The sequence below is a fragment of the Lygodium microphyllum genome, unplaced genomic scaffold, assembly GCF_053477565.2.
Source record: "Lygodium microphyllum isolate KBCC unplaced genomic scaffold, Lygodium_microphyllum_v1.1.10 scaffold_80, whole genome shotgun sequence".
NCBI lineage: Eukaryota > Viridiplantae > Streptophyta > Polypodiopsida > Schizaeales > Lygodiaceae > Lygodium > Lygodium microphyllum.
Genome location: NW_028229563.1, coordinates 88,265 through 160,353, shown reverse-complemented (window position 1 = coordinate 160,353; position 72,089 = coordinate 88,265).

The following is a 72,089-nucleotide window of genomic DNA, read 5'->3' as shown; positions in this document are numbered from 1 at the left end:
ATGAAAAGCATTGGAAGACTTAGTGGATGCATCGTTCTACCGATTCATTTCTTCCATGAGTAGAGTGCTCTCTACATCAGCATACAAAAGCGTAGCATTAGAATTTCTCATAGCAATCTTGAAGGTATCCTAGCTCTCTAGCAGAGTGCAAATCAAGAACATAACTTTGAACTCATCATCAATATTGAACTTCAAAGCAGCAAGCTAGCTGAAAATGGAGTTAAACTCACTAAGGTGAGTAGACATTGCAGTATCCTATTTCATACGAAAATCCATGAGTTTCTTTAGCCAGTAGACTTTACTTGTAGCATTATTTTGGGCATACAATTCTTCCAATTTCTTCTAAATGTCATAAGCAGAATCCAACCCTTCAATGTTAAACAGCAAGGCATAAAAAATCAATAGCTCAATGGTCGAGCATGCAAGCTCTTTCATCTCATTCCAATCATCCTGCTCTACATTAGCTGGTTTTGTTCCCTTTACTTTAATTGGCTTTTCTTGTTTCTTCTGCAACAAGATATTATAGCACTGCTTTTACCAAACTGCAAAGTTGTGTGCTCCTTCAAGCTTCTTGATATGCATAAGATGATTGTCACTGCTACTAGCCATGATTCACAGCCAAATAACTGTATGATAGTAAATGATAGCTAATGCAAGCAATGGAAGCTCCAAAATCCACTTAGTAGTATGTGAGGAATATCCTCCAGTATGGAGCAACAAGAACATACATTAGTTCATTGCCCAAAATGCCTCAAAAGCATTAAATGATAGTAAACATACCAATTTCTTAACAAAAACAGAGTGCAGTGCTGAAATTCCTAACGAGATAGGTGGCTCTCCTACAATTCAAGAGTGTAGTCCTAAAATTCCTAACAAGATAGGTGGCTCTCCTACAATTCAAGAGTGCAGTCCTAAAATTCTTGACAATGCAGGTGGCCTCCTGCAATTCAGGAGTGCAGTCCTGACATTCAGGAAAATTCTATCTTGAAAATTCAGAACTGAAATAACCTCTCGGCTGACTGAGATCCAAAGATCATGCAAAACTGCTCAAAACATCACCATAATGTTCTAGCATAGAAACATATCAAATTTTCTGACAGTGAGGTATGATTTTCTCAATATGAAAGAAACTATCCTTGATGTATAGCAATAGACCTACAGGTAAAGTTGTTCCAAAAATGAGCTTTAATCACTTCTCAAATGCATTATTGAACCAAATCCAAGCATGTAACATCAATGATCAGCATGAATACATGGTATAAAATACTCGAGACCAAGTATAGAAGCAAGACATAATGCGTATGCAGTCAAAAATGACATTGAATCCTATTATTCTAGTAGCCAAATCTCTGTCAAAAACATGGACATAACATCCCCAAATGATCTCTAATCATGGACATAACATCTCCAAGCCATGTAGCACCAAATGGGCATAAGATAGTCGCCATATAAGTGAATCATAAGTATTATTCACTCAAGAAATAGTTGGTGCCCTATTTTTAGCCACAAATGTGTCTACAAAATGATCCAAATCCTTGTTGAGATTAGCTCAAAATGGCCATAAGTCCATGCCATATGGTTCCCAAGGCATCCAACATCAAGATACATCCAAAAAGCTATCATATGAGCATCAATCTCAAGAGAGAAAGTGTTGCCCTGTTTATTACAGATCTAAATATTGTGTATTTTAGACCTGAAGCTGAATGTATATCAACCCAAAGTGTAATACTACACTTCAATGCTCAATGCTAAGCATTAGATGCAAAGTATGGAGCACAACCATGATGTCAAATGAAGAGGAGTAGCTGTTGTAGGTTGTGAGCATGCTAAAAACAAAATTTGCATACCCATGTTGATGGTGCCTTTAGCCTTGAAGAGATTGGAATGCTAGTCCAAGTGTTAGAGATGATAGGGAGGGTCCCCAAGTGGAAAATGATGGCTGCCAACAAGCTCAAATGAAGAGGGAAGCTTCAAGCTTCAAGAAGAATCTTCAAACCTTGTTTGGCCTGCCTGTAGACTTTTCATGGTGAACCCTTCTTCAACTTCAAGCTCTTGTACCTGAAGAAATGCCAAGCTCCTGATTGCCTGAACCAAGCTCTCATACTAGTTTGTTGAGTTAGTTACAATGGATATTTTGTCTAGAGATGTAGGTTGAGAGAGAGAAGAGACAGAGACACACAATTTGGTGTACCTCAATAATGTTTTAGATAGGAATATATACTATGTACAGCCTATCCCTTACGGGCGGACAAGGGCACTGCCCTTTATCCCAACATAATCACCATGTTGATTTTGGAGTTTTTGGCATTGTACATCAGCTTGTGATCTTGAGACCACTTCTCCCTACATTTAAAGCATAATCCTTTGGTGTGCATTTCCCTAAGCTTGTCATGAGGAAGTTATTATTAGAAATGTTTTGGGTCAGTTTTGGAGCACTTTCAACCCTTAAAAACTTTTATCTTAGTCTTGGAGCATAATTCCCATGTTGTTTTGAAGCATAAACTATAGAAAAAGTTGATACTTTGCTTGTTTTCTTGCTTGAAATCCTCTCTCGGTTGGCTGAAAGCTTGTCCATATCTTGCAGGATGATTGGAGGAATTATCCCCAAAATTCTTTGTTGAAAATTCCCTACATCTCTTTTGTAATTCTAAGAATATCTTTCAACCAACTGAATTGCTTGATGTAAAGTTTTTGATTGTTGAGCTTCCACCTCCTCTGATGATAAGGTAGGTTAAGGCCAAAGATATACTTGTTCAGGTTTGCAAAATCTAAAATGCCCTCAAATTACATATAGAGATTCAAATAAGTATTTGAATAATCTCTAATGGACATCCCTCTTTAGGCCCATTCATACCATCTTCTTTGAAGTTGTTCCTTTTCCAAAGGGACACAAAAACACCAAGCATGGCTTCTTTGAACTCATTTCATGTTGAAAAATGTTGGTCAACCTTGTGCATATGTCACCACCAAGTGTAAGTGCAACCTTCACGGTAAAGAGCCACAAAATAAATTTTTGCTTTATCACTTCGAGGATAGAGAGTGAAATACGTCTAAAGTTTTTTGATCCACTCCTTCCATTTTGAGGGTGAAGAATTTTCTCCCTTGAAGTTGGTGAGATTGATCTTTTCTTTATACTTCTTCTCATTGTAAGATGGTTGCAAATTGTTATTTGGATGTCCATAAGAGTGTTGTCTCCATGAATCCTTATTTTAATAATGTTGCCTAAGGGAGGCTTTGTCCAAAACCAAGTGACGAGGGTTGATCATTTGAGATATGCTCCTTACTTGAATGATCTTGGACCGATCTTCTTACATCATTCCTCCCATCAACATAAGCTTGGTTATTGATTGCATTCCCCTTAGACACACTAGTGGATTGATGATAGATAAGAGGAGATGAGGATACTAGGGGAGACTCTAGTCACAAATTTCTTATACTCTTACGCATTATCAATTACCCTTCAAACCCAAATAGTATTATGGAAGTCCCAACACTAGTTTAGGGACTAAACTCGGTGGGAATAATACCCTCAGGTTGATATTATATCCAAAAATGATAAGAAACATTATAAAAATATATTTTTCTTAAAGGAACTATTGAGAAATAATTGCTTTACACTATTTTTGTATAGTGAGAAGATTTGTAACGAATCTATATCAGGAGATAATCAAAAAAGCTATTTTTATATATCAAACCTAAAGTGGTAGGTAATAAAAAATACTCTATCAAGGGAAGTGGGTGGATGGGGTCTCGACCTATGGTTGGGTGGTCTTGGTTAATCAAGAGCTTTTCTCAAAAAGAAAAATTTGTTAGTTGAGAGCGGATTTTTGTAATGTGTCCCCCTGTCCACTTGTAAGACACGTCTTAGCAGCCCATCCGAAGGAGAGTCCAGAAAGTGCCGCCCGGCACTCCCAAGGAATGTCACGGGGTTTATGATCTAGGTCTTCCCAAGTCTGCCACGAAGCGGAAGCATTCTAGCAGTTCCCACTTAGGACCGACCTGAATCAAGGTTTCCCCTAATGGTCAAGTTCCTAGAAGGTATCTTGCATCGAGCCCCAGACGAACTACTTTACGCAGAAACATCAGGGTCGAAGTAGATTTATACTGCACATGGTTCAAGGAGAATGGGAATTGAGAGGGATGCGAAGCTCGACCTCTCTGCCCGTAAGGCATAGTCCCATTCCATTCCCCTAAAACAGCACAAATCGGGACTCTAGCTCTCTAGATTCTAGGTCATCCTTACCTTGTTGTCAATTTCTTTGAGAAAAGTTCCCGGCCAACCAAGACCACCCTTTCGTAGGACGGACCCATGGTCGCATCCACCGCACTTTTCTCAGGTTACTTTAGTTATCTAATTACCTACCACATTTAGTTTGACACGCAAAAACAGCTTCCTTAATTAACCAATTAATCACCGGTTCCTTCATGTAACTTAGGCACTGACATAGAAAAACAATGACAAGCAAGTTGCTTTTCAACATTTGATCTTTATTTATCAGTCTTTGGAATACATCGTATAATCCAGCCCGAAGGCTATTCCATAATCAGCCCAAAGTGCTCAAACATAATTTTCAATCAGAAATGTGTTGTGCACAACCAGGCTTTCCAATGCTCATTCACTAACTCGTTGCGGCGATGTAAGAATGGCACCAAGACAACACTCGTGCTACTATCCTCTTAATTAAAATATAGCAAACTCTATGTCATGATATGCATCAGAAATCAGCAACAATCAGCATGCAAATCACACCATTCAAACATCCCATCCCCCTACGTTTAGGTATTGCTTTCATTGCATAGGTGTAGAGCTTCATTTTGTCATGTTTTGATGTATGAAAAGCGATAAATCACAACCTTTGACAAGGAGATAGGGAAAACTAAGGCTAAACCTCATGCTTTGCCACTACCATACATCCACAAACAATCATTATATTTTTCCTTATTTTTATAAAGCGTATTTCTATTTTTTCCCTTATTTTCCCCATTTTCGTAATTTATTTGTCAATAAAATATGCTATTTTCTGATTTTTCTTGTTCCAATCACTTTAGCGTACTAACATTCAATTTATTTTCCATTTTTCCCCCATAGGAACACATTTCACCCACCCGAAACGACAAAACTATCATTTTACTGCTTAAAAACTGCATTTCGGGTTTTACAAGAATTAAATAACGCATTTAAATCATTACAAAATCAAAATTTTCTGATAAACAGCAATTAATCATGATGCAACCAGCACTCAAACAAATTTTCATCAAATAAGAACATCATTACCATCATAAAATACCAAAAACCCTTCATTTTCTTCATAAAAATGGTCATACCGTGTTTTTACGAAACCCGAGACGCATTAAATGACTGGCGGACGGAGCCTCCATTTCTCTCAATTCAATTCTGCACATCAATCTTCAGCATCTCCATCAATCTCCATAGAATGGTTTGTCAAGATTGTGGGAGAGAAGGAAGGAGTCTCACTTGAAGCTTTCTTGCTTGCACAATGGGGGAATACACACAAGGGTGGAGGCTGAAAACAGTTTTCCTCTTCTCAGTTGTGTAAGCCAAAAGAACTCAAATACAAAGAAATAGAAGAACCCTATATATGGGTCTCAAACCAAACTCAACTAACTAAGGTGGCATACTAACTGAGCCACGAACTAGAGTAGATAAGGATAGCTATCATGTAGCTATTATTCATGGGTGGTGTACCAACCGCATCTGCAACTGACAAGTCGGTGACATAAATACACAACGGTCACCCTGGCGTATCACGAGTGGAGCTCGATATCTCAACATGGTTGCCTAGCAGGCTAGCAGAACAGGGTCACTAGAACATCCTTCTAAAACAGGTCTTTCGATGCCTGGCAATGTCTTTACAGGAGGCAACGACTACTCAGCCCTCCCTTAGACAGAGCTAACCTAAACTTGGGACTTCATGCCTTGGACGCCGGTCCCCAACAAGAAAAGAAAATCCCCTACAAGTACACAGTCACATATAGCATAAAAACACAGTACTCGTAAAGGAGAGATATCACCTGGATAGGGCCACGAGAAGTCTCCGCGCGACATAGGCTCCTTCCAAGATCTTCTTTAAATCTCTCTAGCACAGGACTAAAACAAGAAACCCTTAACCGCACCCGTACTAAATAGACGACTGGCCCTCTTAGCCTAATGAAATAAAGCATTTCACTACAAAAACTGATCGGCCCTCTTGGACTAATGAAATAAAACATTTAAAACCTCGCAAAACTGGTCCTCTTGGCCTAACGAGATCAAACAGAATAGCACCTACACATCCCTCCCTGAAATAGTACAGATATACAATAATATGCTCCTTTCCAAGGAGGAAAAATAGGGCTCGCAGCCCTAAGCTAAATGCATGAGATTATGACCCATCCCTCCTACATATATAGCAAGAGGTGTACGCATATCATGTTGTCTAATCAGCCTATGGGTCCAGGATAACAACGGTAGATGGGTCTCGGCTACTCTTTGCATCACCCATATCAACCATCCCCTGCCATATATTGCATGCTCTGATAACATTCCCCACAAGCGACCGAGTCTTGTCTCATTATTGATAGCAATATCCAAACTAAGACCGCAGTTGAAGAAAAGGTCTTCTTCATAAGCAAGGTTTGCCAGTGAATCTGCAAACTGATTCCAGTAAGGTGGAATCACCTGAAGAGACACCCTCTCAAACTCCTCAAGTAGGGTCATGGCAGTTCGATGATACATACAACTGGGAATCCCCTTTTACTAACAACCACCGAATACCACCTTGCTTGGCAATATGCAGTCCCATAATTAAGGCTTTATACTCCGCCATGTTGTTAGTGAATCCTACCCCGAGATAAGCAGCTAACTTCATCGTAACTCTACTCGAGGATCTCGGATTACTACTCCAACACTCCCTTTTTTATTAGGGCCCCTGGATTGTTGAGATGGCAAGCTCAACACATGTGAACATGGATGATGGACCACCTGGTTAGATGGGTCCACACTTCTACACTTAGCACGTCAGTGGTCATTATGACTCTCACATGGCCACTGACTCATTACTTATTATATTCAGGTCGTTACACCTATTTACAGCTGGCATAGTTATAGTGCCAGTCGACTAATGTAGTCGGTTAGTCATTGTTTGACTTAGTAGGCCACTTTCCTTTTATGTTGTATCTTATCTATACTTTGTGTACATTGAAAAGTGTGTGGAAGAAGAAGAAGAAACCAGCAAGATAACGTTTTGGCCTCCATCTCTCTTCTTGTCTCTTGAGTGAGCTTCTCCTTGTGCACTCTGTGTGTGTTCGGCGCAGCATCTTGAGCAACCCCCTCCACCACGCGATTCTTGACATGGTATCAGAGCCGCGCCATTGAGAGAGGCTGATTTCAAAGGTTGAAGCAAAGGAGAAGAAGCAAGGTTCGAGCAAGCAAGCCACGGGTAAGAAGCTCTCCCATCCTTCAACTCTTTCTCTTGGATAGTGCCTATGGAGGCACCGGAAGCAGGGCAGAGCAAAAATCTCAGATTGCAGTGAGATTTGGTGTGCAGGAAGAGCGCTGTGTATTCTGCAGATAAACCCTTTAGGGCTTGCCCGCAGTTATTTTGGGCATTTGAGGCCGTTTCAGGGCCCGTTTTAGAGCCGCAAGGTTGCGGACAACAGTTTCAGGGTACACTGACTTCGACTGTATTGACCGAACGTGGGTGCGCAGGTTACAGATTTCAGATCTGTAAGTTCAAAGGTATTTACCAGTGAGTAAACACAAGGTTTATCTGCAAATTGGTTGCAGATTGCATGTATTGTTGAGCAGACAGTGAAAAAGGCTGTCTGGTGTATTGCTATGCACTACAGGTCTAGTGTTGCAGAAGATTTGCTTGTTGTTGGTATTAATTTTGTGATAATGGCAGAGAACAGTGGAAGCCCCATCATTGAGAAGCTCGACAAGAACAACTACCCTTCATGGAAGTTCCGTGTCACGAACTTCCTTATTGGAAAAGGCCTCTACGAGTTCGTTTCAGGTGAAGAAAAGGAGCCGGAGATGAGTGATCCTCCAACTGCAGAAGAGACAAAGGCACGGAAAGAATGGAATGCAAAGGATAAAAAGGTCATGTATTGGTTGTCTGCAGTAATTGACAATAATATGCTGGGACACATTAGAAATGTAGAGAATTCATATGCAGCTTGGACCATACTTGAAAGTATGTTTTCTGTAAATACAAAGGCACGAAAGATTCAACTCAAGCAAGAGTTGAATACATTAAAGAAAGGGAAGATATCTATCAATGAGTATGCACTGAAGATAAGAAGCATTGCAGATGCATTGGCAGCGATTGATGCAATGCTTGATGATGATGATTTGGTGTCGTCTACCTTGTGTGGACTTAACAATGAAAAGGCTTGGAAGTCTTTTGTAACTTCCGTATATGTCAGAAAGCCATTCCCAGATTTCGATGAGTTGGTCTCTCTAATGATCACTGAAGAAATCAACATGCAGAGTGAGACATCTGAAAGAAGTGGTGAACAGGTCCAGGCTTTCTACTCCAGTTCAGGAAGGGGACGTGGTAGGTTCTCTTCAAGAGGCCGTGGTACAGGACGTGGTAGTGATAACCAACAAAATAGATTGAATCAGCAATTTGGCGATATGCAGGTTTCAGGAGGTCGTGGTAACTTTAGAGGCAGGGGGAGCTTTAGAGGAAGAGGTGGATAGCAGAACACAGGTTCTAACAACTCTGGTATTGTGTGCCACTACTGTGGCAAAACAGGTCATATTGCAGCCCAATGTTATGCTAAGAGAGATGATATCCGCAGTGGTAAGTTGCAGCAAGGAAACTATGCATCGTCTTCACGACAGAATGAAGACAAAAATGAACGTTTGTTCGTTATGCAGCATATGCTGAATGCTGTTACAGGAAAGGGAACACATGAAGATGTTTGGTATGTTGATTGAGGTGCATCCAATCATATGACCAGCCATGCAGAATGGTTTGGAGAGATGCAGGATTTGCAGAATGCAGGTTATGTGCAGACGGGTGATGACTCATGCCACCCAATTTCACACATTGGAAAAGTTCCCTTGTCCTTGCATGATGGTAAGACAAAGAGTCTTTCAGATGTATTACATGTGCCATCTATTACAAAGAACTTGGTGTCAGTCGGTCAAATGGTAGAGCAAGGGCTGCAAGTCAGATTTAATGCAAAGGGCTGCTTTGTAGAAGACTTCAATGACAAGTGCAGGTTGGTAGCAAAGGGAAGTAGAGTTGGACGTATGTTCACTCTAGATGCTGGAATTCCTACTATGAATGCTACTATGTATGCCAAAGGAAAAGGTGTTGTTGCAGACATTGAAATTTGGCACAAACGCATTGGACATGCAAATGTACAAAGGCTGAAATTAATGCAGTCCAAAGGGTTGGTTACAGGTTTGCCTACATTTAAAGTTGCAGAATTTCAGAAGGTATGTGAAGCATGTCAGTTTGGTAAGCAGGCAAGACAACCCTTTTCACATGACAGAGATGTAAGCAGAAATATCCTTGATGTTGTGCATACAGACATTTGGGGGCCTACACAAAATGTATCTCTTGGAGGTAGTTCATACTTCATCACATTCATTGATGATTGTTCTAGAAAGCTGTGGGTATATTTTATGAAGGAAAAGAGTGAAGCGTTTGAGCACTTTAGAACTGTCAAGGCTACAGTTGAAAGAGAAACAGGCTTGAAAGTAAAGTGCCTGAGGTCAAATGGAGGGGGAGAGTACCTCTCAAATGAGTTCAGCGATTTTCTGAGGTCTCATGGGATAAAGAGACAGTTCACATGCAGGTATACCCCACAGCAAAATGGGGTTGCAGAAAGGAAAAATAGGCATATTGCAGAAGTTGCACGCGCCTTGATGGGTGAAAAGAATATGCCTAAGCATTTTTGGTCTGAGGCTGTTCATACTATTGTTTATATTATGAACAGAACTCCCATAGCTGCAGTTCATGGTATGACCCCCGAAGAATGTTTTACAGGTAAGAAGCCTGATGTTTCACACTTGAAAGTGTTTGGCTGCATTGCATATGTTCATGTGCCAGATGAGTTGCGAAAGAAACTGGATCCAAAGGCTGAAAAGTGTGTCTTTATTGGATACTCTTTAGAGCAGAAAGGGTATCGCTGTTACAACCCTGTCACATGTAAGTCCAGAGTGAGCAAGGATGTCATCTTTGATGAAATGAGCAGTTGGTACGCATCTAGTGGTGATGCATTGGATGATGATGATGATCATGACACTCATGTGCAGGCTGAAAAGAAAGAATCACAAACTCTTAGCGGACCAGAGACATCATCTGGTAGTCCTTGGTCTGGGAGACTAAGGAGTACCTCTACATCTTCGGGTGCATCTAGTAGTACTACAGGTAAAGACAAAGGAAAGAATAAAGTGTCAGAAAGCATTGATGCAGTTCTTGATGGAGACTCCAGTGGCTCAGAGAGCTTGGATGATGAGCTTGGCATTCCTTCAGTGAGGACTCCAGGTGTGCAGAGAGCACGCGTTAATGCAAAGACTCCATTGAGTGATCCAGTGGTACGCAGGTCTAGCAGGGTGAGATACCCTGTTAAAATATTTGGTTTTGAAGGTTATGCAGCTCACCATTATGCTTATATGGTGAAACTAGTTGAGGATGTTGAGCTCACATGTTTTGAGGAGGCTATTGGTCATGCTCATTGGGATGCAGCAATGGATGAGGAGATGGCTGCATTAGAGGCCAATAAGTCTTGGGATCTAGTATCATTGCCAAAGGGAAAGAAAGCTATTGGATGTAAGTGGGTTTATAAGATTAAGCACAATGCAGATGGTTCTATTAGCAGGTACAAAGCTAGGCTGGTTGCAAAAGGCTATGCCCAGACATATGGCATAGATTATGATGAAACCTTCAGTCCAGTTGCTAGGATGGCAACTGTCAAATGTGTGATTGCTTTGGCAGCAGCCAAAGGTTGGAGGTTGCAGCAAATGGATGTAAAGAATGCCTTCTTGCACGGTGATTTGCAGGAAGAAGTGTATATGGATCAGCCAGCAGGTTATGAAGATTTAGAGCATCCCACGTATGTGTGCAGGTTGAAGAAGGCACTCTATGGGCTCAAGCAAGCACCTAGAGCATGGTCTGACAAGATTAGAGAGTATCTTGTCAATATTGGCTTTTATGTTTCTGATGCTGATCACTCACTTTATGTGAGAAAGGGAGATGCAGGTTTGGTCATCATAGTCATCTATGTGGATGACTTGATTATTATAGGTGATAGTGATAGTGGGATTGCTGAAGTCAAGGGCTATTTGAAGATGAAGTTTGAGATGAAGGATTTAGGTGAGCTAAGGTACTTCCTTGGCATTGAGGTGATCAGATGTGATGATGGTATATGGCTGTCCCAAAGACAGTATGGCTTGGATATGTTGTCCAAGTATGGTATGACTGCATGCAAACCACTTTCAGTCCCGTTGGAGCAGAATGTAAAGCTGAGTGCTGATGTTGGGGATGAGATAGAAGACCCTACTATGTTCAGGAGGATAGTGGGGAGTTTGATCTACATGACCATTACAAGGCCAGACTTGAGCTACGCTGTTGGTCTTGTGAGTCAGTTTATGCAAGTACCTAGAAAGCCACATTTGGATGCAGTCAGATGCATATTGAGATATGTGAAGTCCACATTACATTATGGACTTTTCTATGAGGCAGGTACAGATGTACAGGCATTTGGATACACAGATGCAGATTGGGCTGGTAGTATGTCTGATAGAAGATCTACTAGTGGATACATGTTCTCTCTTGGTAGTGCAGCAGTTGCATGGAGCAGCAAAAAGCAATCTACAGTTCCTTTGTCGAGTACAGAGGCTGAGTATAGAGGTGCTGCTATTGCAGCATGTGAGGTAGTATGGCTGCAAAAGCTATTGGCTGATTTGGATGTCCAGGTGGAAGGTCCAGTTGTCATTTATTGTGACAACATGAGCAGTATACAGTTGGCTAGGAACCCTGTGTTCCATGCCAGGACAAAACATATTGAGGTACACTACCACTTTGTGAGAGAGAAGGCACTAGCAGGTGAGATTGACTTGGTGTATGTCAGCACACAGGATTAGATAGCTGATATCTTCACAAAGGCATTGGGTACAGAGAAGCTTCAAAAGTTTTGAAGCTTACTTGGAGTTGCAGAGATGCAGTTGAGCTTGAGGGGGATTGTTGAGATGGCAAGCTCAACACATGTGGACATGGATGATGGACCGCCTGGTTAGATGGGTCCACACTTCTACACTTAGCATGTAGGTGGTCATTATGACTCTCACATGGCCACTGACTCATTACTTATTATATTCAGGTCGTTACACCTATTTACAGCTGGCATAGTTATAGTGCCAGCCGACTAGTGTAGTCGGTTAGTCATTGTTTGACTTAGTAGGCCACTTTCCTTTTATGTTGTATCTTATCTATACTTTGTGTACATTGAAAAGTGTGTGGAAGAAGAAGAAGAAACTAGCAAGAAAACGTTTTGGCCTCCATCTCTCTTCTTGTCTCTTGAGTGAGCTTCTCCTTGTGCACTCTGTGTGTGTTCGGCGCAGCATCTTGAGCAACCCCCTCCACCACGCGATTCTTGACATGGATGCTCCATCAAAATATAATGTGTACGTCCACAATGGGTTTACACAACCTGCCATCACGAACTCCTCTATTCGTAATTATGATAGTTAAAATTTAGCATGTTTAGAGGATGAACTGACGGCTCCATCCCACCTTCTTCATTAAACTCAACAGGCATACTTGTCAACCTTCGTAAGTAGTGATGGCAGAAGACTTTGATCTCCCACACAAAGGTTCTATCTTCTTGCTCAATCACTTTGTATCCTTTGCTCCACTAGATAAGTTTTCCCTGATGGTATCTCTGCTCCAGATATGGGTGCTCCAAATAAGGAATTAACCCCCCCATCAACCAGCTTTAAGCTCTTTTGTAGGTCTCAAATCAGCCCCAGCAGGAACCTACAATGCATTTCTCCATGTTAGCATACTTAGAAATAATAAAGTTTAATATTATTAAGATTAATCTTATTTTTAAATTCTACTCCCTGCAGATCAGCTAGTAGAGCCATAGACCTATTTTTTCCTATCCTGACAATCTTGTAGGGGCCATCCCATCTAGGTTCCAACTTCCCTGGAAACAACTCCCTACGCACATCATAGTATAGAACTAATTACCCTTTTTTAAAGGTATACTTCTTTGCTTTAAGGTCGTGCAACTACTTCATCCGATGTCTAGCTACCTCCTGGTGTAATAAGCTTTGCAATTTCAGCTCATCCAGGTGGGCTATGGTCGTGAAACATTCAAAGAGTGCATCCTCGTCTCCCAAAGAGTGGTTAATTGCAAATAGTATGGTTGGCAACTCGATTTCAAGGGGTAAAACACACTCTTCCCTATAAACTAATTTAAATGGAGTATGGCTGGTAGCTCGCTTGAACGTTGTATTGTATGCCCATACTGCCACATACAACTTCCTGTCCGAGTCTCGTTTCTTCTCCGAGACTATTTTAGACAAGATACTCACAAGCTACTTATTAGTACTTTTGACTTGCCTGTTGGCTTGCGGATTATAGGGGGTCGTTTTGTTGTGCTTGATTTGCCAAGCTTCAGTGGCTTTTGATCACTTTATTCAAAAAGTGGGTTCCACGGTTCGACACTAGTTCCTTCGGTGGACTGAAACGGCAGATAATTTGCTCTAAAAGGAAACTTGTAGTCTCTTTTGCATTGTTGTGCCTCATCGCCCACGCTTTTGACCATTTTGTAAAATAATCAGTTGCTACTATAATGTACCTCTTCTGAGTAGTAGAAGACGGGGTGATAAGACCCACAAAGTCAATGCCCCACTTCTCAAATGGAAGGATAGCCATGATAGGCATAAGTGGGCATTTCCTATTCTCTCTACTATCATGTCTTTGACAGGTATCACATCTCTTAACGTACTCAAAGGAATCTTGGAAGATGGATAGCCACCAATACCCAGCTCTTAAAGCTTTCTGTGCTGTCAACCATCTAGCGAAGTGCCCTCCACACGCAGAGTCATGGAATTCTTCCAAGATGAAAGGAACCTCGTCAGGCATCACACATCGGCAATAGATATCATCAACACCCTGCCGATAAAGTGTTCTTGCAATCAAGGAAAACTTCAAAGCATGTTGTCTGATTTTCCTCTTTTTAGATTTTGATAAACTGGCTCCAATCTCTCCCGTTGATAGATAATGCGTGATAGCAGCATACCAAAATGGGATAGAAGCTGTATCAATTTTTAACATTTCTTCAATATCATTTCCTTCAGCCAAAGTCTCTTTCGACTCCCCGAAATCCACAAGGCATTCCACAATCCCCTACAACCTCGGTGGCTTACTCTTAATCTCATAATTGAACTCCTGCAAAGTGATTAACTACTTTGCCAGACGATCAGGCGGTTGCAGCTTGTTCATAAGCAATCTAAGCCCTTCCATCTTCGTATAGAAAACTACCTTCTCATAGAGGATGTAGTGCCTGAATTTTTTAGTCACAAAGACCATCGCAAGGCACAACTTCTCCATGTAGGTGTAGTTAATTTTTGATATGTCCAATTTTCAACGAGCAAAATCTATCGGATGATACCACTTTTCCTCCCAGATTTGGGCTAAACAGCTTAGCTGATACTATGGATGGTTGCTGAAAATATGTAAAATACCTCGCCTCTTTTAGGTGCTTTTAAAACTGGTGCTTTTACTAGCTCCTGTTTCACATCCTTGAAAGCTACCTTACAAGGGTCACTCCATACAAATAGACAGCTAAAGGATAATAAGTTCGTTAATGGCAACGTCCTTTGTGCCAAGGCATTTATAAACCTCCGATAGTACCCTACCGATGACAGAAAGCTATGTACCTCTTTCGGAGTGCATGGTGGACTTATAGCAACTGTAACCTTGATCTTTTCAGGGTCAGTTGTGATCCCTACTGAATTGACCACATGGCCTAGCAGTAGCCCATAAGGCACTCCAAAGACACACTTCCGTGGGTTAAGAGCGATACAAAATCGTCTGTAGTGCTCAAAGCACTTTCTTAAGATAATCAAAATCCTTTCCCTTATAGTGGCTGCCCCCAAGTCATTGATAAATACTTTCAACTCATCTGGGGAGATATCAGCAAAAGTCTTGTCTATTATTTGTTGCCATGATCCAGGTGCATTACACAAACCAAAGGCCATCACATGGTATGCAAAAGTACCAAAGACAGTAATGAGAGTTGTTTTCAACTTGTCCTCTTCTGTAATTGCCATCTGATTGTATCCTGCAAAGCAATCCATAAACGAATATATTTTCCTATCCGCTGATTGATCCAAAATCTGGTCAATAAATGGCAATGGGTAGTAATCCTTAACCGTCTGCTTATTTAGCTCTCTATAATCTACACATAGTCAGATCTGGTTGTTTTTCTTCTTCCTGATGACAACTGGTGAACACCATTCTTTGTGTTGTACAGGAAAGATTAAACCAGCTTTTTGTAACTTCTGTAACTCCTCAAACAACCCGTCCCTCAACTTAAAAGGCATACGCCTTACTTTCTAACACATAGGACGACTGCCTTCTTTTGCAGGAATAGTATGAACAGCCAAGCTGGGAGGAATGCCTCTCAGCTCATCATAACTCCAAGCAAAGATATTGCGGAATTCTTGAATCAAGGACACATAGTCCTCCCTTTCTATTGAACTAAGCATGGAACCTAATTTAATTAGCCGCGAATCATTTGGTGTGCCAAGGTCCAACTCAATCACATCCGCGTCTCTTATCCTATCTTGAGGCTCTATCGGCTCATTTAGAGTTATCTGATAAATATCCTCTATAGTGGACCCCTCTTTAGATTCATTGATGGATGATGTCTCACTAATAGATGGATCATCTGGTGTTTCTAATTCAGTAGAGGATAAAGGATCTCTCACACTCTGAGAAGACCCAGGGTAAGCATTGGCCATTACTCGATTAGCACCTCTACCTAGAACCACTCAACCGGCGGGTATATCGACTTGACAGTATGTTTGTAAGATCCAAGGCCTACCTAGCAAAACTTGATAGCTAGGACGTCTTGAAAATCTTATCACACTAAATTCCAAGAAGCATTCTATACTTGCAACTATAACATGGACTTTAGTAACGCAACCTTCTGGTTGCCTTAGACTATCATTAGCCATTCTAAGAAGGGTGGAGCCATCTTTTTGGATGCCTAGATCCAACCTCTCCATCGACTCTGAACTCATGATATTGAGGGAGAACCCAATGTCTACGATAGCATGCTCCACTAATATTCCATCTACGTATGCTAGAATCCTAGGGCAATTCTTTTCAGCATGATCAGACCAATCTTCCCCTACTCGTACTATGCCCAAAGGTTCTACAATATACCCAATACATAGGATCTTCTTGAATTCCTTGTGTACTCCTGGAGATAATTTAATCAACTGTAAGAGGTTTACATCTCGTTTGACTTCGAAAGGAGAACTTGATAAATCCAAATCATGATAGGTAGCCAACGCTCTCTTTTCTCGCCAAACCATCCTTTCTTTTGGTCTCGGGACCGGCTTTGGTGCTTCTTTTTTAGCTCTTGCCTTCTTTCTTGGCACTTCCTCATCCTTCTTAGGATCGAGTTTTTTGTCAACAGGCCTTAGAGGTCCACCTTCCACGCCAGGATTTATGACTTGCGTCCCCTTATCCCCTTGCTTGGGGTTTCCCTCGAACGGTTTTCCATTATCTTTATCACCCTCTTTAGCCTTTTGGCCTCTTGTCACGGCTCGTAGGTTAGAGGTTTCAGCGCCATTGACGCGTATAGCCTCGATAAGGCTGACTCCATTGCCTTGCGGCAACTCCTCTATAGTGGCCTTTCCCCTTTGCAGTATTTGTCTTGGTCCATCATTTTGCTGGAGGTTATTACCTTGCGCTCTATGATCAACTGGACCTGGCTGTTTATTCCCTTGTTGGAGGGAACTAATCTTACTCCAACAGGTAGCAGCTAAGTGGCCCGACTTCCCACAAATATCACATTTAACACTTGGATAGTTTCTAGAAAAATGTTGTCTGCCACACTACTTATAGCTGAATCTTGAGGGACCACCCTCTTCGGAATGTCGACTCCCTATCAGATTCTGCTGCTTCTTCAGGAAATTGACATCAACAGCTATTTGCCGATATTGTTCAGAAATCATGTCAGTGTAGTGCTTCATCATATCCTTAACTTCGCCAAGGACATTAGAGGCACTCGACTCATTGCCTTGATCGTCTATCCGTCATTTTATTGGCCTAACAATTTGATTGGGCATTGGTTGTTGAATCACAGGGACAACATTAGGGTTCAAAGCTTGGCCTCCAACATTTGGTGGAGCCAACTGACTGGCCATAGGCATAGTCACACTGGGAGAAGCTAGCAGCAAAGGTACATTTTGAACCATGCTTCCTCTCCCGTTAGGGTTATTCATAGGCATCCCTTGACTTCCATTCATCAATGGTAAATTTCCTCTAGGTACTAGACCTGCATTAAGATTTGTTCAAGAGGAGTAGGCCGTTTGCAATCATGACTCTACTCCTTTTCCCGCGTGATGGTGATGTCTATATCAGCCAAATCCACACTGCTCAATTGTACATGAATATTGAAATCCAATCCATTCAAGAAGTATTGCAATTGGGTAGCTGACGGAATGGGAATGTAAGTTTGTAACTTACGAAATACTTCCTTAAGCTTATTGGCATAGGCTTTCTAGGGGTCTTGGCGTGTTACATTCAAAACACGCAACCAATATTGGCCACCTCTTTCAAGGGCATATTCTCCTCGGAAAGCTGCATAAAATTGGTCGATTGTGGTTATGGTTCCAATCTCTATGCTATGATACCATACTGCAACCCTTCCTTTTAATGTCATGTTAAAGAACATCATAAGATGTCCCTCATAAGATCATCTTGGATGCAGTAATTAAAAATTAATCTTTGGAATTCACAAATGTGAAACTCCCTATCTTATTCGGCTAACCCATTAAAAATGGGCAAAGGAACTCCTAAAGCTGGCAGATCCGGCATCCCTGCAGGAATTGCAATGGTTTGTGCCATGACGACAATCGGATTGACAATAGGAGTTTGGACTGATGGGATCACACCCCCACTTGAAGTGGGTTTGACTTGGTGGAAGAGAGAAAGAACTTGGGCTTCCTTCTGCACCTAAAGGACTATGTACAGTAGTTGGGTTACTAAGACCACTGCCTGTTATGCGTATCGAGCTGCTCCTTTGAGGAGAATCGCGTCTTACAATCTCCAACCGCCATCTACCCTCTCAGCACATTCTGCTTTTTGTATTTCGGCTTGACGGTACTTGTTAGAGGACATAAACCAACATTTTTGGTCCCTAAAAACCCTAGATTCAAGAACCACCACTTGTTGATAGCTCTCGGCAAATGCACCATTGAAGGGACCTCAAATGGACCAGCACTGGCTATGGCACTAACCGGACCTCATACTCATAACAGACAAACACACCCACACGGCCTCGCGGGCCTGGAGCGTCTATCTGTTGCTAAAGGACGAACTATCCTAAAGCCTAATCTATGCATTTATAGTTTTGTAGTCCAACATTTCCCTTTTTATAAACTCCATAGAGGGAGACCCCATACACATTGGCAATAAATGCCAGGATAATCACATACATGGGAGGCAACTTCTAGGTGGAATCACCGAGGCCCCACTGCAGCTCTCGTACATTGCAAGGATTGGCCCCTTGATGCGTTGCTCAACATATAGAACAAATGAACAAACTCCACTTTTTCATTTCGAGAGTATTCCAGGAGATACCATGTGTCCTTACCAAATGATCCCCCAAGAAACGAACGTCTATCCTATGGCTTAGGTTGCCTTTCCACACTCAAGTGTGGGTCATCATAATCGAAAACATGTGCTATGCATCCAGTTCTTTGTATTCTGATACCATGGTTGACATGCACCTAAAAAAGTGGATGATCCTAAAGTGCTCAAACATAATTTTCAATCAGAAACGTGTTGTGCACAACTAGGCTTTCCAATGCTCATTCACCAACTCGTTGCGGCGATGTAAAAATGGCTCTGAGACAACACTCGTGCTACTATCCTCTTAATTAAAATACAACAAACTCTATGTCATGATATGCATCAAAAAATCAGGAATAATCAGCACGCAAATCGCACCATTCAAACATCCCACCCCCTACGTTTAGGTATTGCTTTCGTTGCATAGGTGTAGAGGTTCATTTTGTCATGTTTTAATGTATGAAAAGTGATAAATCACAACCTTTGACAAGGAGATAGGGAAAACTGAGGCTAAAACTCATGCTTTGCCACTACCATACATCTACAAACAATCATTACATTTTTCCTTATTTTTGTAAAGCATATTTCTATTTTTTCCCTTACTTTCTCCATTTTCTTGATTTATTTGTTAATAAAATATGTTATTTTCTGATTTTTCTTGTTCCAATAACTTTATCGTACTAACATTCAATTTATTTTTCATTTTTTCCCCATAAGAACACATTTCACCCACCCGAAACGACAAAACTATCATTTAACCGCTTAAAAATCGCATTTCGGGTTTTATGGGAATTAAATAACACATGTAAATAATTGCAAAATCAAAATTTTCTAATAAACAGCAATTAATCATGATGCAACCAGCACTCAAATAAATTTTCATCAAATAAGAACATCATTACCATCATAAAATACCAAAAACCCTTCATTTTCTTCATAAAAATGGTCATGCTGTGTTTTTACGAAACCCGAGACGCATTAAATGACTGCGTGACCAGCAGACGAGCCTCCATTGCTCTCAATTCAATGCTGCACATCAATCTTTAGCATCTCCATTAATCTCCATCACCGTTTTCTTCAATCTCCTTCCCGATTCCTCCTTCAAGATAGTGCGCATGAACAGCGCATAGAGAGGAGAGAGAGGAAGGAGAGAGAAATACTAGATTCTGATCTCTCCATTCAGTCAGCCATATCTTGTGCGAAGGGCGGCGATAGGATCAGGGAAGAAGGAGAATTTTCCGGCCAGATTTGTTAGATAGATTGCTTCGATGCTCCATTTCGATTTTCGGGGGGGGGGGGGGGGGGGGGCGATTTCTGCACTATTCATGGAGATGGCGTGCTGCCGCTTGTGTGAAAAAAATGAGGGAGGGGGGTGCCTCCTCCCAAAGGTCACCCCCTCTTGGCCTTAATTTTTGTCCACCTTTTCATTCTTGGCCAATTTCTAGCAACTTTCGCGTCCGGACTTCGATTTAACCTCTGAAAAATCCTGTGCGTCCATCTCGGGATCCCGACTGACTGGGAGCTCCCAACATCCCACAAAGCAGTCGGAAAAATTATCAAAAATCCACAAGTGTTGCTTGGGCACCTTTTAAAAGCTGTCTTTCACTTGGTGCTTAAAATCTTCCTAGCTGCAGCCGCCGCCTTCGATGTTGAAGTTTTTTCCCTAAATTCTAGATTTTTTGGCAAATTTTAGGCACATTCCGGGCTCAAAACTCTGCTCTCACAATTCAACCCTAACCCTACTAGGCCGATAACGCTTTGGCCCTAGGGTTCCTAATTTCCTTACGGAGATCTAGCATTTGGTCATCCGATCGCTAGGGTGAGAACCCTAGATCATTCTTGCATGGGTGATTAGATAGTCTTAACATTTCGAGAATGTGGGTAAGACCTTTGAGATTGGAAATATTAGATCGGCATCCCAAGTGCGATACTAGGAAGAATTTTAACGTAACTTGACCCGACCTAGCACTTTGAGGTGATCGTCATTTGCAATCTAGTCATACCTTTATGATTTCCATGTAAACTACTCATCTATATGCGGATTACTTAGTTGATCCAATCAACCTGCGAGTAAAGATAATCTTCACTTTAAAGATGCGAATACTTTCTTCTAAATTGGCAAGTATTTTCCCCTAAGAGATGTAAGTAACTGCAAGAGAAGTGGGATGCATCATTCCATACGAGTATGAAAATTGAAGACCATAGACCTTTTTGCAACTAAAGGATCTATAATGTTCTTTTATTTTCCTTGCCTTATGTGACGTTGATTTACATTCATAACTATTCTTATAAACCCTACGTTTAATGCATTGAATTCAAGCTTTAATATGAAGATGCATCCTTTCCTAAATACAAAATTCAATAAAAGAATTCCATGCATGAGCAAATGCCATGAGACCATTATTGATTTAATCCGTTCTTTTTTTCACTTAACCCAACCAAGAATATAACTATCATCGCATGAAAATTGCAAGGTTCATAAATCATTTCCATGCATTGCGACTATTTGGACATCATTCAATGGGCATCTAAGATTATCTCATACACGAGCCACAACTAGGAAATTATTACCTAAGTGCATTATGTGTTATATGTGTTGTTCTTCTCGCAAGGCAACAAGGATGCCTTTAGACAAATCCACCTTTTAACTCATGCAATATGCGTTTAAGAATGCAACTACCCTTAACCATGCAAGTACTCGTTGTGCAACTTAACTTGGTAATTCGATGTGAGTATATGAATTTTCCAATGTGTTCAATCTTTCCTATGAGAATAAAAGACATGCTTAATGCATCCTTTCCATGTGGAAATATTATCAGAACCTGGGCATTAAGAATCAGGGCATTGTCCACTTGCGTATTCAGGGTGGAAGCTCCCACGTGTGCGCCTCGAGACTTTTGCTTAGGAGCCATCGATGGCATAGATCTCGACTTAGCAAACTTTCCTTTCCCTTTATCCAATTTCCAAAACTCCCTTCTGCCTGCGAATTTACTCCTCTTCGCAGGAATCGAGCCTTACAAACTCGGTTTTAGAAACCCGAAAAGTACGGGTGAACTGGGCTTAGGAAAGCTTCAATAGAAGCTTCCAAGGAGAAGCTTCCAAGCTTCTGTCCCACAAGGAATGACGTGGAGAGAGAGTGTGATTGGGGAGATGATGACGATGGAGGTGAAGATGACGACGAGGATGATGATGATGATGATAATAATGATGATGATGATGATGAAGGTGGAGGCGTAGCAGTCTAGCAGCGTGGTGTGGCGGCGTGGCAGCGTGGCAGACGGGTAGCGTGATCCATAAGACGATGACAGTAGCTGCATGATCTCCCTCTCTCCTCCCTCCCCTCTAGCTTGGGGGGGTTCTGATAGGCTTGAAGGGGGGGGGAGGTAGCCACCAAGTGGCATGCTGCATGCCTCCTCCCCATGCCCCTCCTCACTCAACTCGCACATATACTCCCTCTCCCTGCCATGCAATGGCCGAAGGGGAGGGGAGTTTATCCATAAATAGATTTGCCAAAAATTTATCCCTTATCCCTTTTCCCCCTTGAAGGGGTGTTCTTGTGTAGGCGTACGGTGGCTCGCGGTTTTCAAGCCACGGCTTCCTATACGCGATATGGAGCTAGAGTTTGCTATTGTGCAAGGGTGGAGCACTTAACCAAAGTTTTTTCCGTTGTGGGAGATTATTTTGAACCGCTTTTGCGTGAGATTTTGGGTCTTGAATATTTTGTAGCGGAAATATTACATTCTCTCCCCCTTAGAGGAATCGAGCTGTCCTCATCTCGAGAAGAACTAGGGTTATTGTTGGTTGAGAGTACTTTCATCCATCCAAGTGGCATCCTCCTTAGAGGAATCGAGATGTCCTCATCTCAAGAAGAACGAGGGGTATTACATTCTCTCTCCCTTAGAGGAATCGAGATGTCCTCATCTCGAGAAGAACTGGGGGTATTGTTGGTTGAGAGTACTTTCATCCATCCAAGTGGCATCCTCTTCGAGGTGATCTTTCCACAGGATGAGATATTCTCTCAAGGTCATGGATCTCAAATGCCTCTCTCTAACATCTAAGATCCTATCAGGCCGTAGCTCAAGGACTCTTTGGCTAGGCATTACAACTTGTTGATCATCAAGCACGTGACTAGGGTTAGGCACATACTTTTTCAATAGGCTGATATGAAATACATTATGAAATTTTAGGTTTTTGGGGAGTTGAAGTTTGTAAGCATTAGGCCCTAGGCACTTGAGAATCTTGTAGGGTCCACAATACCTTGGACTTAGCTTTTTGCATTCACCCAAAGATAGGAAACTCTGCTTTGGACGTACGCGAATGAAGACCATATCACCTTCAATGAAGGATCTGTCTTGACATTTGAAGTCTGCGTAGGTCTTTTGTCTATCCTGGGCAGCTTGGATGTCTTGTCTTATTGACTTGATTTGGTCATCCATGTCTTCTAGCATCTGCTTTGAAGCTTCAACCCTCAAGGTTGGATCTGAAAAAATTAAGGGACTACAACAATCATGCCTATACAATGCTTGAAAAGGGGTCACCTGAATGCTTTGTTGGTAAGAAGCATTGTAGGAAAAATCAACCAGTGGGGCATAGCCAAGATGTCCTGAGAAAGGGGAGTCATGGGCTTCCCAAAGTATCTTCTGCTCAAGTGATTGGCTTGATGGTATACATAATCTCGTCCTATAGTAGACAAGTCCACTATTGATAGAGAATTCTTGATACTTTGTTTGTAGCTTCGGGTCTTGATCCTTGATGGGGATCTCCCTTAGCAATTTCTGATAGGTTGAGTCATGGCATGCCTCTTCTTTATCTAGCTCAAGAATCGGGTTGTTTGGCATGGATACCTTTGTGGCTAGAGATTTGGCTGTTGATGGGGCTGTTGATGGATCATGCAAAATTAGAGAATTCAGAAATGCCTTGCGACTGAGTGCATCCGCAACTACATTCTCCTTTCCAAGCCGGTATTTGATTTCAAAATCATATTCTTCCAGCACTTCAATCCATCGATGTTGCCTCATACTCATTCTGGGTAAAAATCCATTTAAGACTCTTGTGGTCTATCACTAAGGTAAATTTGTTACCCAGCAAGTAGTGTCTCCAAAGTTTGAGAGCATGGATGACAACCAACAACTCCAGATCGTGAGTAGCATAGTTCCTTTTATGGGTCTTCAGTGTCCTTGAAGAGTATGCTACAGGATGACCTTCTTGCATAAGCACACATCCTAAGGCAATCAGTTAACACTTCAAACCTCTTACTAAGATCAAGAAGTTTCAGTATGGGTGCTGATACCAAGCTTTGCTTTAGTTTGTCAAAGCTAGTTTGTTCAGCAGGTGACCATACAATTGATACTTGCTTCTTTAGTAGATCAGTCAGAGGCATTGCAATCAAACCATAGTTTTTGATAAAGACCTTGTACCATCCTATCAATCCAAGAAAACTAGGTATTTCTTTGTAGTGTTGGCCACTCCAGAATGTCTCTAACCTTGGCCGGATCTACTGGAATTCCTTCTGCTGATACAATGAATCCCAGATATTCAATTTGTGCTTGAAAAATGCACACTTCTTCTTCATGGCATAAAGCTTGTGTGCTCTCATTGTCTCAAGGACGATGCGAAGTTGGGGTTCATGATCTTTTTCCTGCTTGGATTAGACTAGGGTATCGTCAAAGAAGACGAGTACGAAGTTATCAAGATAGGGCCTAAAGATATCCTGCATTAACCTGTTGAAGGTAGCAGGTGCATTTGTCAGCCCAAATGACATGACTAGGAATTCAAAGTGCCCATATCTTGTGGTGAATGTCGTCTTTGGGATATCCTCTTCCTTGATCCTTATCTGATAGTATCCAGACCTGAGATCAATCTTAGAGAAGATCTTTGCACCTTGAAGACGGTCAAGAAGTTCATCTATTCTTGGAATGGGGTATTTGTTTTTAATGGTCGATTGATTCAACCCTCTGTAGTCAATGCATAACTAAAGCGTTCCATCTTTCTTCTTCTGGAAGAGCACTGGAACTCCCCATGGTGAACTGCTAGGATGGATGTAGCCTTGGTCTAACAGTTGCTTGAGTTGCTCCTTCAGCTCAATCGCTTCTGGGATGGACATCCTATATAGTCTCTTTGCGAGTGGTGCAGCTCCTGGTGCTAGCTTGATTTCGTGATCTACTTAAGGAAGTTCTATCAGCTCTTCAGGCAATACATATGCGTACTCCTTTAATTGTGAAGGTTCTTCCCTAGATTCCTGATTCTAATCTAGCTTATTTATCTTAATCAAATAGATAGGTAGCCCCTTCCTAACTCCTTTTATTATCCGCGTTGCTTTGGCCAGTTGAATTTTTGGCTTACTAGCCTCTCCTTGAGTTGTAACTAGTTCCCCTTCATTATTTTGAAAGAAGACTTGGCCCTTTCCATGGTGAATGTGGGCGTCACTGGGTATTAGCCAATCCATTCCGAGCAAACATTCGTGGACACTTAGGTTCATTACCTTGAATCTGACCAAAGTCGACTTTCCTCCCAGTAGGAATTTCACCTTAGCAGTTTACTTGGTACAAGTGACCTCACGACCATTTGCTAATTCCACAAGTAAGGTAGGTGCATCATTTGTGGCTATTCCTAATCTTCTTGCATAGACTGGTGAAATGAAGGAATGAGTACTGCCACAATCAATCAAGGTTTTAAAACTTTTACGTTGATAATCCAATTGTGTTTGAATCATCGAGAATTGGCAATTCGGGCCTTTCTTGTGAGGAGCGGCATGAACCGTTGCCCTCTCAATGTCTGCTTCCATGGATGGGTCTTCTTCATCACACAACTCCTTGTTGGCAACACTGGAGGTTCTCCCTCAAGTCCTTACAGTGGCTCCTTGGCCATGGACGGTTCCTTGGAATGGTCCTTGACGTTGTCCTCCGCTAAGCTTGGGACACTACCTTTAAAGTGACCAGGCTCATTGCAATGGAAGCAACAGAGATTGCGGTCATTACCTTGGATAGGAACGAAATTGTTGACAGTGTTAGCCCTAGCTTTCTTCCTTTGTCTTTGATTTTGGCCGTGTGCTCTCTTAGCTTGAGACCTATACACTCCATTTTTCTAATCCTTGTAAGACCAAGTCTTGTTATTTCTAGGCTGGTCTGCACCTCCTGTATTATGGGTGCAGCTCGAATGAGTGCATCATGTAGATCTGTTGGACGCATTGATTCCAGGCCGATGTTTATGGGTGGGTTTAATCCGGCACAAAAATTTGACACATGTTGTGCCATATCCATTTGTGGCACATACTTCAAAAGAGAGATGAACTTTGAATAATACGCATCTAGGAATAGTCCAAGCTGCTTTAATTCATAGAGTTCATTCATCTTCTGTGTGCGGTAGGCAGGTGGTAGATATCTCCCTCGCACAGCTTTTTTAAGATTCTCCCAAAGTAACTATCCCTTCTGAGATCCCTTGGTCTCTCCACCATTGTTTCCACCAAAGTCTTGCTTCGTTGGTAAGCTTCAGTTTGGCGAGCATAGCTTGATTAGTGGGTGCAGTACCTGCCACTTCAAAATAATTATCCATGGATTCGATCCAGATCTCGGCATCAGTTTGGACGGTCCTTCCCCTACCATCAAATTTAGGTGGCTTGATTTGTTTGAGAAGAAACTTCTTCTCCTGAATTACAACCGTACTTGGTGTAGGGGTCAGACTAGGAATCTGCACTTGAGCTTGTGCCTGGGCAATAAGATTCTTTATGTTAAAAACTTGCTAAGTGTTTCTCACATTACATTAACATGCCCAGTTCAGCTTTTAGCCAAGTGACCTAATCACTTAACTTCTTTACCAACACTTACTACCAAGACAGTCATTGATAAAAAAAAGTCTATTTCATTCATATGGTGGAGCCCCAAGAGGAACACCAAGGAAAAGGGAATTCTCTTGTAAGAAAATCTATCTTGTAACATCAACAAGCTTTTATTTCATTCTTCTGATCATCAAAACAAAGAAAACAACAATTCTTCACGCAGCATCATAGTAGATTTCTCCCACGGATTTGATAGAATCGACCATATTTTTCAACATCTTCACAAAATCCATCAATTGAACAAAGAACACAAAAGAAAAAACCATCTTTGAATGGAAATCAATCACATATTATTCATCTTCAATGTATTCATAGTTCTCTCTCTCTATCTCTCATATACATTTACACTATTCTGATAGAATTGACTATCTCTGGCTCTCTCTCTCTCTCTCCATCAATAATACATCATCTCCTCACTACAATGCTCTCATAATAACCCTCAATAATCCTTTTTAGGTCGTGGATGCACCTCCCAAGAGGTATGTCTGATATGAAGAGTCACCAGAGCCACTACAGTGTCTTATCACAGCTCACTACTGTCACTGTCACTTAGTCTTCTCTTCAGTCTCTTCAGTAGCTACTTCTTCCACTTGTTTTAGCTCTTTTGAACTTAGATTCATTCCTTCCAAAGGTTAGAAAAATTTCCCAAAGTCACTTACAGAAGGTCTATAGAACAGTCACAGTACAGTACCAGAACAGCTACAGTACAGTTACAGTACATAGATAGAGCAGAGATAGAGGCTCTAGAGAAGGTCTACAGAGGGTTACAGAAGGTCATCAAAACCTCATAACTCATACTCAAACCACTCCAAACTCTCAAAAACTATTCAATAGGATTTCAAAAGGTCTCAATCTTTATCAATCATCAATCCATGCTTCATACAGAAGACAATTTGAACAAAACAGAAGCTATACAGAAGGTATGCAGAACCAATCAGATCCTATCAAAACATCACAGAACCTCATATCTCCATTGAAAATCATCATGAACTTCCAAAACATAATCAATATCCCTTACAAATCATACATCACTCTAAATCCATCAAAAATCAATCATTCAGACCTCAAAAACAACAAAAATCAGTTGAAAATTCAGTCTTTTTCCACTCTCAACATATCCCCACACTTAGAAAGGAAGCATCCTCGCGACCCAAGGAAAAGAAGAATATAAGTTCACTAAAGAGCTCAATTTTATCTTCTGTGAGATCTTCAATAATCTTGCTAAAATACGACCCCAACTTATCACCTGTATATCTGATAGAAAAAAACTACTAAAGGAAAACTCCATTATTCATTAACTCATCTGATTAATCTTTTTAAAAAACCATAATAAATTTTTAAAGGATATAAGAGGTTCTTTTCAACTTTCCACCATAGGCTTTTCATCCACACCAACAATCTTTTAAAAAGAGCTCTTGAACAAGTATTCGCAATCAACACGAACTCATCACATACAATTAAGACAACACATACACAAACACGAACACAACCATCTGAATGACACCTCCAAAAAGAGATATATCATTAAAAAGCTTCCAAAATACATTGTAAAGGAATCAATGAAGATGATTCCTTTTAAAGGCTTGGTGGTTCCGGAAGCGATCCATGGAGAAGGATTCATCTACAAATGTCTTTGGAGGATTTTGAAAGAACTGCAAGCAACACATCCTTTCTTGCAAGACAAGGTATCTGATAGGGAGACATAGGGCATGAAAATATAGGACATTCAACTGGTGGGAGTCAAGGTTCACATTGACATTCATACAAAGTTTTGGAATGGCCTTTTGATCATTATGGGAATGCCTATGCATGTATGCTAGATACCAAGCAAAATGAGCTGTCCATCTCACCGAAGGATCCAGAGACTGTGAGTATTGGTGAGCAAAATGAATATAGTTCTAGATGCTTGATTGATCTCCTGGAATAATTGGCCAGTTTATCTGAGGTCCTGTAAGAGAATCATTTGAGCTCCATCCCCTTCTTCTGGGAATCTGATGATCAAACCCATCATATTCACTAACTAACTAAGGGGGTTGAGAGATAGAAGTGGCAGGAGATGGAAGTGGAATAAGTAAAAGAGGCTGAAGAGATGGGTAGGAAAAATCATAAAAGGAGGAATACGTTAAAGAAGGAGTGGCTGAACATTTTAGGGAATCACTTAGGAAGGGCGTTAATTGAAAAATAGGAAAGGTACATGAATGGATGGAGAAGGACATGGTGGAGAAGGGGAAAATACTCTATCTTCGATAAAAGAGCAATACGTAAATATAGGAATTTGAGGAAAAGATTGAGGTTGGAAAAGAAGGGGTAAGATTGCTATGGAATTGGTTTGATAGAGGGAAAGATATGTATCATAATGGTGAGCCATTTGTTGGTAATACAGTAGGCTAGGAACAGAGGGACCTAAGATAGATCTTCTCTGATAGGCATAAAAAAAGGTGGAATCAAATGGATTATTTTTGGAAAGGTGAGCTAAGAGATCCACCCTCAATTGGCTAATACTCTGTACATAGGTAGAAGCTGTGTTCTGTCATTGATCCAGGACCACAAAATCAATCATGGAGTGCTAGGAATTATCAGGGCAAGTAGCCACTTTGGAGGAGTAACTGTGGAACATGTCATCTATTCGCAACTCCAAATAGTTGACATACAAAACAGCTTGTAAAACCACATCTCCCACATACGAGGCCATATCCACTTCATCTGGAATCAATAAGTCTCCCCGTAGATACATGTATGACATCAACATGGTATCGGTCGTGATAGAATATTCAAACACCATGCGGACCACTTCTGTCTAGCAACTCATGAGACCAAGCCCCACTCCAACCATCCTCTGGAAGAGGAAGATCCATCATTGAAAGCTTCATGTAAAAGGCCAACTTCTGTAATTGATAGTGGACAAAGAAAGAATGGTCCGGAGGAACATATTCTTGGAAATGCTCAAATGTAGACCATAGCAGATCCATCCTAGACTGCAATCTTTCCACTTTATCTTGGAATAGAGGACACAAGGTAGCCTGTCTCTAAAGAACTGCCAAGTCCTGTTGTGAGAGAGAAGGCAGCAGTGGAACATTAGGGCTTGGAGGAACAAATCGTGACTATGCAAGTTGGTCTTGCAACTGCTTGATTTTGGAAGCTTGTGATTCCACTGTGTCAGTAGCAGTCTGTAAGGCTGAAAGTTTGACATCTAAGAGAGTTTGAAATGCTTGCGCTTCTTTGGACATCCTCTCCTTCTCCTCAGCGATTCTAGTAACCTCTGATTGGGCCTCTGTTAAAAACTGAATCTTCAAAGAAGATATCTCATCTCTTTGGGTTTCAAAAAGTTGGGTTTGTTGCTCCATCTGTCTAAACAAATCTTCCCTAGTGTATCCTTAGCAGAGGCTAACTCGGATGTTGCCTTATGCAACTGGTCTTTAGACTGCATCAGTTCTTCATAAAAGAAAGCATACAGCTGTTGAACACAGGCTGTCACTGACAGTTCAATGGAACTTTGAATATCTTTACAGAGGAAGGGAATGGCATCTCCCGAGACTAGACTGTTTAGTGAGGGGACTGATATGTCCAACGAACCTTCTCGATGTGCTCTAAACATGTTGTTATATGTGAGATAACCAGGGAGATCACTGCCAGAGGCAGCAAGGATTGGCACAGAAGAAAGAACTGAAGGAGCTTTATCTGCTACCCGCTTCAAGCGTTTGCACTGTATGACCAGGGGAGGAGGAGAATCCAGATCCTCTATATCAATTGTTTCTGACTCATCTGAAGGTGGAGGAGGAGGTACTGGATCAGATGGAGGAGGTGGAGACACACTCTTCTGTAAACCTGACTAGGTCAAGAAGACAGACAAGTAGGATCCATAGGTCACATTGGTAGCATTGCCCCTGGTTACTTTTATGAAATGTTGATCCATCTTAGTGAGTAGGTAAGTTCTCCAATCAATAGCTACTCCTTTTAACACCATCCTTGAAGCTGTAAAGAGCTCTTTTGACAAGTAATGGGATGGCGTTTTTGCAGGCATAAACCTGTCTTGGAGAAACTGATAGACCAACTTCCATACAAGATCAGTGATCATGGAAAAGGAAACTCCTGAAGTATTGATCACCTTCTTGACATCCGGGATTTCCTTAGTCTATTTTTGTAATAGCTTCAAAATCTCATCGTTAGAGAAGAGCTGGCGAGCGGTAACAAAGGGTTCACCTTTGTAGGGAAGAGACAGATCCTTCTCTAACCCTCGAGGTGTCAAAGTCATGGAAGTACCTTGGACCAGTCCCGACTTCTTACTGTAGGAGGCCAGTAACTCATCACACATGGATGGATACTCTGGAAGCAATGGAAAGGAGGCAGCCACGAAAGTCGTGAGTCTCGCCTTTGTGAGAGGCTCAAAAGTGAGTAGGGAAGAGTAATCCCTATTCTACTGACCAGGGGGACATACTGGATAGGGGGAGGAGCGTGAGGCGCCATTCAGATGGTAAACACAAACACCACAATACAGATAGTCACAAAGAATGCCTGCAAAACAACCAAAGGGCTATAAAAAAGGAATCAATTCAAAAAGAAAGACACTCATACAGACATAGACGTAACTAACCCAAGTACGACCCCAAACAATACACAGCCTAGAAAAATTTTGGCATGACCTCTACACATATGCGCTCGAAAGCTTCATGTGATGCAACATTCAAGCATCCAAATCCCCGTATCAGGCAATAAAGAAAAAACTACATACCGTACCCATAATCATAACACATGGACAAATCAGATCACCATAAAAATGTATCTGAAGACTGAACCATAACTTGATCATCAATGTCAACTAATAGACTTTTACGCACCCATCCCACGAAGCAAGTTTATTAAAAAGGGAAAAAAAAGTGCAGTGAGAGGGAATTATTTTAATGAAGGGTTCATTTTAATAAATTATTAACAATGGGTGACATTTTATTAGGTGATAAACCTTAATAAGAAAACGTCAATTCCTTCTTAAAAATTTAATTACAAATTATTAAGTTAAAACGGTGCTTGAACGCAACCGAGACTACGATGCCTAGATTGGGTCTCTAAATGAAAATTTCTTAATTAAAAGTTAAGAGTGATGTGGAGCGCCTTTTTGCCAGCACGTGCTCTTGTGATGGCTGGTTCATTGTTATTACAAATTAAAGTACCTCTTAAGCGCACGTAGCGTATGCAAAGTGAACGGCTGGTTAATTATTATTATTATGAAATTGTGTATTTAGCGCGAATGCCCGTGGAAAATGTGGGTGAATAAATAATTCATTTTAGTAATTAATTTATGATTAAGGAAAAAATGAAAATAAATGAAGCACATAAAATAAATACCTGGAAGGAGTGTGTATGCAATGGCCTGAAGGCGCATGGAAGAGTCCCCCAAAAGTAATCAATCTAGTAAAAGAAAAGTAAAGACCACTGACTGAACAACAAAGACAATACCTTAGTGGATGTGGCGATTTTGATTATTATTATTTTATAATTATGATTTATTAGTATTTTTTAAATTTTATATTGTGTTTGGTTGGTATTTTAGGGAGTACTATGTGTGGTGGTTGGAGTTATTGTTTTGGTTTTTGTGTAATAAATTGTATGTGGTTGTTTATTTGTTTTTTTAAAATTTGTTTTTGTTTTTGTTTTTTTAATATAAATGAATAATAAGAAAATATGGATATGGGATGAAGGAAAAATAAAATGGCAACCAGTTAGGAAATATCCACAATTTATGTTAGGAAAATAAGGTTTGGATTTTTATATTTAATCTGCTATGTTTGTTTTTTTTTGTTTTTTTTTGTTTTTTTTTATTTTTTTTAAAAGATGCATGCCTGGTATGAAAATATTTTAAAGTAAAAAATGAATGAAAAAATGTCAGGGGTGGGTGGAGTTTTCTAGAATTTTTTTTAAAAATTATGTATTTTTTACTAATTTTAAATGAATTTTTTACATTTTAAGGTACTTTTGAATAAATTGGTAAATATTTATTTTTTTGTAATTTGGGGGTGGAAATTGCATAAAACATCAATTTCCTTTGTAAAAATGAGATTACCGTTCTTTGCGAGTTGCGGGTTTTTATTTGCCATATCTCGGGACTAATTTCCAGCCACCATTAATGCTCATGACAGTCCACAATCAGCAATCTTCCTTCCTCTTGCACCACGGAGCAATCCAGTCTTCATTGGACAAGCATCCGTCATCCATTCTTCTTCTTTTTCTTCACCACATGAATCTACCTTTAGGGGAGAGAGAAGGAAGAGAGAGAAGGAAGAGAGAGAAAGATTGAAATTAGAATTCTTCATAGAGACCACCATTGGAGGAGCGAAGCACGGTGATAGAGTCAACATCCAGGGGGGGATTGAAGCCCCATGATCATTGATGTGGGTTATTTCCAGGCAGGGAGAGGCATGATCAACAAGAGGGCGCAAATTTCGGCACCCTCCTGCTCACGCCTTCTCCACGTTTTTTCATCCTTCATTGCATGAAAAATTTCATGCTACATTTAAATTTTGGGCTCCCAAGGGTCACTTGCCCATTTTGGCCAAATTTTGTCCACTCCTTCGCATCTTGACTGGTTTCTTGGCCATTTCCCCGTCCGGACTCCGAATCGAGCTCTGAAAAATCCTAGGCGTCTGGCTCGGCATGCCGCATTGGCCAGTAACTCTTGTCAACCCGCATGACAGTCTGAAAAATTATGAAAAATCAACAAGTGTCACTTAGGCGCCTTTAAAGCACTTTGGCGCTTAAAATCGTCCTAGATTAAGTCGCCGCCTTCGACGTTGAATATTTTTCCCTTGATATTCATAATTTTTAGCTATTTTTAAGCACTTCTCGGCACCAAAATTCCGCTCTCATTGGCGACCACGGGATAGGGCGACTTAGCTCGTCGAAACCCACAATGGATTTGCACATGAACAACCAAAGGAAGCATTAAGCTGATACAAAATAGATACATATTAAACACAGCACAATGCTCACCCTACCCCTTGACAGAACCAAGGCATGACATCCACAAGGAGTAGGCCTAGCATAAGCCGATAGAAGATTTGAAGCTAGTCACTAACCAACTGTTCCAACACGGCCAAACTGAAAAGAACTATCAAAGAGGTTGCCCTAAGTGGTGGTCTAAACTACCTACCTAACTAAGGACAACACAACCAGGAGCTCCTACTAGGTGAGGACTCCTATAGCCTGATCAAGAAGTATTTTCTTTTTTTTAGGGCTTTTATTTTATTGACATACTCGGGCTTATAAAAAGGAGGGAGCTGAGCATAGTGACCCAGGGATAACAGGGCATCGGCCTCAGGACCTGTCTCGGTACCCAAGAACCTACCAAGCCCTGGCAAGGCGACACTTAATCCTTTTTTTATGCTCACTTTTATTTTCGCTCCAACCTTCCTTATTTCCTTCTTTTCTAGCAAGATGCCACCCCTAGGAAGACAAGGCATTGGCCCCGGGTCTAACTCGTCCCCAAGAACCTACCAAGCCTTCTCTAGGCAATGATCAACTACTTATAAATTTTCCTTTCTTTTCTTCTTCAATTTTTATAGGGGTTAGAACCCCTTTTTACACACCTTCGTATATTTATTTGTTGTCTTTTGGGATATTCAGGGTTTCTTTTCCTTTATCATCATTATTTTTTTTCCTTTTTGGACAGGCTTCTCTAACTACCTCACAACTAACAAGAACTCCTAGAACAGCTGCCTAGCAGGCTAGCAGAACAGGGTCACTAGGACTCCCTACTAAAACATGTATTTCAATGCTCGACAATGCCTTTACAGGAGGCAACAACTACTCAGACCTCCCTCAAACATACTGAACCTAATCCTGGGACTTCATCCCTTGGACGCCGGTCCCCAATAAGAAATGAAAAAACCCCTTAACAAGTACACAAACACATAGAGCATAAAAACCACAGTACTCATAAAGGAAAGATATCACTTGGATAGAGCCACGAGAAGCTGCCACGCGACAAAAGGCTCCTGCCAAGCTCTTCTTCAAAACCTGTCTAGCACAGAACTCAAACAAGAAACCATTAACTGCACCTGCACTAAACAGACAACTGGCCCTCTTGGCCTAATGAAATAAAACACTTCACCACAAAACTTAATTAGCCCTCTTGGCCTAACGAAATCAAACAAAATAATATCTACACATCCTTCCCTGGAAGAATCCAGATATACAATAATAAGCTCCTTTCCAAGGAGGAAAAACAGGCTCGTAGCCCTAAACTAAATGCATAAGGTTATGACCCATCCCTCCTGCATAGATAGCAAGAGGCGTACGCATAACATGTTGTCTAATTAATCTATGGGTCCCAGATAACAAGGCTAGATTGGTCTCGGCTACTCTTTGCATCACCCATATCAACCATCGTCTGCCATATATTGCATGCTCTGAGAACATACCTCATAAGCGACCAGGTCCTGTTTCATCATTGATCACAATATCCGAACTAGGACAACAATTAAAGAAGAGGTCTTCCTCATAAGCAAGATTTGCTAATGAATCTGCAAATTGATTCCAGTAACGTGGAATCAGCTGAAAAGACACTCTCTCAAACTCCTCTAGTAGGGTCATAGCAGTCCGATGATACATACAAAGAATGGGATTCTGCACTGTGTATGTCCCATCTAGCTGATTCAGGATCAACTGGGAATCCCCTTTTACTAACAACCGACAAATACCACCTTGTTTGGCAATATGCAATCCGATAATCAAGGCTTTATACTCCGCCATATTGTTAGTGAATCCTACCCCGAGATAAGCAACTAACTTCATCGTCACTCTGCGTGGGGGGTCTCGGATTACTACTCCAACACTCCCTTTTTTATTAGGGCCCCTGGACACTCCGTCAAAATATAATGTGTACGTCCACAATGGGTTTACACAGCCGGCCATCGCGAACTCCTCTATTCGTAATTATGGTAATCAATGTTTAGCATGTTGAGAGAACTGACGGCTCCATCCCACCTTCTTCATTGAACTCAACAGGGATACTCGTCAATAGTCGTAAATAGTGATGGCAGAAGACTTTAATCTCCCACACAAAGGTTCCGTCTTCTTGCTCAATCACCTTATATCCTTTGCTCCACCAGACGAGTTTCCCCTGATGGTATCTTTGCTCCAGATATGGGTGCTCCAAATAAGGGATTAACTGACCCATTAACTGTCTTTTAAGCTCTTTTCCCGTAGGTCTCACATCATTCCTAGCATGGACCTACAATGCATTTTCTTTGTATATTAGCATACTTAGAAGTAATAAGGTTTAATCTTATTAAGATTAACCTTATTCTTAAACTCTACTCCCTATAAATCAGCTAATAGGGCTGTAGACCTGTTCTTCCCTAACCTAACAATCTTGTAGGGACCATCCCATTTAGGTTCCAGCTTCCTTGGAAACAGCTCCCTACGCACATCATAATACAAAACCAGTTGTCCTTTCTTAAAGGTATACTTATTCGCTTTTAGGTCATGCAACTATTTCATGCGACATTTAGCCACCTCTTGATGTAATAGGCTTTGCAACTTGATTTCATCGAGGTGCGCTAAAGTCGTGAAACGTTCTAATAGGGCATCCTCATTACCCAAAGAATGGTTTATTGCGAATCTAATGGTTTGTAACTCAATTTCTAAGGGTAAAACGCACTCCTCACCATAAACTAGTTTGAATGGTGTGTGGCTAGTGGCTCGCTTGAATGTGGTATTATATGCCCATACTGCCACATATAACTTCTTATCCCAGTCGCGTTTCTTTTCAGATACGACTTTCGATAGGATACCCACAAGCTTCTTGTTGGTACTTTCAACCTGCCCATTTTCTTGCGGATTATAAGGAGTCGTTTTATTGTGCTTGATTTGCCAAGCCTCAATCAAGCTTTGGATCACCTTATTCAGGAAATGGGTTCCACGGTCCGACACTAATTCTTTCGGGGGACCAAAACGGCATATTGTTTGCTCTAAAAGGAAACTAGCAGTTTATTTAGCATCATCTTTCCTTGTTGCACGTGCTTCTGACCACTTTGTGAAGTAGTTAGTTGCTACAATAATATAGCTCTTTTGCGTAGTCGACGACGGAGTAATAGGACCCACAAAGTCTATTCCCCACTTCTCAAATGGAAGTATTGCCATAATAGGGGTGAGTGATCTTTTCCTATTCTCTTGACTATCATGTCATTGACAAATATCGCATCTCTTCACATACGTGAACGCATCCTGGAAAATGGCAGGCCACGAGTAACCTGCTCTTAAAGCCTTTTGTGCTGTAAGCCGTCCAGCAAAATGGCCTCCGCAAGCGGAATCATGGCACTCTTCCAGAATGAATGGCACCTCATCAGGCATCACACATCCGCGATAGATGTCATCAACCCCTTGTCGATATAATGTACCTGCGATCAAGGAAAACTTTAATGCTTGCTGCTTAATTTTCCTTCTCTCAGCTTTAGATAGGTCGGATCCAGCCTCTCCTGTCGATAAATAATGCGTTATTGCAGCATATCAGGAGGGAATAGATGTCGTATCTATCTTAAATAACGACTCCATGTCACTACCTTTAGCCCACAGATTCTTTCGGCTCCCCAAAGTCCACAAGACATTCCACAATACCCTGTAATCTTGGTGGCTTACTCCTGATCTCATAATCAAACTCCTGCAAAGTGATTAACCACTTCGCTAGACGATCAGGCGGTTGCAGCTTATTCATCAATAATCGAAACCCCTCCGCCTTCGTATAAAGCACAACTTTCTCATAGAGAATATAGTGCCTGAATTTCTTAGTCCCAAAGACCATCGCAAGACACAACTTCTCCATGTAGGTATAATTGATCTCTGAAATGCCCAATTTTCGACTAGCAAAAGCAATCGGGGGATACAACTTTTCCTCCCAGACTTGGGCTAAACAACAACTGATACTATGCATGGTGGCTGTTGAAAATATATAAAATACCTCACCTCTTTTAGGTGCTTTTAAAACAGGAGCTTTTACTAGCTCCTACTTCACATCCTCGAAAGCTACCTTACAGGGGTCGCTCCATACAAACAAAAAGCTAAAGGATAACAGATTTGTAAGCGGCAACGTTCTTTCTGCCAAGGCGTTTATAAATCTACGGTAATAACCAACCGAAGACAGAAAGCTATGAACTTCTTTCGGGGTGCATGGTGGACCCATGACAACTATGACTTTGACCTTCTCGGGATCTGTCGCAATTCCTACCGAGCTGGCCACATGGCCCAGCAATAGCCCATAAGGTACACCAAAAACACACTTCCGTGGGTTTAGAGCGATGCAAAATTGCCTACACTGCTCCAAACATTTTCGCAAAATAATCAACTACCTTTCTCTCACGGTGGCTGCCCCTAGGTCATCGATAAACACCTTCAACTCTTCAGGGAATATGTCACCGAATGTCTTATCTGCTGTTCGTTGCCACGAACCAGGCGCATTGCATAAACCAAAGGCCATCACATGGTATGCAAAAGTACCAAAGACAGTAATAAAAGTTTTTTTCAACTTGTCCTCTTCTGCCATTGCCATCTGGTTATATCCTGCAAAGCAATCCATAAATGAGTATATCTCCCTACCCACTAATTGATCCAAAATCTGGTCAAAAAATGGCAACGGGTAGTAGTCCTTAACTGTCTGCTTGTTCAGCTCTCTAAAATCTAAACATAATCGGATTTGATTATTTTTCTTCTTCCTGATAACAACAGGTGAACACCATTCCGTGTGTTGCACAGGAAAAATCAAACCCGCTTTCCGAAGCTTTTGTAACTCTTCAAATAGCCCGTCCCTCAGTTCGAAAGGCATACGCCTTACTTTCTGTTGTATAGGAAAACTTCCTTCCTTCAATGGAATTGTATGAATAGCCAGGCTGGGAGTAATGCCTCTCAGCTCATCATAACTCCAAGCAAAAATGTCGCGGAATTTTTGAATTAGGGACACATAGTCCTCCCTTTCTACTAAGCTGAGCATAGAGCCTAATTTAATTGCCCGCGAATCATTTGGCGTACCAAGGTCTAGCTCGATAACATTTGCATCTCTTATACGAACTTGGGCCTCTATCAGCTCATTTAAAGTGATCTGATAGATGTCTTCTGTGGTGGATCCCTCTTTGGACTCATCACTCGATGATGTCTCATTGGTGGATAAATCCTCTAATGTCTCCGATTCTGTGGAAGATAGAGGAGCTCTCTCACTCTGCGGGGACTCAAGATAGGCATCAATCACCATGCGCTAAGCACCTTGGCCGAATATCAGCCGACCGGCGGGTATATCCACTTGGTAGTCCGCTTGCAAGATCCAAGGTCGTCCAAGTAATACTTGGTAACTTGGATGCCCTGAAAAACCAATCACCCTAAAGTCCAACATGCATTCTACATTTGCAACAGTGACATGGACCTTAGTAATGCAGCCTTCCGGCTGTCTCAAACTATCATCCACCATTCTGAGAATTGTGGAGGTATCTTTCTGGATCACAAGACCCAACCTTTCCATCAGTTCAAAACTCATAATGTTAACAGATGATCCCGTGTCGACAATGGCATAATCTACTAATATCCCATCAACATAGGCTGTAACCCTTGGGCAATGCTTCTCAGCATACTCGAATCAGTCATCACCAACTCGCGCAATACCCAAAGGTTCCACGATATACCCGGTATGCAGGATCTTTCTGAATTCCTTGTGTACTCCTGGGGAAAGCTTAATAAGTTGTAGAAGGTTCACATCCGGCTTGACTTCGCAAAGAGAGCTCGCCAAATCGAATTCATGATAGTTCGGTAGAGTTCACTCTTCACGCCAAACCATTTGCTCTTTAGGTCGCTGAACCGGCTTTATTGCCTCTTTTTTAACTTTCACCTTCTTCCTCAGTGGTTCCTTATCCTTCTTAACATTGGCTCTACTCTCCACGGGCTTCAGAGGTCCCCCTCCCATGGCAGGATCCAGAACTTGCGTTCCTTTGTCACCCTGTTTAGGGTTTCCGTCGACAGGCTTATCCTTGTTGGCCTCTCTACCCTTTTGACCTCTTGTAAGAACAGCTTGTAGATTAGAGGTTTCAGCGTCATTAACGCACACAGCCTCAATCAAACTAACCCCACTACCACTAGGTAGCTCCTCCACTGTAGTCTTTGGTCGTTGGAGTATCTGTTTAGGCCTGTCTTCTCGCTAGGAATCATTTCCTTGCGCACGATGATTAACAGGCCCTGGTTGCCGACTACCTCGCTGGAGGGAACTAATCTTACTCCAACAAGTGGCTGCTAAATGGCCGGATTTCCCACAGATGTCGCACTTGACATTTGGGCAATTTCGTGGATAATGTTGCCCACCACACCATTTGCAACTAAACCTCGAAGGTGCACCCTCATTTGGGTATCTACTTCCTATCCAATTTTGTTTTTTTTTAGGAAGTTAACATCAACGGCTATTTGTCGATACTGCTCCGTAATCATGTCGGTATAATGCTTCATCATGTGCTTAACCTCGCCAAGAACATTGGAAGCACTCGACTCATAGCCTTGATCATTACCCTGTCGTTCCATTGGCAGACCAATTCGATTAGGTACTGGTTGTTGAACCATAGGCATGGTATTAGGATTAACTGCCTGGCCTCCACCATTTGGAGCCATTTGACTACCCATAGGCATCGTCATGCTAGGGGGAGCTGGTAATAAAGGCACATTCTGCATCATGTTCCCTCTCCCATTAGGATTAGCCATCGCTATCCCTGGGCTACCACTGCCATTGGCCATCGCCATATTATTTCCCAATGCTAGACCCATTTTCGAATTGCCTCGAGAGGCATAGGCTGCTTGTAGTCGGGATTCCACTTCTTGTGCTCGTGTAATGGCAGTATCTATATCCCCCAAAGGGATACTACTCAACTGCAACTGAATATTAAAGTCCAAGCCATGCAGAAAATATTGCAATTGGGCAGCTGCGGGGATAGGAATAGAGGTATCCAATTTACGGAAAACCTCTTTTAGTTTCTTTGCATAAGCATGAATATCCTCGTGTGGTTCTTGGGGGTCACGTTAAGTACACGTAACCAATATTGCCCACCCCTTTCCGGGGTAAACTCCCTTCGAAAAGCTCCATAAAATGAAGCAATATTCAATATGGTTCCAGCTTCTAAACCATGATACCATATGGCAGCTCTTCCTTTGAGAGTCATGTTGAAGAACATCATTAAATGTCCTTCTTCTTGGATGCGACAGTTAAACATCAGCTTTTGAAACTCCTTGATGTGGAGTTTCACATCTTCCTCAACTAGCCCATTAAAAATGGGTAGCGGGTAGCCTAGAGCCGGCAAATCCGTCGTTCCTACAGGAATTGCTATGGGCTATGCCATAACGAGAATTGGATTTGCATTAGGAGTAGGGGACGGTGGGGTAACACCTCCCGCACTTGATGTAGACTGGCTTATGGAAGAAAGGGGAGCACTAGAGCTTCCACCTTCTCCTAACTTACTGCTTGTGGCACCAAGACCACTAGATCCACTCCCTCCTAAGGGTTTAGCACTACTACGCTTAGGGGAATACCTCCTAAGAATTTTAGCACATCCCCTAGCTCTTTCGTCTCTCTCTTGCTTTTGGATTTCTGCTAGACGATGCTTATCGATGAATAACGGATCAATCTCAGTATCCTTTGGCATAAACTGCTAACTAGTCCCTAGACAACCAGGAATCGAGGACCACCACTTCTAAGCGGCTCCCAGCAGATGCACCACTGATGGGACCTAAAATGGGCCGACACTGGCTCATGCACTAGCGGGACCTCTATCATGCGCTCAACAACCCCACGGCCTCACGGCCAGGAGCGTGGATGACACATATATCATCTTCCTAAACATCTTGCATTTGTATCACGTCTTGTAGTCCAACGCCAACCCAATTAACACTCCTCAGAGGGAGTCCTAGCACATTGCCAAATAGCACGAAGTACAAACATAGGAGGTCCTCCCACGGGTGACTGCCGCTACCTCACTGCGACTCTCCTACACCTTGGGGATTGGCTCCTCAATGCATCGCTAAACATATATATAACATAATATCGCACATATTTCCACTCAAGGTACCAATTGATCGTATCCAAGGATGTACCATACCTCACTTTCTTTCCCCTTAGACCCAACGCCTAGCCTACAGCTTGGACAACCTTACTCACTCAACGTTGGTCATATTCCTCTAGAAAGCAATTGCCATGCATCCAGGAGGTCTTGTCTGATACCTTTTATCATTTCTTCATGATTTATACAAATTGTGAATGTCCACGTGCTCAAACAAAGAAAAATATGCATTTGTGTTTAGTGCAAAAGCATTCTTTCAATGAATTTGACTATTGCTCGGATGCGGTGTTGCATGAACCTAGCATCGAGAAGACCTCGTGCTACTAGGCTCTTAATTTTTAATTAATGACCAACCTAAATGGAATGCATACAAACCAACAATATTTTCATCATTTCATTCAGCATTTAAACAGCTTTCATACACTCTACCCCCTCACCCGTTTAGGTTGTGCATCATTGATCGGTTTAGGGTTTATTTTCCACATTTTTATTGTATAAAAAGCCATAAAAACTCACTAAAACATAAAGGTAGGGCTGATCTGAGGCTACACCTCATACTTCAAACCTCTCATACATCCACAAACATAAATCTTATTTTTCCTTAATTTTCGGCACTCAAAATCTATTTTTCCCTTATTTTTCTCCCATTTTTCCTATTTTTCTTGTATTTTTGCAATATTAAATGACTGAAAATACAAAATGAGTTGTGGGCTGTGGCCCTTAGGTTCATTTGCAGCAAAAACACAAATTTAGTTGGTGTATCTTATTATACTTTCCATTTATATCTCAAAAACACCCAATTTTTCCATATTTCGTGTGTTTTACGGGTTTTACACTACTAATTTCATCCACAAAACTTATGATTTTCTGATTTTTTAAGCATAAACAGTTGGAAGACATTGCAAACAACATTATCATGCATAATCATCCCATGGGAACAAGTATTCATGAAGCAAATTGCATAAAACATCAATTTCCTTTGTAAAAATGAGATTACCGTTCTTTACGGGTTGCGGGTTTTTATTTGCCATATCTCGGGACTGATTTCCAGCCACCATTAATGCTCATGACAGTCCACAATCAGCAATCTTCCTTCCTCTTGTACCACGGAGTAATCCCGTCTTCATTGGACAAGCATTCGTCATCCATTCTTCTTCTTCTTCTTCACCACATGAATCTGCCTTTAGGGGAGAGGGAGGGAGGAGAGAGAAAGACTGAAATCAGAATTCTTCATAGAGACCACCATTGGAGGAGCGAAGCACGGCGATAGAGTCAGCATCCAGGGGGGATTGAAGCCCCATGATCATTGATGTGGGTTATTTGCAGGCAGGGAGAGGCATGATCAACAAGAGGGCGCAAATTTCGGCGCCCTCCTGCTCATGCCTTCTCCACGTTTTTTCATCCTTCATTGCATGAAAAATTTCATGCTACATTTAAATTTTGGACTTCCAAGGGTCACTTGCCCATTTTGGCCAAATTTTGTCCACCCCTTCGCATCTTGATCGGTTTCTTGGCCATTTCCTCGTCCGGACTCCGAATCAAGCTCTGAAAAATCCTGAGCGTCCAGCTCGGCATCCCGCATTGGCCAGTAACTCTTGTCAACCTACACAATAGTGTGAAAAATTATGAAAAATCAACAAGTGTCGCTCGGGCGCCTTTAAAGCACTTTGGCGCTTAAAATCATCCTAGATCGAGCCGCCGCCTTCGACGTTTAATATTTTTCTCTTGATATTCATAATTTTTAGCTATTTTTAAGCACTTCTCAGCACCAAAATTCCGCTCTCAGTAGTTGTAGGGTTGAGCTTTCAAAGAAAGCTTACATGTTCCAGCATTGTGTTCCACACAAAGCAAGAAGCAACAAAATAAACTTGTTTTTTTTCTTTTGTTTCATTCGATTTTAGTTTTTCTCAATTTTAAAAAACTTTGCAAAATCAGGCAAAAAAACCAAGAAAAAGATAAAAGAAAAACATCATATAGTTGAACGTGTAAAAAGATTAGCCCTTATTCACTTGCATGATGCATGCATCCATAATACCCCTTCACCATTCCTCCATCATGAGTTCTATAGCTTCTATAGCCCTCAAAAAGCATAGATAAAGCTTTCTCAATGGTGTTAGGAAGAGTTGGCACTCGAGCATAAGAGCTCCACACCAAGAGGGGTGGAATTAATAGAAAATAAAGAGAAACAAGCTTGAAAATAGTTAGTGTAAAAGAGCTGATAGTAAATCAATTAAAGAACAAGCTTTCAAGGACTAACATCTTCTCGCTAAAGTGGGAGGCAACATTATTATTTTTTTCCTATCACTAAATCAAAATGAAACATATGACACGGTTTTCCTTGCAAAACATCCATCTCTCCAACTAGTTTCTAGTGGGTTGTTTCCCATCACTAAATCAAAGCAAAACATTTTATGCAAATTTCCTTGCCTCACTTAGGCAGCTAATGTTTGACGTAGTTCTCCTTACCTCACTTGAAGCAAAATATTTGATGTACTTTGACACCTAAAGAGAAATTGTACCAAGTTTGGTAGCCAGTCGAGTGAGTTTGTGGAAAATATATGCTCCTAAAAGCTAATGTCTATGGTGGACTGCATATAGGAAAAGTGTAGTGGACACACATAGATTGAGTCACATACCCATAAAGGGAATGGACATCAATTTGACCTTGTTGTGACTTGTAGATCCAAAACAACGCTTGCCCCCAAGAGTGGGGTCATCAACATACCAACCCACAACTGCATCCCAACAGCTAGCATCCTGTGTCACCAACCGATACCATCCTAGTGTATGGATGTATTGGCCATTGGGTGTGAGGTCCACTATTCAAGAGTGGCGATCACAAAATAATGCATAAATTGGTCGTGAATCTTATAAATAGGACACAACTACCCTAGCCCTAAAGTGTCCTAATTGGCTGCCTTAGGATCAAAGTTACTTGCATATGCAACACAACATAAGTCTTACCCGCAACACAACCATAAGGGGAATGAACATCAAAGTTGCCTCCCTATTGTATAGCCAAGTGGGCTCACCCTTGAGGAGCCCAACAATATACCTAGCTATGACTGCATCCCAAGAGCTAGAGTTCCAGTCCAGCAACCCACACCATTCCAATATATGGATGTGAGGCATTGGGTCGAAAGTTCAAGAGTGGTGATCATACAATGATGTGCACAAATGGGCCTTGAATCCTATAATAGGAATCAACTACCCAAACCCTAAAGTGCCCCTAGCACATTCACAAGAGATCACTTCATGACCCAAGGATGTGGGTTGTGACGAATGTAGTTAGCACCCATTCAAATGTCTAAGGATGTAACAATACTCAACTATTGCACTCACGTGACATGCCCCCTACCTGCCCAACATAACTTAGAGTATGGTCGAGCACACCACAACTTGACTCTACACCTGCACCAAGAAAATTGAGTAATCCGATAGATGCAAAATGAAGTTAATGGATCCCTATAGATGCAAACACTGCTTGCGAACTCAAATATGAAAAGCACTTGATGTACTAGCATCCTTGTTTCTCCCCTACATTGATGACAGGCATGCACAACCCTTTCTCCCTTGACAATCAACCTATATGCTTATATATTGAGCTTCTAACCTAATAATCCCAATAAGGATTGAGTTTTATGTGAGTCCATATAGGGTGATTAAATGTAAAAATGAGAAAAAAAGGGAGGTGGAGGAATGGAAAATATATTCTTTTGTTGACTTGAGGCTTTAAGCGATGCTTAACCTACATTTTACATATCACCTTCACGTGGGCAACTTGCAACTCTTTTCTTTTCATTTTGGCAAATACTATAACTTGTAAAGAACAAGTACTACTGCCACCCTATTGATTGTGTGATATTTTTTGTGTTTCCATAGCCATGAATGTGATGACAATCATTGCTTGTCAAAAGGGTCAAGTATCTAATTGGCCAAAGTCTTTGACATTGGAATGGATCTAGACTATAATTTCAACTATTAGAAGAGGCATATAATAATTAAACCATATTGAATTTCTTAGATGATTTAGCCTATTTGAAGAATTTCTAGATATTTAAAGGCATGCATCCACAATCATTTCATATGTATGGGTCCCCCTGTGTGCACCACTTTTCATTGGAATCAAGGGGGACTACGCACCCCATTGTTGAAAAAAGCTACAGGTAGGAGGGGTAATGTAATAGGTTTGATTATTATTTTTAAAATGCAATTGTGAAGCTTCTAATGGTTGTATGGTAGAGCAAGTCATGTTATCATTATCGAGTCTTCTACTCTTGTGTTTGAATGTGAATTATCATGACATAATAATCAGTGTTGCTAATATAATGTTGAAAATCATGTTATAATTATCTACGTAAGTGTTTTATATAATTCAACTTTATACCATATTATAATTATCATTTTTTTAGATTTAATGCTTTTTTCCCTACACTTATATGTTAGAATATATTCAATCTTTCTCATGTGTTCATAACATGAGTTTGCAACAACTTTTGCATGTTTGATTCTTGAGAAGTACGTTCTGTAATTTGTAGATTTAATGTTTTTTTCCTACACTTATATGTTAGAATATATTCAATGTTTTTCATGTGTTCATAACATGAGTTTGCAACAAGTTTTGCATGTTTGATTCTTAGGAAGTACTTTCTGTAATTTAAAAAGAAATGGAAAAGAGCTCAAGGCTAGATATGATGCTTAGAATGTCTAATTTTTTCTTTTGCACAAGAAGAGACTCAATGCACATTGGGAACCCTTGTGTCTTAGTAATTCTCTCTAAATAAGAATTTTGAAAACCTTTGATTTTTATTAATAAGACATCATAGTGCCAAAAGGGGTGTATCATAAAGTCTAAATTGAAAATTTTAGATAATACATAAAGCTTAATTTGAAAGTCTCGTTCAATATAGTGATATTTTTAATTGTAAATATGCACTCTACTCTTAATAAACCTTGATTGAAACTCCAAAACTAAAAACTTAGATAATAATTAAGGCTTAGGTTGAAAGTTTAATTCAATATAGTATAATGGTTATATGAAATGCATCGGAGTTGACTTTAGTAGAAATAGCACACTTAATGAGTCCCACAAGCATTATTAAGAGCAATTAATCAAATAAACCATGCATGATCTCAACAAGATGCTAGGTTTTTAAAATAGATAGTTTTCAATGGCTACATGTGGGGAACACATGGGTCTACCCTCTCCCTTATGGATTTCGGCCTTTTTTTGACAAGGGGTGCATTTTGGTAAGTATGGATCCCTCAATTCCAAGGAAAAGTAGTATACATGGGGGGGACCCATGCATAGAACTATCCTTAGCCCTCCAATACTAAGAAAAAGGATTCATTTCCCCCATTAATATCCCGATTGTGCTCTAGAGTGAGGGAAAAGAAAGCTATAGCAACAATAAAATTCTAGAGAGAGAGGAAATGTTGATTATTGGAAGTTAAGTTGTTTCTCTACATAGTGTAAAAAGAGAGAAACATGATTTGTTAGCGGTGCTATAAGCCTAATGTTAGCACATTTATTTGCAAAGGTTTTAGTGGGGTATCGGGGGGGGGGGGGGGGGCAAATCCCTATTGACACTACTAGCCTTGGGTGTGAGAAGGGCCCAATAGGGGGAGTGGGATTTTCCTTTTAGTGTTCGTTGTGACCTAGCTCAAAATGGCATGTTTCATGCAAGTCCAATTAACTTCCATACATTACCAAAGTAAAGTTGAAGCATGCATTTACCTTGTTATTTATGGTATCATATCTTTATTAAGGTTCATTATACTTTTTTTGTCACAAAAATTTGGGCCGGTTTGATGATTTAAGTATACCCTTCTATAAAAAACTTTGCTATGAAATATACAAACCCCTTCTATGAATAAATTTGCACCTTTTTAAATAATTCCTTTTGCAAATTTATTCTTGTAAGCTTGAATTTTTTTAAAAATTAACACAAAATCAGTTATACAAATTCTCCTCCTAGCCCTATCATGTTGATTGTGACTTGATTAGGAGAGAGACTCACTACCCTAGTAAGACAATATTCTACACCTAGAGGCATCAACATGAGCTTCTATGCCAACTATCCCAAGCCTCCTCACCAAATACAACATTGCCACATCATCTTCCCGTCTCTTACTGTGTAGTAGTTCTTACAACATCCCACATGGCACATATTTGTAGAAGAACATCTTCTCCACTAAGTTGGAGTAGTAGCCCCTTATCGGTAGGAACACGCTGACATGGCCACTGCCCACCACCTGCTCTAGCACTGCAACTTCATTGTCAAAGACCAATTGTGACATTGGGTTGTTGAAGTTCTTGAATGCTAATCACATGCCAGTTTGATTTGTATAATGTGGAGAAGAACCCCTTGCCCAACACATCTACTATGCCGTAGTATCCCACATGTGGCACTATCCAACTAGTAGATGAACTTGAAGTTCCTTATGTACACCTCAAGCTTTGCCTTCCTCACATTATCTACCAAGTCTGAGCTAACCTTGCTTTGCACTTGTGCAATCGGCTCTCTTCTTAGAGCTAATATGCATGTGACGACAATACTAATTTTGATGATGATGAGGATCCTTCCCATCACTTTGTCGTTATTAGTAGGTGCTAGTGGTGGAGCAAGTGTTGTGGGTTTTACTAACCTAATTTTGAGTTCTTACGGCAACTGGGGTTACTTCTTTTGAACCTTCTTATTGGAATCAATGATCTCTAAAGAGGCAATCTTCCCCTCTCCATGCAGAATTTGCAAACAATTTATATTGTCAAGATTGGAGGGTTGGAGGTGTGCTATAGAGCATCTTCATTCAATGGATAAATATGAGGGACAGAGAAGCATGTAGGGGACACACACACACACACACACACACACACATGTATGTACGTATGTGAAGATTGTCCATGTGTTGTCATAAATGAAAGCACATGCGAGAAAGGATTCTTAAAAGAAAGGGGTTAGTGCCCAAAAGAAATACATAATTTTGAAAGACCTCATGAGAAAAAGTGTTCAATTAATCAAATGAGAAAGAAAGGATGACTCTAATTCCTCTCACTACATGCTTTGGTATCGCCATGTGGAAATTACACAAAGAGAGAGAGAGAGAGAGAGAGAGAGAGAGAGAGAGAGAGAGAGAGAGAGAGAGAGAGAGAGGTACACCAATTGAAAATATAGAGAAATTTTAGTTTAAGTGTTTTTAATGTGAATAGATAATATTGATATTGATATCGTGAATATTTACATTTGCATCCTAATAGGTGTTGTTGGGGTATCCAAAAAGAAGTATAAGTGCAAAAACATTATCTAGCAACTACCCATAAGTCCACAATAGACATCAAGACCAAGGCCCTTTGCAACATCTTGTAGCTATCCTTGAATACATGCTCCTTCATCTTAAGCCTCTTGAGGAGGTCCAAAACCTCATGGACGATCTTACTATAGATGAAGTATTGATAATGAAAATTAAATATAAACTCATATGTTATGCATTTGGTCTACATATTAATATGAATGATTGATTACTCATTATGTTATTTGCAATTAGAAGAAAGATGATAAAAACTAATTATTATACATTTTATCTCTATTAAGTGTTGATAGTGAAAATTAAGTGTCAACATTGGATTAACTATTGATAGTGAAACTTAAACATCAATTAGTATGTTGTGTGTTTTGTCTACAAATGATTACTTGTTATATTATTTGGGATTATAAGAAAGATAACAAAAACATACTATTATGACCTTCATCTTGATCAAGAAAGTATCTCCCAAGTGTTTTTAAATTAACAACTCATTATGTCTTTTGGATTAGAAGAAACATGAAATACAATCTTACCTCTTCTTCTCAAGAATTTGTATGGTGATCGATTACAAAAATGCTTCTATAATGGCATCAACATAATGACCTCTTCCAAACACCTTACATAGCCCAAAATACATCAAAGTTAAATGTTGAAGGGTAAATCGACTAGACAATATTCTTGTAAGTAAGTTGGATATGGGATTACAAAACATACATGAGCATTTGACACACACAAAACATATAAAGAATGCTACTTGCATAGTTGCATAGCATGGTGGAGAGTTGGTAAAAGCACTCTCCAAGATTTCATAATCAACGGGGATTGTGCCCTTCATCACTATACCTAATTTTATTGCATTGTAATGCATGAATAAGTGATGAGGTAGAACATGTTAGACTTACGCATTGTTGTGTTTATCTACTCTTTTCACTGAAAGCTTATCTATAATATTATCATGTTTCACAACAATATTGACATGGTAGAACTTTACTTTGCAAAAGGTTCTCCAAAGTGCTACTATAGCAAGACATTTTTACACAACCATGATGTGCCTTACTCACAAGATTGAAATGTGTTGATAACTTTGATTCAAGATAGTTAACCTTAGGAGATTGTGACATGACAATTGGAATTTGTATTCCCATTGTTTTTTTTGCACAAATAATGTCAAACCAGCTCTGGGTTTGATTGAGGAAGCTTATCAATGCTTCTCTTTAATGGAAAACAAGCTTGGAAACTTTGAACATTATAATTGCATGATTGATCTTCTTGGTCATGTAGGTCTCTTGCACAACCCTAAAAAACTGCTTCAAAGCATGAGATTCTGGGAGAATATGGTAGGCTAGAGATCTTTGCTAGGTAGATGTAGAACTGGGAAGACACAACTTTGATGCTATTAGCTTATAAGATGCAGGAAATGCTTCTGCTATAGTTTTGATGCCAAATATTTATGTTGATGTTGGCATGTGGGAAGAAGTGGACAAATTAAAATAGCTTCATAACCAGACACAATCTTGGATGAAGCTAGGACATGCCTTCATTGAGATTGATGGTGAGGTGCATGGGTTTGTTGCAATGCATTAATGTCTACGTGAAGCTAGAGAGACTTAGTAGGAAATTTACAAAGGTAGATAATGAAGACCCCAACATGACTTGGTGTGGGAATTCTCAGCAGCTAGAAATGTTATATAGCACTTTATTCTCACTTTATTACAAACAAATAACAATGAGATTGTGGTTTAATGGCTGAGGGGATTACTTAAGCCACTAAGTTCTAGTACACCTTAGTTTGATGTAAGTTAAGTGGCAAAAGAAAAGTAATTAAGAAATCTTGTGGCACAGCTTGGAAAAAATAGTGAGGATGTATTTACATGAGTGATTCAAAGTTTTACTAGTTCTTCTAGAACCTCATCCTCTTCTACCCTATACACTAGTTCTAAGGGTTTCTACAATGTCCTCATCCTCAAATTGGAGATAAACTTTGTGCCTAGACAAGTAGTGCCATAGATAGAATGAAAATTTAAACCCAAATCTAGATGGAGAGAATCTCAAAAATTGATTTGTGTCCTCGTTAGTTTGGTAGGAGTCATGGTAGCCAAACCATGAATTTAACATTTTAGAATTGTCATTAATTGCCATACACTACAAGGGAATGGGGCAATAGCGACATCCATTTGTGATGCAAAAAAGCAGTGTCGCTATTTGTGTCGCTAATTCTATTAGCGACGCAAATAGCGACGCATATAGGGACACAAATAGTGACGCATATAGCGATGCATATAGCGATGCTTTTAGTGACGCAAATAGTGACACTAATAGCAACGCAAATAGCGACGCATATAGTGATGCGGGTCTGGGAAAAAAGTTTCGAAAACCCGAGCATAACATTTTCCGAGAAAACATTTGCAAGAAAGAATGAAAGAGAGAGCGAGAGAGCTTAAAGCTTTGAGAGAGAGAGAGAGAGAGAGAGAGAGAGAGAGAGAGAGAGAGAGAGAGAGAGAGAGAGCTCATCACCATTGTCACGGCCACCGCTGCTATACATGAAAAAGAAAGAGAAGCGTGCAATGAAGAAGGGAGGGAAGGTGCAAAGAGAAGGTACAAAGGGTTTCATCTTCAGGCCTTTGAGGTAGGTACATTGCCTCTTCTTGCTTTATTTTTGTGTTCTCTTGTTTTCTTTTTTTGTTTTTCTTTGCAAAGAGATACATGGAAAAAGAGGGAGGGAGGAAGGGAGGGAGAAGAATGAAGGGAGAGGAAGAGAGAAAAAGGGAGAGAAAGGAAACAAAGAGAAAGAGGAAGAGAGAAATGAGAGATGAAGGGAGGGAGAGAGGATAAGTGAGAGAAACAACGAGAGAGAGAGGGGGGAGAAACAAAGAGAGAGGAAACAAAGAAAGGGAAATAGAGAGATAGAGAGAGGGGGAGAGAAATAGAGAGAGGGAGAGGGAAGGAAGAGAGGAGGAGGAGGTAGAAAAGAAGGGTGAGGTAAAGAGAGGAAGGAGAGTGAAAAGAAGAGAGAGAGAGGGAGAAAGAGAGATAGAGAGAAAAAATAGAGAGCGAGAGAGAGGGAGAGAGAAATAGGAAAACAATGAGAGAATGAGAGAGAATGTTAATAAAGAAAAGTAAAGGGAGAGGGGAGAGAGAGAGATGAAGAGAGGTGGGGTGACATTTCTTTCCATATCTTTGTTTCTTAAGCTTTTTATTTTCTATCTTTGATTGTCTTTGCAATGAGATGAGTTGAGTGAGAGTGGGGAGGGAAGGAGGGAGAGAAATAGAGAGAAGAAGGGAGGGGAAGGAAGAGAGAGATGGAGAGAAATAAAAAACAGGAGAGAGAGGGGCTTCATAAAAAAGTGTCAAAACCCGAGCATAGCATTTTATAGGTTTGTAAACAAGCAAGAGAGAGAGAGAGAGAGAGAGAGAGAGAGAGAGAGAGAGAGAGAGAGAGAGAGAAAGAGAGGTCGCTGCCACCGCCAATCCACCACAAAAAGAGAGGGGACAACTGCAAAGAAGAAGGAGGGAACTCGTGAAGGAGAAGAAAAAGAAGGAGAGAAGCGCGAAAGGATTCTTCTTCAAGATTTGAGGTAAGTGTATTATCTCTTCTCTCTTTGTTTTTCTCTTTTCTTTACTTCTCTCTTTCTTTTTGTTGATGAAGAGTGTATAGAGAGAAGAAGTGAGATAGATCAACGTGCACAAGGGAGATATTGAGAGAGAGAGAGAGAGAGAGAGAGAGAGAGAGAGAGAGAGAGAGAGAGAGAGAGAGAGAGAGAGAGAGAGAGAGAGAGAGAGAGAGAGAGAGAGAGAGAGAGAAAGAGAGAGAGAGAGAACTGCCACTGCCAATCCACCACAAAAATAGAGGGGACAACTGCAAAGAAGAATGAAGGAACCTGTGAAGGAGAAGAAGAAGAATGAGAGAAGCGCGAAAGGATTCTTCTTCAAGCTTTGAGGTAAATGTATTATCTCTTCTCTCTTTGTTTTTCTCTTTTCTTTACTTCTCTTTCTCTTTTTGTTGATGAAGAGATGTATAGAGAGAAGAAGGGAGACAGATTAACATAAGGGAGATTGAGAGAGATTGAGAGAGAGGGAGAGAGAGAGAGAGAGAAGCTGCCATTGCCACTACCACTGCCACCGCATCCACTAAAAGAGAGGGGACAACTACAAAGGAGGAGGGAATCCCCAACCAGTGTCTCTTCTCCATCTTGCCCTTCTAGAGCTTTCATGATAGGCACCAAGCAAGCATAAGGACGTTGTTTGGGAAGTCATGCAAGACTTGGAGCTGAAGGGATGGAAAGATTTTGGGCATGAATGCAAGACATCCCACCAATAGGAAGGTAGACTGCTGCAGCTATGACAATAGAAAAAAGAGCCTACATGATGTACTACATGTACCTTCTATTACCAAGAATCTATTGTCGATTGGACAGATGGCATAACAAAATTTGCAAGAATCTAGTGTCGATTGGATAGATGATTTCAACTGATACACATGGCTGTACATTCGGAAGTACAAGGATGAGGTACTCGATGTCTTTAAGAAAATGGGTTTATAAAGGGAAATGCAAGTCAGATGGTTCGTTGGAAAGATATAAAGCCCGGCTCGTTGCAAAGACATATGTACAACAATACGGGCGAGATTATGAGGAGACTTTCAGCTCCTTTGGCAAGATGGAAATGGTGAGAATAGTCATTGCATTAGTGGCTTCTAAGGGTTGAAATTTATGAAAAATGGATGTCAAAAATGCACTCTTGAATGGTGACTTGCTTGAAGAGGCATATATGGAGTAGCGTGAGGGTTATGTAAACAACCTGAGGTGTATATGGATGCTAGCTAGCAACCCTGTCTATCATGCTAGATCCAAATACATAGAGATTCATTACATTTTCATCAGAGAAATGGTACTTGCAGGACAGATTGATCTACTTCATGTGAAGACAGAAGACCAGGTAGCCGATATCTTTACCAAATCACTTGGTAAAGAGAAATTCGCTTGTTTCATGGATCTAGTTGGAGTACAATAACTAGTCTGAGCTCAAGAAATGGAGTTTGAGAAGGGGAAGGATGAGCTTGATTCTTTTGATCTTAAAACACCTCCATCCATTGAGATTGAGGGTGAAGACAAGAAAGAAGAGATAGAAGATGACTTAGACATAGCTAAAAAAAAAAGGAAGAAGTAGAGCTTAGAGATACTACCACTCCCTATATAAGTGTTTCTGGCTCCAACTGTTGAGATATCGAGCTCCACTCATGATATGCCAGGGTGACCGTTGTGCATTTATGTCACCGACTTGTCAGTTGTAGACGCGGTTGGTACACGCCCATGAATAATAGCTACATGATAGCTATCCTTATCTACTCTACTTTGTGGCTCAGTTAGTATGCCACCTTAGTTAGTTGAGTTTGGTTTGAGACCCATATATAGGGTTCTTCTATTTCTTTGTATGAGAGTTCTTTTGGCTTACACAACTAAGAAGAGGAAAACTGTTTTCAGCCTCCACCTCTGTGTGTATTCCCCCATTGTGTAAGCAAGAAAGCTACAAGTGAGTCTCCTTTCTTCTCTCCCACAATCTTGACATGGTATCAGAGCCTTGTTTGTGGTAAGGAGCTCAAGAAAGCAAGCCAAGCTCGCGGTGTTCTAGTAAGAGGAGCAGTGTTGCTTTCATTTTCTGTTTTGGGAGCAGATCTCTACAGGTAGCACAGTCGGAAATTGCAAGAGTGCATTGTCTCAGGTTGAGACGCCCTTCGCGGTGAAGCAAGAGGGCAGTATATGCTGCGGGAGGAGGCTTTAGCCCTCGGCGACCCTGTTTTTTTGATTTGAGGCCATTTCGGGGCCTGTTTTGGAGGCGGAAGTTTTCTGCATGCACTCAGGAAAAGACCCTATTTTATGCTGTGCGACCACTGTTCTACAGGTTGGTGAAAAGTTACTATAGAAATTGCATCGTATGCTTGTGCGCAGAGACATTGGGAGTTTCAGAATCATCCTTGGTTCCTGTTTATGCAAAATCGTCACTAGGAAGTGACTGTGTGGTCAAATACCACTTTCGCCAGTTTTGCAGATTTGCCCTTGTAAGAGTGAAGCTGTGTTTTTTGCAGTGACAGAATTTTTTGCAGTATTCTGTAATGGCGTCTGATTCTCTGTCACAGATTGTCACTGAAAAGCTTGACAAGAACAACTTCCAGGCATGGAAGTTTAGAATGACGAATTTCATTATGGGAAAAGGATATTGGGAATTTGTTGCAGGAAATGAAGAAGAACCAGTTCTTCCTGATGTTCCAAATCAACAGCAAATGCAGGCATTCAAAGCATGGCATGAGAGAGCCAGGAAAGTTATGTACTGGCTGTCTATCAGCATTTCAGACTCTATGATTGTGCATATTCAAGATGCAAGTACGCCAAAGAAGGCATGGGATACTTTGTCAAAAATGTATAGCACAAATACGCAAGCCAGGAAAATGCAGCTCAAGCAAGAGTTGCATAATGTGCAGAGAGAAAATATGAGCATCAATGACTACCACATGAAGGTGAAGAAGATTGCAGATGCACTTGTTTCCATTGGGTCGCCAGTGGAAGATGATGATTTAGTTTCTGTGACCTTGAATGGTCTAGGAAAGGATTATGCACAATTTCAGACATCCATTTCAGTTCGTGAAAGATTTCCTCATTTTGAGGAGCTGATTGCTCTTCTAATTTTTGAGGAGCAAAGAAATGGTGGTGCATCTTCTTCAAGAGGAACTTCAAAAGAAGCTGTCTTCTACTCAAATGCTGGAAGAGGTAGAGGCAGAGGTAGAGGAGGCCGATTTGGAGGCCGTGGTAGAAATTAGAATATGCAGCAAACTCAAGAAAACCAGTCCTATGGAGGAGGACGTGGTAACTCTAGAGGCAGGGGGAGCCAAAGAGGTCGTGGTGGATGGCAAAGAGGCCAAAATGCAAACAGCAATGTTGAATGCTACTACTGTGGTAAAATGGGTCATATGGCTAAAGACTGCTATAAAAAGCAGAATGACATCATGAATGGAAAACTGCAACAAGGGAACTATGCATCTTCTAGTAGACAGGGTGATGACAGAAATGAGCATTTGTTTATGGTGCAGCACATGAACAATTCTGTGACAAGTGCAGAAGAAAGCAATAATGTGTGGTATGTTGACTCAGGTGCATCAAACCACATGACAGGTCATGCAGAATGGATGGAGGATGCAAGGAAAATGGAAAAACCAGGATTTGTGGAGACTGGTGATGATACTGCACATCCTATTGTGCATATTGGAAAAATTCATTTGTCTATGCAGGATGGGAAAAAGAAATACCTGTCCGATGTATTTCATGTCCCGAATATCACCAAGAATCTGGTTTCTGTCGGTCAAATGGTTGAGCAGGGCTTGCAGGTCAGATTTAATCCTCATGGATGCTTTGTTGAGGATATGAAAAATAAAGGTCACTTGATAGCAAAAGGAAAGAAGAAGGGCAGAATGTTTACATTGGATGCAAATATGTCTGAATTGAGTGCAGCAATGTTTGCACATGGGACCGGTGTAGTTGCAGATATTGATATCTGGCATAAACGCATTGGTCATGTTAATGTACAGCGACTTAAATCAATGCAGGCCCAAAATATTGTTGCAGGATTGCCCAAATTCAAGGTTGCAGAAATGCATAAGGTATGTGAAGCTTGTCAGTTTGGAAAACAGGCAAGGAAACCATTTCCTAGACATGTTCAAGAGAGTGAGAAGCCATTGGAATTAATCCACTCTGATGTGTGGACTACTAAAGCTGCATCTCTTGGAGGCTGTCATTATTTTCTCACTTTTATTGATGACTATAGCAGAAAAGTTTGGGTGTATTTTATGAAAAAGAAAAGTGAAGTTTTTGGGCATTTCAAAACTCTTAAAGCTATGGTTGAAAAAGAAACAGGCCTGCAGATAAAATGCCTAAGGTCAGATGGAGGGGGAGAGTACCTCTCAAATGAGTTTGCAAGGTTCCTGCAGGAGCATGGCATAAAGCAACAATATTCATGCAGTCATACCCCACAACAAAATGGAATTGCAGAAAGGAAAAACAGGCATATTGGAGAGGTATCTCGTGCCATGCTCAATGAAAAAGACTTGCCAGATTTGGGCTGAAGCAGTTGCTACATCAGTCTACATAATGAACAGGACTCCCACTGCAGCAATACATGGAATGACTCCAGAGGAGAGGTATACTGGTAGGAAACCAGATATTTCTCATTTGAAAATTTTTGGTTGCATTGCCTATGTACATGTGCCAGATGAGTTGAGATCCAGGTTGGATCCAAAAGCTGAGAAGTGCATCTTTATTGGTTACTCTCTGCAGCAAAAAGGGTATAGATGCTATAACCCTTCTACTCGTAAGTTTACAGTGAGCAGAGATGTTGTTTTTGATGAGATGAGTAGCTGGTACAAACCAGTAAATGTGATTGATGATGTAGATGCACAAAATGGTAATGCTGCACAGAATTCACAGCAGCAGTCACAAAATATTAGTGGACCTGGAGCGTCCTCTAGCAGTGGTTCACATTCTTCGCCATGGACAGGCAGATTGAGATCAGGAGAATCTTCTCAAAGCAATGTAGATAGTGGTATGCAGGTATCACGAAAAGGAAAAGAGAAGGTTGATCAGCCCATGTTTGATGTGAATGCAGGTCACTCTTATGTGGATGGTGAATCTAGTGGCTCAGAACAGAGCATTGATGATGAGTTGGGTATTCCTTCTATTGTTACACCTAGAGTAAGGAAGACCAGGGATGTTTTGAGAGCACCTGGGAGTGAACCTACTTTGCACAGGTCTACGAGAGCTAGGTATCTTGTGGATAGGCTGAAATATGATGGATTTACAGCCATTCACTATGCATATATGGTTAAAGTGATACAGGAACCAGAACCCACTTCTTTTGAGGAAGCCATGGGAAAAGAAAAATGGGAGAAAGCCATGGATGAAGAAATGGATGCCTTGGAAGCAAATGCTACATGGGAATTGGTACCTTTGCCTAAAGGTAAAAATGCAATTGGCTGTAAGTGGGTTTATAAGGTGAAGCACAATGCAGATGGTTCTGTGAACAGATACAAGGCAAGATTAGTAGTCAAGGGGTATGCACAAACATATGGCATTGACTATGAAGAAACATTCAGTCCGGTTGCAAGGATGGCAACCGTAAGAGCAGTCATTGCTATGGCTGCATCAAAGGGATGGTCTTTACATCAGATGGATGTAAAGAATGCCTTCTTGCTTGGTGATTTGCAAGAAGAGGTCTATATGGAGCAGCCACCAAGTTATGTGCATGCTGTTCATCCTGAGTTTGTTTGCAGGTTGAAGAAAGCCTTGTATGGCTTGAAGCAAGCACCTAGAGCATGGTCTGACAAGATAGAACAGTATCTTGTCACTATTGGCTTTCAGATTTCCAAGGCAGATTTCTCACTTTATGTGAGAAAAACAGAGAAAGGTATTATGCTACTTGTCATTTATGTTGATGATTTGATTATGACAGGTGACAGTGATGAAGATATCCTTCATGTGAAAATGCTATTGAAGCAGAAGTTTGAGATGAAGGATTTGGGAGAGCTGCGTTATTTCTTGGGCATTGAGGTGATTAGATCACTAAGTGGGATACAGCTCTTGCACAGGCAGTATGGATTGGACATGCTGTCCAAATATGGGATGACAGGCTGTAAGCCTATTTCAGTTCCTTTGGAGCAGAATGTGAAGATGAGCACAGATGCAGGTGAGCTTCTAGAAGACCCTACTATGTACAGACGCATAGTAGGAAGTTTGATTTATATGACTATTACCAGGCCAGATTTGAGCTATGTTGTTGGATTGGTAAGTCAGTTTATGCAGGCTTCAAGGAAACCACATTTGGATGCGGCTAGACGCATACTCAGGTATGTGAAGTCCACATTGCATATGGACTATTTTATGAGACTGGGGTTCAAATATAGCTGCATGGATACACTGATGCTGATTGGGCTGGTAGTATTTCTGATAGACGATCTACCAGTGGATATGTGTTCTCTTTTGGGAGTGCTGCAGTCACTTGGAGCAGCAAGAAACAGCCTACAGTTGCCTTGTCGAGCACAGAGGCCGAGTACAGGGGTGCAGCAATGGCTGCATGTGAGGTAGCTTGGTTGCATAAGCTACTTTATGATATGCATCAACCTACAGATGGGCCAGTTGTCATTTATTGTGACAACATGAGAAGTATACACTTGGCAAATAACCCAGTCTATCATGCTAGAACAAAGCACATTGAGGTGCATTATCATTATGTGCGGGAGAGGGTTTTACTAGGTCTTATTGATCTAGTTTATGTCAGCACAGAAGATCAGGTAGCTGACATATTCACGAAGGCATTGGGCGCAGAGAAGCTGCGCAAGTTCAGAGACCTGCTTGGTGTGCAGGAATTGGGATTGAGCTCGAGGGGGAGTGTTGAGATATCGAGCTCCACTCATGATATGCCAGGGTGACCGTTGTGCATTTATGTCACCGACTTGTCAGTTGTAGACGCGGTTGGTACACGCCCATGAATAATAGCTACATGATAGCTATCCTTATCTACTCTAGTTTGTGGCTCAGTTAGTATGCCACCTTAGTTAGTTGAGTTTGGTTTGAGACCCATATATAGGGTTCTTCTATTTCTTTGTATGAGAGTTCTTTTGGCTTACACAACTAAGAAGAGGAAAACTGTTTTCAGCCTCCACCTCTGTGTGTATTCCCCCATTGTGCAAGCAAGAAAGCTACAAGTGAGTCTCCTTCCTTCTCTCCCACAATCTTGACACCAACACCATGGTATAACTCTTACAGATGTCCAAATGCTTCCCCAAAAAGACTTGAACAAGTCTGGAATAAGCTGGAGTGAGCAGAAAATCAATGGGACTTATTCATACCTCAGGGTCCTGACTATAATGAAAGCTTGAAGTGAAGCTCTTCTTCTTGGGCCTAACAAGTGATAAAAAAGATCCTTGAGTAATATTTTTTTGAATTGATTATATCTAGCTTTTGCAATCACAAGCTCTTTTTCTTCTCAGGCCTAAGCAAGTGATGAAAAAGCTCCTTGCAAAATACCTTTTTGAATTAATTATATCTTGCTTTTGCAATCAAAGGATTTATTTATTTTTAAATAATCTGATACACAATTTTTAGACATTAGGTGTAGGTGACATTGGCAAATGAATTATACAAGAATATTTAGTGCATATAGCTAGAAGGGTGGCAGGGCTAAATGCCCTGCCACCTAATTTTTTTCCCCTCTGTAACCGTCGCTATTTGCATCGAAAATTTACTTTGCAATCGTTGCTATATGCATCGCTATAAGCGTCACTATTAGCGTCACTATTTGTGTCGCTAATCCAATTAGCGACCCAAATAGTGACGCATATAGCCACGTGTATATAGTGACGCTAATAGCGATGCAAATAGTGACGCCAATAGCGATGAATCGATCGCATCACTAATAGCGACGCGAATAGCGATGATGGGGGTAATTTTTTCCATGAATAATTCCGTCGCTTTAAACGTCGCTATTGGGTCTATATGTTGTAGTGATAGATTCCCACAGCCATGCAAGCCCAAAAACCAATCTTAGTAAGATGTTGTGTGAATGGTATTATTGCTCTCCAAAGACCCAGTTTCCACTTCCAAAGATGCCAACGTAGAGCTAACATTTTATAGAAAGGCACTTTGGAGAATATAGGCCTAAATTGCTAGATGAGATTCTTCTCATTGTTAGGGGTCTTCTTCCATGTGAGAAGACATGGAAAAAGTTATTGCCATGAAGACTAGAGACTATTACCCTTGCTCTTGGAGGATCATGATCACCTAGCATATATTGCATCTTCTTGCATATCCATGTTAGAGAGGGCGTTTGAGTTTAAATTTATAGTTGCCATTATATGAGCCTAGAGATTTGTATAATTTTGCCTTCATTAGTTAGCCTCAGCCACCACAGTTGAAGAGAAGGTGAGGCACCCTCTTTTCTTCAATCATCACTTAATATTAGAGCTAGTATTTACCTTGGGACAAAGAACTTACCTAAGTTGGGAGAGGTTCTCCTCATGAGTGGCTTCTTGTAACGTGTCCACCTATTCCTTTCAGGGCATATCTTAGCAGTCCATCGGAAAGGAGATCTAGAAAGCTCCGCCTGGCAATCCTATGGAATGTTACGGGGTTTGAGATCTAGGACTTTCCACGTCTACCACGTAGAGGAAGTATTCTAGCCGTTCCCACTTAGGACTGACCTGAATCAGGGTTTCCCCTAATGGTCATTTCCTAAACAGCAACTAGCATCGAACCCCGAGCGAACTACTTTACACAGATGTGCCAGGGCCGAAGCGGATTCACGCTGCACTTGGTTCAAGGAGAATGGTAAACGAGAGGGATGCAAAGCTCGACCTCTCTGCTATAAGGCATAGTCCCATTCCATTCCCCTAAAACAGTGTAAACCGGGATTACTATAACCTAGACTCTAGGTCAGCGCCCTTGCTATTCATTTCCTTTGAAACAATCTCCTTGCTGTCCATTATGATTGAGAAAAGTTCCTGGGCAACCGGGACCACCCATCCGTAGGACGGACCCATGGCCACATCCACCGCACTTTCCTCAAGTTGTTTTAGTTGTCTAATTACCTACCACATTTAGTTGGACATGCATCAAGCAGCTTCCTTAATTAGCTCATTAGGAATCAGTTTCTTCACATAATCTTAGCATTTGACATAGAAAAGCAATGTCAAACAAGTTCTTTTTCAACAGGTTATCATATTTATCTTTGGAATACATTCATAAAGTCTAGCCCGCAGGCTTATCCATAATCCGCCCGAGGGCTATCCAGCAATCCACAGGGATTACTAATCCAAGATATTGCTTGTAGACTAGTATGCGGGCCTCGAGATCCAATCCCGAGTCATGTTGGCCTCTTGTGCAGGGCCCGGAAGGCGAGGGATTTACGGTCGGAGCCCCCCTAGCATCCAAGCGTCCTCCTGCTCCAAGTAGCACTCAACGAATAGACCTCTTGTGGTGGGTTCGGTCTACCTTCTCGGCACGGCTAACAACCCCCTTAGTTAGGGTCAAGCAGACAGTCAGGGGTAACTGAGGCTGCCTCTCCCTTCAGACCTTCAACCTGAAGCATTAGATATATTTTCATCCTTTAGTTCCTTGAGCAACAAAGCAAACAACACTCTCTAAATTGTTACAAGCACAATCATTTCTAGTGGTTGTTATTTGGCCAACTGCATCCTTCTCTCCAAATGCATCCAGCATTTGATCCAAGATCAATTACGACTCGGCAAGATCCTCAAGGGTTTGTTTGTTAACCCTTATGTCCTTGAGTTAGGGCCGTTACCCTATTAACCCAACTTAACCAATACCTTAAGTTCTATTAATAGTAAATATGTTGCTCCAAATTATTGGTTGGTCCTTTGTTTCCAAGCAAATATCTAATTCCCTTATCTTGGTCACTTTTTCCAAGAAAGGTGCTATATCAGGACGATTACTCATCCTCTTGCAAGATAAACTTGCGCAAGAATCTGCCAATCTCATTCTGAGGAATTGGCCATTCTCTTGTGATCAAACCACAAGATCATGTGACTCTGCAACTTGTTGCACAAGTGTCGCATCTAATCCATGGGACTATTTTACCCATCGAACAGCGTCTTCTAATCACAGAATCATGATTAGATATGAAACAGGGTTATGGTGTCTTCATATCCAATCCATTCCTGATTCCACTAGGCTGACATCGTCGGTCCTAGGGTTCCAACTCAATCCGAGTTTCATCTTTTTAGTGAGTGATCCTTAGGGTAGAAACCCTAGATCGTTTCTTGCAAGTACATCCTATTGTCCCTACATTCTGTGAATGTGGGCAGGACTTTAGGGTATGAGAGTTTCGACTTGGCAATAAGTGCGACTAGGTCAAGTCCTTAACGTTCTAAACCCTAGTTAGCACTTGGAGTATGTTGCATTGATTTAACCATTCCTAAGAGAATCCTTTGTGGTTTAGGTGTTTTGGGTAATCCAATTTATTTGTCTTACGACAAGGACGAACTATTCCTAAAGACATTGTCTTGATCCAAGAGGGGAAAAACTAGTAGTATTACGTCATAATTCATGTAAGAATGAGATTCATTTCCTCTAGATTCACAATCCCTAACTTTTCTTGTTAAGACCAAGCTCATGTTAAAATTCACATAACTTCCATTGATCCTACTAGGACATGCATTCACGACTCATGCTACTAAGCTTTTAAGGTTTTATGTTAAAAAAACCATGCAGCCTTTCCCTAACTACGTTTCTGAATGAATTTATTCATACGATGAATGGAAATTATGCAACATTTCCTAATTACAACACAGTTTAAATGATATTTATGCCAATTGAAGCTAGAATTAACCTACTTCATGCAACTTTAGAATCTTTCCATGCTTTGCAGATTCCTATGGGTGATAAATGACTTTTTAGTGAATCATTACTAAGAAAGAATTGTCTAATAATGTGACATGCGATTTAATCTTTCCATGCATAGTCGAAGATGTACTACAATAATTTCGACTTTGTAATGATAGTCATTAGTTGATCTAGATTCGTTACTTTGCTATGCACAAAAGCAACTTACTAAAAATGCATAGACATATTTCATTCATTTTATTGAAAAATACAAATGACCGATCTTCGATCGTGTGTTACTTCCTTTAAAATAGCCCAAGTGTTTCAATCGCAAAAGTGCATCCTAGTTCCATGAATTAACCATGCATAATTGCAATACTTCGACGTAAATCAAAAATAGGAAGAAAACCTGGACTTGTGGGTTTGGTGAAATATCCACATGAATATTAGGAGATGATCCTCCTGCGGTTGCACCTTGTGCCTTTTTAGGGGCCATCATGAATTCGACCTTTTTGCCTTGGCCGCAGTCTTATGATCTTGGCTTGTCTCCCTCGTACGCGCAAATCCCTTTGAGGTACGGCACCTTGATAGAAGTACAGATTTGCAGAATTTGGCTTTGGAAGGCCTTAGGGTTCAGAGCTTGGGCCTTCTTCTTTCGAAAAAGAGGGATTCGTGAGAGGGTTCTTGCGAAAGCCTTGCAGAAACGGAGGCTTGAGAGATTTTTCTCCTTGGGCATTGATTTTGTGGGTCCTATTACTCCGTCGTCTACTATCCAAAAGAGGTATATTATAGTGGCCACTGATTATTTTACAAAATGGTCAGAAGCGCAGGCGACGAGCAGGACAATGCAAAAGAAACTGCAAGTTTCCTTTTAGAGCATATTATCTGCCGTTTCGGTCCACTGAAGGAATTAGTGTCGGACTGTGGAACCCATTTTTTGAATAAAGTGATCAAAAGCTTGACTGAAGCTTGGCAAATCAAGCACAATAAAATGACTCCTTATAATCTGCAAGTAAACGGACAAGTTGAAAGTACTAATAAATAGCTTATGGGGATCTTGTTTAAGATAGTCTCTGAGAAGAAACGAGACTGGGACAGGAAGTTGTATGTGGCAGTATGGGCGTACAATACCACGTTCAAGCGAGCTACTGGCCATACTCCATTTAAATTGGTTTATGGGGAAGAGTGTGTGTTACCCCTCGAGATTGAGTTGCCAACCATATGGTTTGCAATTAACCATTCTTTGGGAGATAAGGATTCCCTTTTTGAACGTTTCACGACCATAGCCCACCTGGATGAGTTGAAGTTGCAGAGCTTATTACATCAGGACGTAGCTAAACGTCGAATGAAGGAGTTGCATGACCTTAAAGCAAAGAAATATACCTTTAAAAAAGGGCTATTAGTCCTCTATTACGATGCGCGTAGGGAACTGTTTCCAGGAAGCTAGAACCTAAATGGGATGGTCCCTACAAGATTGTTAGGTTAGGAAAAAATAGGTCTACGGCCCTATTAGCTGATCTACAGGGAGTAGAGTTTAAAAATAAGGTTAATCTTAATAAGATTAAACCTTATTATTTCTAAGTATGCTAATATAGAGAACTGCATTGCAGATCCCTGCTGGGGATGATTTGAGACCTGCAAAAGAGCTTAAAAGCTGGTTGATGGGTCGGTTAATCCCTTATTTGGAGCACCCATATCTGGACCAGAGATACCATCAAGGGAAGCTTATCTGGTGGAGCAAAGGATACAAATTGATTGAGCAAGAAGATCAGATCTTTGTGTGGGAGATTAAAGTCTTCTGCCATCACTGCTTGTGACTGTTGAGGAGTATCCGTGTTGAGTTTAATGAAGAAGGTGGGATGGAGCCTTCAGTTCATCCTCTCAACATGCTAAACTTTGATTACCATAATTACGAATAGAGGAGTTTGTGATGGCCGGCTGTGTAAACCCATTATGGATGTATACATTATATTTTGACGGAGCGTCCAGGGGCCCTAATAAAAAAGGGAGTATTGGAGTAGTAATCCGAGATCCCCGACGTAGAGTTACGATGAAGTTAGCTGCTTATCTTGGGGTAGGATTCACTAACAATATGGCAGAGTATAAAGCCTTGATTATGGGACTGCATATTGCCAAACAAGGTGGTATTCGTCGGTTGTTAGTAAAAGGGGATTCCCAGTTGATCCTGAATCAGCTAGATGGGACATACACAGTGCGGAATCCCATTTGTATGTATCATCGGACTGCTATGACCCTACTTGAAGAGTTTGAGAGAGTGTCTTTTTCAGCTGATTCCACGTTACTAGAATCAGTTTGCGGACTCATTGGCAAATCTTGCTTATGAAGAAGACCTCTTCTTCAATTGTGGTCCTAGTTTGGATATTGTGATCAATGATGAAACAGGACCCGGTCGTTTGTGGGGAATGTTATCAGAACATGCAATATATGGTAGACGATGGTTGATATGGGTGATGCAAAGAGTAGACGAGACCAATCTACCGTTATTATCCTGGACCCATAGGCTGATTAGACAACATATTATGTGTAGGTCTCTTGCTATATATGCAGGAGGGATGGGTCATAACCTTATGCATTTAGTTTAGGGCTGCGGGCCTTGTGTTTTTCCTCCTTGGAAAGGAGCCTATTATTGTGTATCTGGATTCTTTCAGGGAGGGATATGTAGGTGCTATTCTGTTTTATTTCATTAGGCCAAGAGGGCCAGTTTTGGCTTCTTGTGGCCCTATTTAGGTGATATCCTTCCTTTTTGAGTACTGTGGTTTTTATGCTATACGTATTTGTGTACTTGTTAAGGGGTTTTCCGTTTCTTATTGGGGACCGGAAAACCAAGGCATGAAGTCCCAGGTTTAGGTTGGGTATGTTTGAGGGAGGTCTGAGTAGTCGTGGCCTCCTGTAAAGACATTGTCAGGCATTGAAAGACCTATTTTAGAAGTAGTCCTAGTGACCCTGTTCTACTAGCCTGCTGAGCGGCCATTCCAGGAGTTCTTGTTAGTTGTGAGGCAGTTAGAGAGGCCTGCAGAAGAGAATAATGATGATAAAAAAACCCTGAATATCTTAAAGACAATAAAGGTGTGTAAAAAGGGGTTCTAACCCCTATAAAAATCGAAAAGAAAAGAAAGAAAATTTTATAAGCAGTTGATCATCACCTAGTGAAGGCCTGGTAGGTTCCTAGGGACGAGTCAGACCCAGGGCCGATGCCTTGTCTTCCTAGGGGTGGCTTCTTGCTGGAAAAGAAGAAATTAAGAAAGGTTGGAGCAAAAATAAAAGTGAGCATCAGAAAAGGATTAAGTGTCACCTAGTGAGGGATTGGTAGGTTCTTGGGTACCGAGATAGGACCTGAGGCCGATGCCCTGTTCTCCTTGGGTCACTACGTTCAGCTCCCTCCTTTTTACATGCTCGAGTATGTCAATAAAATAAAAAACATGGAAGAAGAAATGTGTTACAAGAAAATACTTCTTGATCAAGCTATAGGAGTCCTCGCCTAGTACGAGCTCCTAGTTGTGTTGTCCTTAGTTAGGTAGGTAGTTCAGACCACCACTTAGGGCAATCTCTTTGATAGTTCTTTTTAGTTGGGCCGTGTTGAAGCGATTGGTTAGCGACTAGCTTCGAACCTTCTATCAGATTATGCTAGGCCTACTCCTTAAGGATGTCATGCCTTGGTTTTGTTAGGGGGTAGGGTGAGCATTGTGCTGTGTTTAGTATGTATCTGTTTTGTATCAACTTGATGCTTCCTTTGGTTTTTTTGTGCAGATCTGGTGTGGGATTCGACGGGTTGAGTCGCCCTATCCCGTGGTCGCCAATGAGAGCGAAGTTTTGATGCCGAGAAGTGCTTAAAAATAGCTAAAAATTACGAATATCAAGGGAAAAATATTCAACGTCGAAGGCAGCGGCTCGACCTAGGACGATTTTAAGCGTCAAAGTGCTTTAAAGGCATCCGAGCGACACTTGTTGATTTTTGATAATTTTTCAGACTGCCGTGCGGGTTGTCAGGAGTTACGACCAATGTGGGATGTCAAGCCAGACGCCCAGGATTTTTCAGAGATCGATTCGGAGTCCTGATGGGGAAATGACCAAGAAATCGGTCAAGATGTGAAGGGGTGGACAAAATTTGGCCAAAATGGGCTAGTGACCTTTGGGAGCCCAACTTTTAATGTGGCATGAAAGTTTCATGCAAGAGAAGCATGAAATCGTGGGAAGAACATGGAGCCTGTATGCGCCCGAAATTTGCGCTCATGCTCTTGATGATCAATCTTTAGCCTCAATGCAACCCACCCAAGTGATCATTGGCAGTGATTTCCCTCTGATTCTAGTCTTTCTCTCTCCTCCCTCTCTCTCCCTTAAGAGGCTGTTCTTGTGTGGAAGAAGACAATGAAGAATGATGGAGGAAAGCTTGTTCGGATGAGACCGGATTGCTTCCGGGTGAATGGAGACATGAAGAGTGTTGATTTTGAAGATGCTGGACATTGAATGAGGGCTGACACGCACCATAGCAAAACCAAGATACCGAGACACAAAGCCTAAGCGGTAATTCAATTTTTATGAAGAAAAAATGAGTTTTATGCTATTTGGTTGATGAAATATTGTTTCCATGGGCTGATTATGCACTATGACATTGTTTGCTATGAGTTTGATCAGTTTATGCTCAGAAAATCAGAAAATCATAAGTGTTATGACTGAAATTAATGGTATAAAACTCGTAAAACACGCGTTTAAGAGGCAAAATAGGGGGTTTTTGCAAAATAAAGGGGAAACATGAGATGTAACATCAATAAAATCTAAATTTTTTTTGTCAAAGAACCTAAGGGCCATAGCCCATAATCAATTTCAATTTCTAGTTATTTTTTATTGAAGAAAATAGAGGAAAAATACCAAAAAATGGTGAAAATGGGTTTTAAATGGGAGAAATTTAGGAAACGATAAAAGGAAAATTCCAAAAAATTACATAAGTGTTTGTGCAATGTATGATGAAGGTAGAGCACGAAGTTAGCCTCGGTTTACCCTTATTTCTATGTTTTGGTCCGTATTTATTGCTTTCTCTATAAAGAAATACACATAAAACGACTCTTACACCTATCAACGATTGCAAAACATTAAACGGGAGGGTGAGAGGGGAGTTTGTGTGTCAAAGTACAATCTTAAATCTGATTTATGTGTTGCATCATGGCTATAGGACGTTGTTTTAAAATAAAAGAAAAGGCAGCATGAGCGTAAGGCTCGGTGTCTCTCCTCGTTTCAATACATAAACGTTAGCATGAAAATATTGGTTTCGCACGAGGCACAATGCTGATTTTCTATTGTTTGTGCACTAAACCATTCACATTATGCACTATGCATGGTTCATGGTATCGAAGGAAAAATCTCCTAGACTGCATAGCAATTGTTTTCTTAGGACTTTGACCCACGATTGAGAGTGTGAGGTTGTCCCTTTCCGTAGGGTAGAGGGTCGGTTTCCTAAGGGACTGTGAAGTGAGGAAACATGGTATATCTCCTGGAAATATGAGAAATATAAAAGAGAGGAGTTTGTGCTCGTTTGTGTTATATGTTTAGCAGCATATCAAAGGGCCAATCCCTGTGATGTAGGAGAGCTGCAGTGGGGCTCCGGCTATTAGTCGGTGAAGTGCCTCCTATGTGTGTGTGACGAGGCGTTATGCCAATGTACTTTGGGATCTCCCTCTGAGGAGTTTAAGGGAAACGTTGGACTATGAACTATAAACGCATGAATTAAGCTTTAGGGCAGTTTGTCCTTTAGCATTGGATTGACGCTCCTGGTCCGCGAGGCCGGGAGGGTGTTTTTGTGTCATGAGCATGAGGTCCGGCTAGTGCTATAGCCAGTGCCGGCCCATTTCAGGTCCCATCACCATGTTCCCACCTACAACTTGACTAAATAAATTTATAGTAAGATCATAAAAACAAAAACATATTAATAAACAAAGCAAGTTCATGGTAGTCTTATTCACACATGACTAGAGGACGAGCAACAGATCCTCAATCAAATCTAGGATGTTGGATCATAACATGGACGATTTTATGGGCGAAGGTGATTTGCCAGATCCGTCTATGGAACATAAATTGGATCTAATCATGATGCAACTTCAAGAAGAGTGAAGGGAACATCAAAAATTACAAGCACAAATGGTTGCACTTAGACAATCGACTGTCAAGCAAGACAGAGCGCAACCTGAAGATGTCATTCGACGTACTATTGATGCAACGCTCGATGCACAGGCTCTTAGGAAAGAGGCCAAGATAAGTAAAAGAAATTTTAAATTCTATTCTTTTAATGGGCAACGTGATAGAAAAAAATTTCATGCTTTCATTAGTCAATTTTATGACTATTTTCATGAAGAGCAATACGTTGAAAAAGATAAACCCAAATGTGTCACTAACCAGTAGATAGAGCATCATTATGGTGGACTGTTGTCCACAAGAGTGTTGATTGTCCCTCTACTTGGGAAGCCTTTCAAAATAAATTTTTGTAGAATTTCTTGCCACCTCGATTCCATGAGAAAGCCATCAAACACAGTGGGATCCCCTGCAACAAAGAGATGTTCCTGAGATGACCCACAAGTGCATGTACATGTCTAGTTTTCTTGGTCACTTCTATACGGAAGTGAATATGTTCAAGCCAAAGACTTTGGAGGATGCGATTTCTTTAGCGCATGATGCGGATGATAAATTTTGTGGATGAGAAAAGAAACTGCAACAATTTTCGGTTAATGGTAACTTTGGTACAAAGCAATTCAACTCTAATTTCTAAAAATTCAATCAAAATCGCTTTGTTCCTTCTTCTTTTTGTAAATCTTAGACTCGATCTCCTACTTTACCATCAACTACTAATTCAAACCCTAAGCCTTCCCTCCAGCTAAATCCCAATATACCCAAACTTCTAGCCCTTATCAACAATATCTCCAAAGCAAAGATTATGGTTTGCTACAAGTGTCATCAGCCTAGACACTTAGCAGGGAGCTGAAGTAACCTGTTCAAATCAATCACTTGGGAGAAACTAATGATGATAACCATGAATAAATGCCAGAATTCAGTGAAGATAATGATGATATTGGCAATGCTTTAGATACTTTATCAGGTATGACAAATCCTCATTTATTATTAGCAATGAAATGTTTTGTGCATGGTCAAGAAAAGATTGTTTTGCATGATTGTGGGAGCTTTCGCTCAACTGCCAAGACCCACGGACCGCTTATTGTTTCAAGCATTCCAAGCGAGCTCTAATGGCTATCTCTCACCTAGCCGACGCGCCGTCGATCCTACGAGTGTAGTGAGCTTACCTTGATGCTTGATCGAGTACACTCCTCTCTCTTACATTTCGGTAGCTCTACGATTCTTGATGCTAGCTCAAGCATCCTCAAGCCTCCTCCATCTCCAAGCTCCATCCTCCATATCCGCGCGCGCAAGAGAAGAGAAGAGAAGACAAGACAAGAGAAGAGAAGAGAAGAAGAGAAGAGGAGATGGTGAAGAGCTTCACCCACTTGATCCCTCACTCCCACACACACTCACACTCCCTCTCTCAAGAGCACACACAAACAAGAATGAGAGAAGAAGAGAGGAAGAAGAAGACTCTTTTTGCCACACACCAAAGAATGAGCTTATCATTCACTTTTCAACTTTATATACAAAACCCTAAATCCTTTTTGGACAGTCATCCCCTTTTCCCTTTTTACATGGCCAGCCATAGCCTAGGCTCTTTTTCCCATTTCCCACCATTCTAATTTATCCTATTTCCAACTAATGTGTACACTTTGCACAGGAGCAAGCCTGGTGCTCTTTTACAAAGATTCGGGGGCGCTCCCACATTTTAATGGTACGCCCTTTTACTCTTTTGTTGTCTCAGGGCGGCACCGAGGCCTTCTAAGGGTCGTGCCCGAACATTTAAAATTTTCAGGGTCTGGTTACCGGTCAAGGCACCTTTTTTTTCTTTTATCCTCCGTCTTTTTTGCTATTTCCTTTTTCTTCCATTTTCCGCTCCTCTATGCTGTGGTAAACACGGTAACATTACCCCCCTCCTAGTCAAATGCCAGTCCCATGGCACTGCGGTGGGACGTAATGGCTAGTTAGGTCGACTGCTTGGCAGAACGGGTGGGTGGATGACACTACTTCCAAGGTGGTTGGGTGAATGACAGGTGATAGAGTTTAAGAACGATGATCAGGAGAGATTCCGACGTGCTTTAGGCTCCATGAAGATACTCGGCATCTTTCACGCAGTTGTGGCGTCCGTTATGTAGCCGGTGGTCCCTCAAGCATCAGAAACGCTTGAAGCAATAAAAAATCCCTTAGGAGGATGGTATTGGAGGGATTTATTTTGGAGAAGCCCCCCCCCCCCCCCCCCGACTCTGTCTTAACAAAGATATGGTTTGTTGTTGCATGGAAAATCTATGCCATTGATTTGAAGATCTTTGTCTTTGAGTTGAAGGTCTTCGTCTTTGAGTTGAAGGTCTTCGTCTTTGAGTTGAAGGTCTTCGTCTTTCAGTTGAAGGTATTCAGTACTGCATTGAAAATCTTCAACTTTATATTGAAATTCTTCAGGCTTGTGGAATCAATAAGCGATCCGTAGATCTTGAGGCATTGGGCATGCATCTTTGGAAGATGAGGTTCCAAGATCTATGCCAATGGTAGACCTATTGTGACTTGGTTC